Genomic DNA, 71,290 nt, shown 5'->3' on the forward strand with positions numbered 1-71,290 from the left:
AGGTTGTGAGTCCAACCATGTCCTAGCTCTGTCTCTTACAGCAAAGGAGAAAAGCATAAGTTTGTAGACCTCAGGATTGACCCCATTGGTCTTAACAGTGTCACAGATTTGCAAGAATTCAGCTAAGAACTGATGAGGATCTTCCAATGAAAGTCCATGAAACTTGCAATTCTGCTGCATTAGAGAAACTAATTGAGGCTTAAGCTCAAAGTTGTTTGCTCCAATCGCAGGAATTGAGATGCTTCTTCCACAGAAGTCAGAAGAGGGTGCAATAAAGTTACCAAGCATCTTCCTTGCATCTCCACTATTGTTATTGGTTTTGGCCATCTCTTCTTCTTTTTCGAAAAATTCTGTCAGGTCCTCTCCAGAGTGTTGTACTTTAGCTTCTCTTAGCTTCCTCTTTAGAGTCCTTTCAGGTTCCGGATCAGCTTCAACAAGAATGTTCTTATCCTTGCTCCTGCTCATATGAAAAAAAAGAGAACAGAAAAGAATAGGAATCCTCTATGTCACAGTATAGAGATTCCTTTATGTGAGTAGAGAAATAGAAGAGTAGAATGAAGATGGAAGAAGAAGAAGAATTCGAACACAGAGAGAGGGAGATGGTTCAAATTTTTAAGAAGAAGAGAGGTGTTAGAAAATAAATAAATATATAGAAAAAGATGAGAGAGAGAAGAAATTCAAATTTAAAAAAAGGGAGAAGAAAAATATTTTTATTTTTATTTAATTAATTAATTAGAATTCGAAAATTAAGAGAAGAAATAAAATAAAATTTGAAAACTAAATAAATTAATTAATTAAAAAGATTTTTGAAAAAGTGGTTAGTGATTTTCGAAAATTGGAGAGAGAAAAGTAGTTAGGTGATTTTGAAAAAGAGATGATTGAAATAGGAAACTTTTAAAATCAAACAAAAAGTCAAGTAGTTAATTGAAAAAGATTTGAAAATCAATTTTGAAAAGATAAGAAGTTAGAAAAGGAAGTTGAAATTCAATTTTGAAAAAGATATGATTGAAATTTATTTTGAAAAAGATTTGAATTGGAAATTAAAAAGATTTGATTTTTGAAATTAAAGTTGATTACTTGACTAACAAGAAACTAAAAGATATGATTCTAGGATTTAAAGATTGAACCTTTCTTAATAGGCAAGTAACAACTTGAAATTTTTGAATCAAAATATTAATTGTTAGTGATATATTCGAAAATATGAAATAAAATAAGAAAAAGATTTTGAAAATCAATTTTAAAATTTTCGAAATACATGAAAAAAATGAGAAAAGATTTGATTTTGAAAAAGATAGAATTTTTAATTTGAAATATTGACTTGACTAACAAGAAACAACTAAATTTTTAAAAATTTTGACCAAATCAAACCAAAATTTTGAAATTTATTAGTAAAACAAGGGAAAGATATTATTTTTTATTTTTGAATTTTTAATAAGGAGAGAGAAAACAACAAAAAGACTCAAAACATGAAAATTTAAGATCAAAACAAAAAATGCATGCAAGAACACTTTGAATGTCAAGATGAACACCAAGAACACTTTGAAGATCAAGATGAACATCAAGAACTTATTTTTGAAAATTTTTAAGAAAAGAAAGACATGCAAGACACCAAACTTAAAAAAATTTTATTCTGTAGACACTAATAATTCAAGAATGCATATGAAAAATAAGAAAAGACACAAATAAGAAAAATTAAAGATCAAACAAGGAGTATCATTAAGAACAACTTGAAGATCATGAAGAACACAATGCATGAATTTCAAAAATTTAAAGAACAACTAGAAAGATGCAATTGACACCAAATTTAAAATTTGACATAAGACTCAAACAAGAAACACAACATTTTTGTTTTTTTTTTGTTTTATTAATATTTTTTATTTTTCAAAAATTATTTTGGAAAAGAAAATAAATAGATTCAAAATTTTTAATAAGAATTTCAGGAATCATGCAATGTTAGTCTAAAGTTTCGGTCCAAAAATTTAGACATGGCTTAATAGCCAGCCAAGCTTTATGTGAAAGCTTCGGTCCAAAAGATTAGACATGGCCAAATGGCCATCCAAGCTTCAGCAGAGCATTACATACAATAGCCAAATTGATGGGAATCAAAAGGCTCCTGCAATGATAAGTGAAAACCTCGGTCCAAAAGATTAGACATGGCTTGACAGCCAGCCAAGTTTCAACAGATCATGATGAAACTCTAGAAATCATTCTTAAAAATTCTGAAGAACAAAATAATATATATATATATATATATATATATATATATATATACATATATATATTTTGAATTTTTCAAAAATAAAATAAAATTACCTAATCTGAGCAACAAGATGAACCGTCAGTTGTCCAAACTCGAACAATCCCCGAAAACAGCGCCAAAAACTTGGTACAGGGAATCGTGTTCTCACACTTTTCTCACAACTCCGTGTAACTGACCAGCAAGTGCACTGGGTCGTCCAAGTAATAAACCTTACGTGAGTAAGGGTCGATCCCACGGAGATTGTCGGCTTGAAGCAAGCTATGATCATCCTTGTAAATCTTAGTCAGGCGGATTCAAATGGTTATGATGTTTTGCTAATTAAAAGATAAAAAAAACATAAAATAAAATAAAGTTACTTATGTAATTCATTGGTGGGAGTTTCAGATAAGCGTCTGGAGATGCTTTGTTGCTTCTGAACTTCTGCTTTCCTATTGCCTTCTTCCAACCATGCGTTACTTCCTTCCATGGCAAGCTGTAAGATCCTCTCAGTGAAAATGGTCCTCTACGGTTTCTGCATGGCTAATCAACTGTCGGATTGCTCGTCTCGGATGAAAAATACCAGGTACAGCTACCGCATGGCTAATCATCTGTCGGTTCCCGCTAGCGTCGGAATAGGATCCATTGATCCTTTTGCACACTATCACTTGCGCCCAACATTCGCAGGTTTGAAGCTCTTTACAGTCATCCCTTCCCGGATCCTACTCGGAATACCACAGACAAGGTTTAGACTTTCCGGATCCCAGGAATGCTGCCAATGATTCTAGCCTATACCATGAAGATACTAACCTCACGGACTCGGTCCGTGTATTTGATATCCAAGAGAATATACTCTGGCTGTCGTCCAATGACTACGTTGAACATCATGTAGACCGCTTTGTGGTTGTCAGGCACGCAGATCTTGGCTAAGCGAGTAATGAAGATTGGGTGATTATCATGGGTCATCCTTCATTCTGACTTAACTGAATTAAGTACGAGAGTATATCTTGGAGAAGAAGTAGGCGTGAATTGAATAGAAAAATAGTAGTAGTTGCATTAATTCATGAAGAACAGCAAAGCTCCACACCTTAATCTATGGTGTGTAGAAACTCCACCATTGAAAATACATAAGTGAAAAAGGTCTAGGCATGGCCATGAGGCCAGCCTCCAAACGTGTACAATGGCATAAGCTAGATGATCAAAAACTCATAAAATAAATCACTAAAAGTAGTTTTTATACTAAACTAGTAACCTAGGGTTACAGAAAATGAGTAACTAAGTGCAGATAGTGCAAAAATCCACTTCCGGGGCCCACTTGGTGTGTGTTTGGGCTGAGCATTGAAGATTTTTCGTGCTTAGGCTATTCCTGGAGTTAAACGCCAGCTTTGGTGCCAGTTTGGGCGTTTAACTCCAATTCTGGTGCCAGTTTGAGCGTTTTACGCCAAGATATTTTAGGCTGACTTTGAACGCCAGTTTGGGCCATCAAATCTCGGGAAAAGTATGAACTATTATATATTTCTGGAAAGCCAAGGATGTCTACTTTCCATCGCAATTGAGAGCGTGCTAATTGGGCTTTTGTAGATCCAGAAAATCCACTTCGAGTGCAGGGAGGTCAGAATCCAACAGCATCTGCAGTCCTTTTTCAGCCTCTGAATAAGATTTTTGCTCATGTCCCTCAATTTCAGCCAGAAAATACCTGAAATCACAGAAAAATACACAAACTCATAGTAAAGTCCAGAAATGTGATTTTTGAATAAAAACTAATAAAAATATAATAAAAAGTAACTAAAATATACTAAAAACTATGTAAAAACAATGCCAAAAAGGGTATAAATTATCCGCTCATCAACCCTTCAGAATCATTGGGGTGTTTGAGGGCTTCAAATACATTAAGAATGACCTGTTCTTCATTGACCCCCAGGGTTAATTCACCCTTTTACACATCAATCAGAGCTCTCCCTGTAGCTAAAAAGGGTCTACCAAGAATAATAGAGGACTTTTTATCCTCTTCCATGTCTAATATAACAAAATTAGAAAAAAAAAATAAATGGCCCTACTTTCACAAGTAAATCCTCAACAACCCCCACATGAAATTTAATAGAAAGATCAGCAAGTTGAAGAGAAATACGAGTAGGTTTTACTTCCTCAGTTTGGAGCTTTTTCATAACTGAAAGTAGCATGAGATTGATGCTGGCTCCAAGATCACACAAAGCCCTCTAAATAGTGACAGCTCCAATGGTGCAAGGAATTACAAAGCTCCCTAGATCCTGCATTTTCTCAGGAAAGTTATGTTGAATAATAGCACTACATTCCTTAGTCAATACCACTGTCTCTTGTTCCTTCCAATTCCTCTTGTTAGTCAATAGTTCTTTCATGAATTTAGCATAGAGAGGCATTTGCTCAAGAGTCTCTGCAAAAGGAATGTTGATCTACAGCTTCTTGAAAACTTCTAAAAATCTAGAGAATTGCTTGTCCTTGGAAGTCTTATGAAGTCTCTGAGGATATGGCATTTTAGGCCTTTACTCAGGAGCCTTTGGAAATGTAGGATGAGTGTCAAGAGAGACTGGGAATGGGTTGTCTGCACGCCTAGGAGGAACGTGCTCAGCCTTTTCTGTCTTCTCCTCTGGAGCTTCTTTTTCAACTAGCTCCTCATTGACCTTAGTCTCAGAACCAGTCACTATACCACTTCTCAATTGAATAGTCTTACAATCTTCTCTTGGGTTCACCACTGTATCACCAGAAAATGTACTTGGAGGCCTCTCAGGTATTTGCTTGCTCAACTGGCCTACTTGCACCTCCAAGTTTTTTATGGAAGCTCTAGTTTCCTACATAAAATTATTCAGTAGTGATTCCCAATCAGTGTTCTTCTGGGGCTGAGAATTTGCCTGCTGAGGTGGTTATTGTTGGTGAGACTGAAACTGGCAGTTGTTGTTATTATTCTGTTGAAACCGCCTTGAGAATTACTGTTAAAATTTTGTAATCTCTGAGGTTGCTCTCTCCACCCGAAATTTGGATAATTTCTCTACCCCTGATTATAGGTCTTAGAGTATGGATCATTATTAGGGTTCCTAGGAGCATTCCCCATGTAATTAACCTGTTCAGTAGAAAATTAAGCATAATCATAATTCTCACCTTGCATAGAGCTACCTGTTATGTCATAAGGGGCCTCTTGAGGTGCATTCTAAGTGTTGATAGCTAAAATCTGCATCCCACTCAATTGTTGAGTAATTAAATTCATTTGCTGAGACAAAATTTTTTTCTAAGCAAGAAGAGCATCAAAAGCTTCTACTTCCATGACACTTTTCTTCTTAGAGGTCCTAGAGTTCACAAGATTCCTATTAGATGAGTATAAATATTGGTTGCTAGCAACCAACTCAATAAGCTCAGTAGTCTCCTCTGGTGTCTTCTTCATGTGCAATGAACCACCTGCAGAATTATCTAAACATATTTTGGACATTTCACATAAGCCCTTATAAAAGATATCCAGCTGAGTCCATTTAGAAAACATGTCCGGAGGGCATTGCCTGGTCAGTAGCTTAAATCTCTCCCAGACTTCATAAAGGGTTTCACCATCTTTCTGCCTGAAGGTTTGAACCTCCACCCTCAACTTAGTCAGCTTTTGTGGTGGAAAAAATTTAGTCAGAAATCCAGTGACCACCTTATCCCAAGTATCCGGACTCTCCTTGGGTTGAGAATTTAACCACAGCTTTGCTCTGTCCCTCACAGTAGATGGGAAGAGCATGAGTTTGTATACTTCAGGATTCACTCTGTTAGTCTTCACAGTATCACAAATCTGCAAAAAATTAGAAATAAACGGATTTGGGTCTTTATGAGGAAGTCCATGATACTGGCAATTTTGTTGCAGAAGAGTGACCAGCTGTGGCTTCAATTCAAAGTTGTTTGCAGCTATGGGAGGCACCACAATACTTTTTCCATAAAGGTCTGCATTGGGGGCAGTATATGAGCCAAGCACTCTTCTAGGTGGCTTATTCTCAATTGGATTTGCCACATTGGCATTAGCAGCATGATTATGATCCATAGTAGACTCTGTAGCTTTGTAAAGTCTAGCTTGTTGCAAGTGCCGCCTCAAATTCCTTTCAGGTTCAGGATCAAAATCTATAAGAGGTTCCTTGTCCCTGTTCCTGCTCATAAACAAACAGAAGACAAGAAAAATAGGATTCTCTGCATCAGAGTGTAGAGAATTCCTTGTGAGGTAACCTGTGTAAAGAAAAAAATAAAATTACTTACTAATTAAGGCTAAAATTTTCGAAAATAATGACCAAAATCAAGCTAAGAATTTCGAAATTCAGTAAGAAAATTAAACGAAAAAAATCAAAATAAAATTAACTAGGTAACACTAAATTTAATTTCAGAAATTAAGGAGAAACAATAGTGCTAATTTTCGAAAATTATAAGATAGAACTAAATAAAATTAAAACTAAAATGCCTAATCTAAGCAATCAAACAACAAACAGTTGTCAATCATAGTCAATTCCCGGCAACGGCGCCAAAAACTTGGTGTGGAATTTATAACCCACAAACTAACCAGCAAGTACACTGGGTCGAACCAAGTAATACCTCAGGTGAGTGAGGGTTGATCCCATGAGGATTGATGGACTAAACAATGATGATTGAATGATTTACTTAGTTAGACAAATAGAAAAGAGTGTTGAGAGTTCAATAGCATCAAACAGTAAATCAGAGAATAAAAAAACAAGTAGTAAATTGATGTGAATAATATATGGAGAAAACAGTTAAGGCTTCAGAGATGTCTATCTTCCGGATTAACTTTTCTTACTAACTATTTTAATCATGCAAGATTTAATTCATGGCAAACTATATGTGACTAAACCCTAATTCCTTAGACCTTTTTAGTCTCCTCTAACCTTCATCAACCGCCAATTCCTTGGTCACTTTATTCTAATTAGAGGGTGAAGTTCAATTCTAGTTTATATGCCACAGAAATCCTAATTACTCAAATATAAGAGGATTATATGTCACGTATCCTGTTAAGTCCAGATAATTAGAAATTTAGGAGAAATTATTTTCAAGCTGTTGTTCAAGTAAAGAGCTTTTCCAAGTTATACAAGAACTCAATTAGAACAAGGGTCGTGCTTCCGTTCCACCCAGATTCATAAGATAAAGAACAAAAACAATTCTTGAAATAGAAATCAGTACATGAATTAAAATAGAAAAATAATAGTATCAATCCATACAATAGACAGAGCTCCTAACCTTAATAGTGGAGGTTTAGTTGCTCATGGTTTAGAGAGAAAAACTAGGATTCCGAAAAACTGTAAAGTGCGGAATGAGGTAGAAGAGAAGAGAAGCACCCGAAGGGCTGATTCTTTTTCCTTTTATATCTAATCCTAATTAATGTAAAAATATATTTTCTAAAACTAAATAATATCTTTTTCTATTTTTAAATAAAATAAAGTTTAATAAAAAATTAATAAATAATAATAATAATAATAATCAATCCGTGCTCTTCTTTTCAGCGTGGGGACTACTATGCTTTTTATCATGGTTGGCGCCAAACTTAGAGATGTTGAGGTAGCAAGCAATTCTTCATTGTTCTCCTTAGCTGGCGCCAAACTTGAGGTATCTCAAGTTTGGCTTCAAATGAACGCCCTATACTTCCTGGAGTCTGTGAGTGTGGCGCCAAACTTGGGGCCCAAGTTTGGCGCCGTTGAGGCCGAACACAATGAGGACTTGCAACACTCCTGGCGCCAAACTTGGATCCTCCAAGTTTGGCGCCACCTCCTGGTTCTTCTGAAACTTTGTTTCTTCACGCAAATTCTGCCAAATTTGTTCAAAATGCTATCTGAAATAAACAGAATTGCACACACTCAAAGTAGCGTTGATAGTGGCTAAAAGATAATTAATTCTTGATTAAACTTAAAAATTTAAATGCAAATTCACTAGGAAAAGATATGAAAGATGCTCATGCATCACTAACATATTCAGCAGCGTTGTCAGATTGTAACATTTTTAATTTTGTGTTTAATTTCAATTTAACCATTTGTTGGAAGTGATTAAAAACTGATTTTAGTTGAGCTCTAGATTTATTAAGGTAAAGCCAAGTGAATTTTGAAAAAGCATCAATAAAATGCACATAATACCAGTTTCCACTGTTATCAGCCTAGGGTGCAGGTCCCCAAATGTCTGAGTAGATAAGATCTAAAGGTGAATTGTATACAGTTTGTGAAAGAGAAAAGGGTAATTGATGTGATTTTTCAACACGGCATGCTTCACAAGTTTCTTTATTAGGTGAAATAGAAAGATTTCAAGTTTTGAGTACTTTTGACACTACATTATAATTTGGATGCCCTAATCTTGCATGCCAAATCAGAAAAGAATTAGACTGTGATAATGAGGATGTGTAAGCAAAAGGTGTATGTGCAGCAGTGATGTCCCCAAATCTATACAGGCCTTTGTCAACACTTCCTTGGAGTAATAGTTCTCTAATTTTTTGTTATTTGATGCAGCATTTGTTAAAATAGAATTCAAACAAAACTCTATTATCACAACAGAATTGATGCACACTCATCAGATTCTTTGTGATTTTAAGCACATGAAGCAACTTATTTAAGGTAAGTAATCTTGAGCTCAAATCAGTTTTAAAACACATTTTACCAACATGATGAATATGCAAACTTGAACCATCTCCTATGGCAACTTGTTCATCTCCAGTGTATGCCTCTTTCTCCATGAGATTTTGTGCATCATGAGTAATATGGTGTGTGGCTCTAGAGTCAGAATACCAGTTTGGATCTTGAACAGTGGAGGGAGTTGCTAAGACATTACTGTAGTTTGTCTTTGGCTGAGTGATTTGATTGCTACTTCCATTCATGTCTTCATATTGTTCCTTATCATATCTATACCAACAGAATTTTACTATATGTCCAACCCTATCACAAACTTGGAATTGTGGCCTTCCACCTTGCATCACTTTTCTTCGACCATACTGTCCTCTACCATAATCACCATCTAGTGTAATCTTCCTGTATCTATGAATCTTCCTATATCTTGAGTCATTCGCTCTATATCATGTGCACCTCTGCTGCTTCCCTTAAATGTTCTTCCAGGTCTGCTACAAAAGTTGTCTCTATAGTTTCCTCTTGTTGCTGACTTTGAGAATAAAATTGATTTTGTTGAATCTGTGAATATTGTGAATGTTGAGCTATATTTTCTTGTACAAAAGATTCAAATTTTCTGAATCTTGCTAGCATACTTTCATGAGCGAGTAATAGTGCTTCTAATTCTCCCACTGTTATGCTGGTTGATCTTGCCAGGACTGAGCTCATCACATTTCCATATTATTCAGTTAGACCATGTAGTATTGCATTGACATGATCGCTTTCTTTCATTGATTCACCTACTGAGACTAGTGCATCCATAGTGCTCTTTATTGACAAGACATATTCAATGACCGAATTGCCTATCTGAATTGTGCTTAGTTTGTTCTTCAACTGCATTACCTTGGCCTTGATTTAGGATGAGAAGTGATCCTCCAGCCTTTTTTAGATTTGATGAATAAGCTTACATCCAACCATTCTTGTGGTGAAGGGATTCTATATTGAAGCTAGCAACCAGGATTTCAGAAGATCATCTTGCCTTTTCCACTTTTGAAACTCTGGATTTACTGCTCCATTTGGAAGAAAAATCGAAAGAATTTCCTCTCCAGTGAGATGACTCAACATATCATTTTCTTCAATTGTTGACTCTGCTTTATCCTTCCACTACAGGTAATTGTTTTCATCTAATTTTATGGAAATAGGAGTTGCAACGAAATTCTGAGCCATAGTTTTTTATCGATCTTCAGCCAAAGATCCAGATCTGATTGTTTGCAGAAGCTATGGTACCAAAAAATTTGATACCATGAAGGTATAAGTGCCTTAGGCACACAGAAGATAAGAACAGAATTGAGCTTAGTAGAGAAGCATGATGAAAATGGAGAGAAGGGATGAGAATGAGATTTGAGAAAAGAATGGAGAGTTCTGTTATTGAGCAGAGTGAAAGTGAATAAGAAAAGTGTGAATTACAAGTAGACTTTAGCTATTTATAGCTGAGAGATAATACAGCTGAATTGATAACTAACTGAAACTTCTGGAAGCTAGTAACTAACTAACTGAAACTTGCAGCTGAAACTTGTAACTGATTCTAACTGAATTGACTTTACAGCAATGCACATGCTTCTCAACTGACTTGATCACAATGCTTAATACAGTCATCAGTATTGAAATTGGTATTTTGTGCAACCTTGTCGTCGTTCAAAAAGCTTGATGATTTTAGATACCTCTTTATTGCCAATGTTTTCTTTTTTCATGAGAGGCTAATTTTGGGTGAGGGGTGGTACTACATGTGTAGTAGAGAGGGAGGAATGAATGAGTTTGGGGCGAAAAGTGTAAGAGAAGATTTGAGTTTTGGATTTTACCCATGTCCAAAAAAATAATAATAAAAAAACAAAGATTTTGGTGTGAGAATAATAACAATCATAAAAAATTAAAAAAAAAATTACTTGTGATCATTAGGTGTGTCTTGTGAAATGTAAAGAGTTTTAGGGCATCCATCTATAGAAATAGGTGTGATTGAAAACTTTTGAGAAGAAGCAAAATATAAAATTTATAATATTAAAAAATTTATATTAAAATATTAATTTTAATTACAAAATATTATTATGCACTCCTCTATCATTTAATGAAAATATACAATAATAATGATGATTTTTAAATACCAATCAAATTCTTATTAACCAAAAATTTAACTAATTAATTTTTTTCAGAATATTTATTTTAATAAAAACATCATAAATGATAGATAGATATTAAAGAATAATCTATAACAATATATATAAATAGAATACAAAGAGAATGGTGTCTAATTTTTGTATTCCCATTTTAATCTTATTAATAAACAGTGATTGACGTAACTGCATTTTAAAAACTGGAATAAAATGTAATTATCATTAACTTTCCTTCGTTCATATTGCAATTACCTTTTTTTATTTTCCGCACAACTTTCACTAATGGTATTCTCTTCTTCGTTTCACTAAATACAGATAGTACTTTCTTTTATCTTTCAGGTAGTTCTATTAGCCTCATATTTACAAAGTATAATTATCAAAGTCAGATCTCTTACTGTAATTAATACATAGGTATTAATTGTGTCAACATTTACATAATTTTTATCTGTCTTCTTCTATCTCTTAGATTATGTAAATTTTATTTTATTTTTGTTGTTTTTAACCATGGATATGAAACCTTCTCAATATTGGAAGAGAAAGTCTATGCCTGTTATGTTATTCAAGGTGGTCATAAAATTTTAAAGTATATTCAGTTTGAATGATATCAACAATTTGAGAAAATTGATTTAAACTTAAATAACTATTCTTAATGAAGAGCATTGGGTATGTATTTATTGAATTTTAAAAAAAAAACATGTACTCATATATCATATTTTATATTTGTGGTGGTGGAGAGCAGTAATACTTATATCATCATTTCAAAGTTAATTTTATATTTATGTCAATTCATAAACTATTTTACAAAAATTATGTTTAAGTAAATTTTTTATTTTATATATATTTTGGAATTTAAGATTTTATATTTTTATTTTTATTCAAGAATTACTTTTTGTATTTTATTTTAATTCTGTTAGTCTAAAAGTATTAATATTAATTTTAATTTTTTTAAATTTTAGAATAAATAAAAAGATGTAATTTTTTTTATAAATTAGATGATTCAAAAACTACTCATTATAAAAAAAGTTAAGTTTAATTCTTGACATGTTAAATAAAAGATAGTTTAATTACATAAAAAAATTATAAAAAAATTAAGACAAAAATATAAGAACACATAACAGATAAAATTTTTTTTCTTCTTTCTACATCAAATTGATAAAATAAAAAAGAAGTTTTTTTTTTTTACATCAAATTGATAAAAAAAAGACAACTATTTTTTAGTTGAAAAGTTAGGAATGAATTAAAAAAATAGAAGAATGATTGAAAATATAAATTAAATAAGTAAACTAAAGAGAAGGAAATATAAGTGGAAGTTATGTATGACATCGAATGAAATTTGCAACTGCAGTAGATGAAGACAATGAAAGACATGGAGGCGATGCAATTGAGCATGTTGAAAAAAAACGAGGAGTATGATAGTAAGGGAAACACATAAAAGTGTGCATGAAGAACAAAATTGGTAGATTATTCAAAAAAAATTTTTAATAGAATAATTAGAGTGAAATCAAACTACTAGTGAAAGTACCAGGGCGATTTAAACAAAAGGATATAAACTAAAACTAACATAGAATTAAACAAAACATAAAGATGGTGAAGAATATAAAGACATTAATAAAATAAAGGATATAAACTAAAATTAACATAGAGTTAAACAAAACATGAAAATGGTAAAAAATGTGAAGACATTGATGTTTACTTAGTCTATTTTCTGATTTATTGATAATTTGTAGATACTCTGTATTTTTTTGGTTGGGAGATGTGTTATCATGGTTATAGGAGTAATAAAACTTTTTTTTATTTTAGTGTGAAGTTATTAGATTTTTCAAAATAAATTTTATGACTATTTTGTCCTTATAATTTGCTTTATGAAATGGTTTGTTAGAGAGTAAATATAGTCCAAAAAAATTGAAAACTAAAGTCGTGGTCAACTCTTTGTATTGGCTTTATAGATTTTCACCTTTTGTTATATAGTACAAAAATTATATATAATATAATAAATGGTACATGTTCTCTTATATAAGAACATGAAACTTAATATTACCCTTTTATGGAATTTTTTCTGCCTTACTAAAAGAACTAATATCATTTAGACTTAATGTTTATTTTTGTACTTAGTAAAAAAACTAATATCATTTAACTTTAATTTTTAACTTTCAATATACATGAAAAGTTGTAACTTTTTATACATTAGATAATTTTAAAGATACTTATTATATATAGGAAGTTAAAAATATTCTAAACTTAGTAAACTATTTAATAACAAAATTAAATTTGTTCAAAATCGTAAGAGAGTTAGAAAGAGAGAGAGAGAAAGTTGAAATTTTTTAACTAATTACAAAGAATTACCATCATCAAAGCTATTAAATTTGAGTATATCAAGTGAGGTTTAAGAAGCAAACCAGAATGATAAATCTAAAAGTTTTCTGTCTCTCTTTATATAGCGTTTCACTTTAACTAACTATTTTTTATAAATAGTATTCAAATGACGAACAAAATAATAAGAAGATTCGTATTAGATTATGAAAATTAATCTCATCCTTGTGATGGAATTATTTCAAAACATGTAAAATGAAATAATAAAGTATAGTTTAATTGATGTGCACAATAAAATAAATATGAAACTTATAAAATAACAGTCAAATGTGGATAGCAATGGTTGTCTTCTGTTCTAATGTACTCTATTAAACTGCAACTTGAATTCATAATTATTAGTTAAAAAATTTACAATTATGTACTATTTTTTATTATTTTGGTTGAAAGTAATATATTTTGATATTATTTTTTAGGATTACTGACATCAAATTTTGATAATTTCGAAAAATTTTAAATGTTTTATGTCTTAATTCTTTTAGCAAATCTACAACAACTCATAAAAGTTAACACAATAGATAGTTATAAATCAATGTGATAGACAAGAGTAAAAGTTACGATGATGATACTTGGTAATAATTAATAACAATTGGATGAAGAGAATGTGGAGGGAAAAGACAAAAATGAGAAAGGAGAAAGGTAATATAATAGTGGTGATGAGACAACGACATATATATGTATAGAGAACAATATATAGTAAGAGAAAGAATAGTGTTTAATATAGTGAGACGATATAATACAAATATAAATTAATAATTTTGAAAAAAATAATGCAATTAAAGATAGTTTACAAAATTAAATATAAAATTAAAAAAAATATTTTTAATCAATTAAAATTATGCATGAAGACAAAGAGTGTTTTGAATATAAATTTTTACTTCTGTTTTAAATTAAATACTATTAAAAATAAATAAATAAACTTAATAACGTTTTTAAATAGTTAATTGTAAATAATATTTCTAAATTTTTATTTTTATTTTGTTACACATAATAAGAATATAATAAATTTGTTTAATATTTTATTTAATTTAAATTTATAAATTTTATACATTTTAAAAGTTAAATAACTTATAAAATTTTTATTTTTGTGTTTAAATTTTTTTATTCTTAATGTTTAGATTATTTTATTAAATTTATAATTTTAAAAATAAAATTATAAAAATTAATCTCTTCACAATAATAGAAAAACGGCTGAACAAGCATGGCGCTGAGCCGTTGGTAACAATAATGGACCAACACAAGTTGAAAAAATAAAATAATATAAATAATTAATAATATACAAATGGTAGAATTACAAAACTTTAAAATTAGTTTTTATCATTTAATTTATATTTTTTGTTTTTATTTAATTTATTTATTTCAAATTTTTTAATTCAAAACCATCATAGTAAGCATGCTCTTCTATTTTATCATCATTGTTATTATTTTCATGATTTCAGTTGGTCCAAGAACGTGGATTTCAATCTCTTCTTTTTTTTTTTTTTTGTTATAATGAATTCCAATCTTAAATTTGTGACACAAAAAAAAAAAAACTGATCAATCCACCAAAAAGATTCAACAAATTAACTAAAATAATAACAATGTCATTAACTTAAAAAAATTAATGTCATTAACTTTATCTAATTCCACAGAAGAGAGATATGACATAATACAAGGTCCTGCACCTGCAGTACTTCAGAAACTGTCTCTTCTTCTCAGGAAATAAAGGACACGCGTGAGGCGTGACTTAATTGTGCCACGTAATTTCATCAGCTGATGAAGAATATGTTCTTCATCACCATAGAGTGAGAGATTAAAGATCATGGATCTTTTTTTGGTTTAAAAAAAGCCTAATAAATAACTCATAGCTACCTTGCATTGTAGCTCAATTTCAGTATGCGCTGCACTGTTTGTTTGCAGTGAAAAGATGCTTTAGCTGATTTTCGGCGAGGAAAGAAGCTTCTCCCTCTCTTCGTGGCTTAAAAGCCATTTTCTTTCATTTATTTATTTCTCCCTCTGCTTCGTTTTTCTTTCTTTCACACGATGAAAGAAGCTTCTCTCTCCCTTCGTGGTAAAGAGAAAGAACCTTCTGCCCTTCTCCCTTTCGTCAAATCAGCTTTTCAACAGTGCTTATATATCCTAGAGATGATAGGGTTTTTAAATTGTTATAGTTAAGAGCAAATGGGGAATCTTCTGTGTTGTGTGGTAGTTGAAGAATCAACGGTAGCTATAAAAGAAAGATTTGGAAAGTTTGAAGAAGTTCTCGAGCCAGGGTTGCATTGCATACCATGGGTGACCGGAGACCGGCTTGCCGGCCATCTCTCTCTCCGCCTGCAGCAGTTGGATGTTCGCTGTGAGACTAAGACAAAGGTTTTGCTCTTGTTTCATACTTTGGTTGTAACTAAATTATATTACAAAATTAATAAGGTCATACTTTTAACATCTTTACAATATTTTTTATTTTTATTTTAAATCCTTAATGAGCACTCTATATTAGATAGTCAAACTCTCTCCCAGGATAATTTTGTAGTTAATAAAAGTGTTTTTGTTAAATTATGCATAATAACATGTTGTTCTGTATAATTTTCTATTGAATTACACTTGATTGGTTTTGGCCTTTTTGTTTTGTTTTTGGCTTACAGGATAACGTCTTTGTCAATGTTGTTGCTTCTATTCAATATCGAGCCCTGGCAGACAAAGCCAGTGATGCTTTTTACAAACTTAGCAATACCAAGAGCCAAATTCAAGCCTATGTTTTTGATGGTATAAATAATAACACTATTATACACTAAGAAGCACATTGTGGTTAAGAAGATAAACTATAATCTATTGTGATATTGTGACATTGCTATTTTGATTGCAGTGATTAGGGCGAGTGTTCCAAAACTCAACTTAGATGATACTTTTGAGCAGAAAAATGATATTGCCAGAGCTGTGGAACAAGAACTTGAGAAGGTTTTGTAATTTTATTTAATTAGTATTTTACTGATATTGTAAAGTATGGACTGATGCAAATATGAATCTGATGATTTCATGGCTATAACAGGCTATGTCAGCTTATGGTTATGAAATTGTTCAAACATTGATTGTTGATATAGAGCCAGATGAGCATGTGAAGAGAGCTATGAACGAAATCAATGCTGGTATACCTTTCTGTTTTTCAATTCTTATTTTATTTTATTTAAGATAATGAGTTTTCTTACAGCATGCTTTTTTGTCATATAAAGTTTCTCTCTATGCCTAATACTATATGCTTGTTTATTCTGTCTTTGATCAGCTGCAAGATTGAGGGTGGCCGCGACTGAGAAAGCTGAGGCAGAGAAGATCTTGCAAATTAAGCGAGCCGAGGGCGAGGCAGAGTCTAAATACCTCTCCGGGCTGGGTATTGCGCGCCAACGCCAAGCCATTGTGGATGGTTTGAGAGACAGTGTTCTTGGATTCTCAGTTAATGTACCGGGGACAACTGCGAAAGATGTCATGGATATGGTCCTTGTCACCCAATATTTTGATACGATGAGAGAAATTGGTGCTGCCTCCAAGTCCTCTGCTGTGTTCATTCCACACGGACCTGGTGCGGTTCGTGATGTAGCTACACAGATTCGCGATGGACTTCTTCAGGCTTCTCATCATCAGACACATGAGTAGTTTGCATGGGAATATGGTGATGCAATATATATACCTATGATTTTCTTTTATGTGCAGTGTGCAATGTGATATAGTTTCATACTCAGTAACAACTAACAAGGTTCTGATTGGTGTTCAACCAGAATGTAACTAAATATATATAAAATGATGATATAAGGAATGATGCACTATCTAGTATCCATAAAATTAGGCTAATTGTTGAATTTAGTAGTATGCTACTTCACAATCAATTTTCTTTTGCACAAATGAAAAATGCTTCTGGTGGCCAATGCCTCTATTTAAATTACAGCTTTATCTAGCAAGTTATGTTACAATATTTTTTATTGCAACATGCATCTCAGTGTTCAATCTTTCATGAAGAAATATGAACCTGCCTCCCCCCTTTACAAGTAGTAGAATTATCAATTATCCAAAACCAAATAATAGAGAACAAACATGGAAGCTACTACAATTCTACCAATTCATCTAATTTTGACATATGAGAAAAGAAAGTGAACTCGTCTTCCTTAACAAGGAACAACCTCTCAATTGAATCCGAACTCATGTCCCTGGAAAATTATTAAGGTGTTAGAGCCAGAGAGACTCCAATTTTAGGAGCCTTATCATTTATGGATGTAAAATCCATTTCCCCAGCCATAGTTACAAAAAATCTCTGCAAGAAACCTTGTTGAATGAGCGCGCCAACCTTGCCAGTACTATCCAGCCGAGCTTTCACCAATGTGTCCGGTAAGAAAGCATGTTGAGCACCAATGGTAACACCAGTCTCGCTTTCCGAAAAGCTATGCCTCAGCTCTGCTGCAATAGCTGTCTTGGTCAGAGGATTCACTTCATGATAACATGAGGCTTTCACCTTGTCAAATTTGTCATTTCTGCATAACACAAATCTTCAGTTTGGCACAATAATTTGACACAATCTTCATTAGGCTTGTGAAGAAAGAAATAGAAGAATACTGAGGAGTAACGCTAGATAACCAACTTTTTAAAAATTATTTTGTTTATCTTAAATTCTAGACCCTGAATCATAAGTTGGTTTACTATGCTTTCTCTTTAGTAAAATCGCAACTGCAACCGCAATTTAAAACCATAGTTGGAATTGTAGGATAGCTTACAAGGTTAGGGAAGCAATAAGGAAGGCAGTGTTGAAGTTTAAGCCTGCATTAAATTTGTTGATTGTTCTTGATGCTATGTCGAAAGCGACATTGGCTCCAAGGGAGACAGTGCTTGTTCCTACAAGGCCTGAGATGTTTACAGCAGGGTCATATCCTCCATTTGAGTTTCCTACTAATCCAATACATCCAGTAACTCCACTGAAGTTGTTCAAGTATTGTAGTTCCACCTAAGAATCCATATAGTAAGATGCAATAAAATCAAAGAAAATAAAGATGATACTGATTAGTACATGGACAAATCAAAGGTAGTTTTTTCTTTTTACCTTTCCAGAATCAGGTATGGTACAGTTGAAAAGGCTCCTGAATCCAGGTACAATTTCTTCTACTGCATCAGATAAAATTATATGAATTGGTTTCCTCAGTGCAACTTAGTTAGATCCTAATAAATGAACAAATATTGATTAATTATTTACATTACCTTGACAAGAGAGGTCTACATTCCAGTCCATAAACTGGTAGTGAAAGTGAATTGGTGATTGATGAGCATAGTCCTTTTGAAGAACACCTACCACAAAAGTAAACAAAATATGAGTCACATTACTGCACCATATCAGGATTCATAAGATATTTCTTTTACAAAAAAAATATATATATACGATTTGACAAAACCTCTGGCCTTCTTCCCAATATCAAAATATATCCCCGGACACTTGCTCATTTTGCTAAAATTCTTTTGTTTTTATTTTTTTCTTTTTTCTCTTTTTCTTTTCTTCGGTGTGCGTGAGTGAGAGAGTGTTTCTTCACCTCTATGATTTATTGACCCAAGTATTTATTAGGATCAAATATTGTGGCAAAGGGAAGTTTCCTCTTGTACAAAAAAAAATAGACCCACCTGTGTTTAAATTCCTGTATAAAACGAAATTTCCATGAACCAATAGTGACTAATATTTCGTACAAAAAAAGACAATAACAAAATAGAGAGAGTAAGACTTAACCTTAGGTTATAGACAAACACTGATACTTCTGAACTCTGCCTCTTGTACATTTTCTATTGTCCTTAAATAGGGTTGTTATTTATGTTTCATACAACAAAAGAAATGGAAAATTTAACGGCTAACCATTATATTATTCAATGATTATTACTTTAAGGTTAAGCTGACTATATGGTTATTACTTTTTTTAGATATAATATTATATTATTTGGAAACAATTTGTCGTTGTTTAACTACTACTATGCTAAAATATTACTAAAATAATTAATTAGTTCTAATGAGCTTTATGATTGTTATGAATGGGACAAATCCTTAGGCATTACTCTGATTTTCTCTACCGTTGCGCTTGTTCTTAATCAGGGTACACAATAGCTCTCGTGTTAATGATTGAGTAACCTCGAAGTCATGGTTACTATGGTGTGAAGTTTGAACAATGCACTGCCACTGAAACGATATCACAAGAGAATGTCGCAATAACTTTCTCAAACAAAAATAAGTTCAATGCTTTGTCAATTCTTTTATGTGTGAGACACTGAGACCTAGATTACTGACACATTTAGTTTAGGATTTATGATAACTCTACCACTTTCTGATTTGGCATAGGTAATATATCCTGTTAATCTGTTATAATTAAAATCAATAATGAAGATATCATAATCAAGCTTGTAGTAATAAGTTCAAAAATTCTATTTAAATTTTCAAACAGTATTTAAATATTTTGTTTGTATTTTTTTTTTTTTTTTTGATATACAAAGGAGCCAAAGGCCCAAATATTTTGTTACTTTGACCCAAAGTAAATTATGGTCACTCAGATGAAAATAATCAAAGACAATGAATGACTAGCCAATTATCAATACTGGGCAATAAAGGTTACTGTTTGGTGAAGCCCAAATTTGCCGAAGGGTTTTGCAATAAAGTTCCAATATAAGACCTAAAATGGTCCAATCCATGAAAAGAAAGAAAAAAACAAGCCTAAAAAGACGTCGTAAATTTCCTGGAAGTACCATACTACTGCAGCTTAATTTATTTTTTTACCAGTGCATGTGATGCATAAGTAGTTTAAGTAGACACATAAAATATACACTTAACATTTACTCAAATGTTGAGTAAATGTTAAGGACATATCACCAGGATCTTAGGGCTAGGGGTGTCCAACTTGTAATTGTCTTGTATGGGAGACAAAGATTTGCAACCTACTAAAATACTACTGCTAGCAATAAACAAATCTTGGAGCATGGCATCACTCTTGGTTCCTTGGACATCCACAACAGTCAATGCCCCTTTTCAAGCAAAAAAAAATAAAATACTAGTTTCCGCTGTCCACGCCTAGCCATAACCCAAGTTCGTGGTTCATAATCCTTATTTATTAACCTTTTTTAAATTATCAAATCAACGTCTTTTATTATCAATTTCATGGTTGATAATCCTAATATTGCCACACTTCCCCATATGTTTTATGTCATACAATATTACGGTATGAATTGGATTGCATTGCTCATTGCAATCCACACAAAAAATCATTGAGAAAATCTTGACAGCAAATACTCATGACTGGTTTCCACACTAGAGAGTAGAGAGAGTGGCACATACACAGTGTGCAGAGGCAGGGTACGTCTTTTTAGAAATTTGTGGCCCAAATTAAAAGCACGGCCACTATTGACTATACTCTCTCTAGGAACTTAATTAATTAATTTTTGTTTGAGGTTTATTATTAGAGTCATTGTAGTATCTCTATATTATAGTAGTTACAATAATTATAAAAATATTATTAAAATTAAAATAATATTTTTTATTATTTAATAATACTTCTAATATTATTAAAATATAAAAAAATATTTTTAATTTTAATAATACTTCGTAGTCACTCCATCCTCTGTAAACACGGACATACTTATGCCTCAAAAGCTGATGAATGCTGAGCCTTGGTTTGAATTTTAGGTTTACAATTTGCAGGTGTCATGTGGCTGTCTAAGCCTACGCTACGCTATGCAGTCATTCCCTTTACTTTTCCATTTGGATGTATTCGGATCAAGCCATACTATGCACTCCAAAGATTTCTACCTTTTTATTTCAACCCTAACAATTTAAAGTCAGAATTTGACAACATAGAAGCAAAGCCATGAAAAATCAATAACAATGATGTGTAAATTAAAATCACTAAGTAGCTAATTGAAATTACACATGTAACAATTTACTTTTAATTGAAGTTACATAACATGTGCCCTCATTAGAGTCTCCCCACCACTAATTAAGGCATGCAGCCAAAAAATTTCCGCACACTCTGCTCCCTCTTTTGTGCCTTTCTCTTATTTCGAGCATTGAATAGTACTACCATAGTTACTCCTACTCCTAGTACAAGTATTAAATCAATTTCATTACAGCAAAAAATAAATGATGACAGCCAGTAACTTTCCACTTCTTTTATCACTCCTCTTTGTTGAGCTTCACAACTTTTTCAACTCTAAAATAATAAAAAACAAATTTGTCACCCATCAATTCATCCCTATTCCAATATATATTAAATAAATGTTCGTCTCTAACAAAAAATGGTCACTTAATATAGAGAAATTAAAAAAATAATGAAAAACTATAATAAAACAGAAAAAGAAAAATTCTAGTCTGTTGAATTTGGATCATCTACATCAAGCGATCAGACAAGCTGGGAAGTCGCCGGAAAAAGTTCAAACTCGCCGGCGGCATGGGATCCCTGAACATTGGGTGTCTCAAAAAGTAAAAACCCAACGCCACCGCAACCATCTTGGGCGGCACCGTATACAGTATTATAGTAATAACAAGGCACACCCCAATGAACAGCTTTGTAGCCCGTGGGTCCCTCCAACTCACAAGGGCCTGAACCCTCTCCCCTTGGGTAGCAAAATCGCCCAAAACCGTTTGGACCCGGGCCGCAAGCATCCTCAACCGATCATAGCGAACCCGAATCACCTCTGCGGGCTTCGAACTCGGCATAGTATCAAATTCCTCGTCAAGCTCATCAGGGTCAACCGCTTCCGACTGGCTCAACCGGGTATCCATCCCGGCTGGTATCTTTGGTCTGAAGCGGTAATACCAAATTCCAATAAGAACCACGTATAAGAACCCGGTTGGGACAACCAAATCAGGGTACCAAACAAGAACCAAATACAAAACGTGAAGCAGAACCGTTGTTATTGGGTTCCTCCACCTTCTTATGTCATCTAACCATTTTGCAAGCCCAACGGCCCAAGCCAAAACCGCAACGATTCTGAACCAATTGGCCTTACTCTTCCTCATGCTCCATGCGTGCGAGTCTGCGTCAAGCATGTAACGTACTACCTCGTGCCCCAGCGGCGGCTCCGACCGCGCCAGCCACTGCGCTACCATCTTCGTTGCCGCACCTCGGAGGGCCTCCTGCTGCGCCACGCCAAGGGGGCGGAGGTAGTGCATTCTGGGGAGAAGAGGCTGCCCATAGACGGCACACGTGTCGGGCAACAATGATGGGCAGGCGAACCGGACGGCTAACTCGATTTCACCCATTTTCTTGAGCCCGCTTCGTGTGAGGACTAATAGTGGGTATGAGTTTGTGTAGATCCTGTTGCTCTCCAGCGTAGATACTCGTATGCGTACCTTCCCTATGCGGCAGTCTGGTTTGTCCTCCGCCACGTCAGCGAACATGCGCCAGTTGTCAAAGACTCCAATGGTTAGAACGGTACAGGGGTCGTAGACCTGCCACGTGTACTGTTCATTCCAACGTGGATCCAACGAGTCCGTTACGGTGCGGGTTCGGACCCACTTCTTGCCGTACTTGGCTACACAGTAAGCATCGGTCGAGCCCTTCCCTGGGCCCTTTGTTTTCATCGGAAGGAGGCCGCGGGCGCCGAGGATTCCCAGCTCCAAGATTCCGATCGGTGGTTTCCAGAGCTGCTTCGCAGTGGGGCGGAAATCGCTGCACACGTGAGCGGCCTCGTCGAGCACGTGATAACCACCTTCTAGGCAGAGACGGAGGTGAACTCGCCCGCAGTAGGATCCACCACCTCCACCTCCTTCTAAGGGGAACCATTTGGCAGGCACGTGGCGCTCGTCGATTCGCTGCTCGATTGATGTCAATGGAATCACGACGTGGCCTAAGAGTGCAGGTTCCTTGCTCGTCCGGTCTTCAACAAGGAGAATCATGGAATCTTCTAGAGGCTCACCGGCGACGAAGAGAAGATCCTCGTTCCAGTGGAACGACAGGCTATGGTGGTTCATGCTCCCTCGCCTTGTTCTACCTGACTGAAACCCTAACTGCACCTTCACTCTAACTTCTGGAGCCGTTAATGGTGGCAGATTTGGAGCAATGCTTAGGTCTTGAGCTTCGATTACAGTCACGCGCAGGTACCAAAGCTTTGGCGATTGGTATACCTTTGAGCGCGTGTGAGCCACGTATGGCGCATCTGAGATCCAAGCTTCAGCGAACGCATCGTCGGATTGAGTTCCAATCCAAACAGAAAGCTGAATGTCGCCGGAAACTCTTCCCGGAATCTGATCGGCGGCAACACCGTCTAGACGGTACCACTGCGGAGCAAGTGGGCTATCGGGAGGGTCACGAACTGGCACATCGGAGAGATCAAAGCAAACGCCGCCGAGGAAATTCTCCGACGGTGAGTCCCAAACTGAGATCTCCAATGTGGCGGTGTTAGCATCAGTTTTGTTGCAGCTCAAGGCAAAGACCTGATTCCACTCGGGCGAGTCGTTGGGTTCGTTGGGACGGTAACTCGCTGGTTTCGACTTCACATAGTGACTTGACGTTCGAACCTTAACGTACGGACCCTCGCTTGGTGCTAACCCTCGAGCTTTCACGATTCTGACGTACAAGTACTGCATTGGTTCCACCAGATCGTAAGGGTGAACACGTTCAGACTCAACACCGCCGTGTTGCTTCGTCGGAATAACCTTCGGAGAGTAATCGCCGGCGCCGTTTGGTTTCTTTAGAATTCTCATTCTCTCCCCTTTCACCGCCTGCATCCTCCTTACCTCCGCCGCTGCCGGGCCTACGGGAGGAGGATACTGCATCATCTCCGGCGGACCACCAGCACCAGCACCACCACCGCCAATCTCCGTCCCCGGTGGCAGATCGTGATGAACGTGAACAACTGGCGGCGGAGACTCCACCACCACCACACGCGGCGAGTGAGGCTGTGGTTCAGGAAAAGGCATACAATGTGGATGCATCTGCGGCGGTTCCATTGTTCCTGGACCTTCAAAAACCCTCCCTTCCTCCACAATCGTAACCCCATGGGGTCGCCCCCTCTCTTGCTCCTGCTCCGGCGGCGGTCCACCCTCTTCCGGCGGCGGAACCTGGGGCGGCCTATCATCCTCAGGCAACAACTCGTCATAGTAATAAATCTTGAGTCCGATTTCACCTCTTACCCAACTGAACACACTCTTCTTCTCCAAAGTGAAGTAAACAAGGCCTTCCTCCCCTCTCCTCGCGAACTGTGTTCCGTACAGCTTCACCCTTCCAAGGAAATGGTTCTTCTTCCCACTAGCGTTACCAAACTTTCTGTCGTTGTAGACCTCAACTTCGAGCTCTTCGAACTCCATGTTCTCCGGGTCGGAGACTATGAACTCCATGGGCTCGTTCCAAACCGGGTTCAGCTCCTTGAACCGGGTGGTGGTTCTTTTCCTCTGGCCGTCGAAGTCCGCAACCACGTAAGGGCTCGAACTACCTTGTCCATCTTTCGGAAGAAGGTTGCGAGCGTCAACAACCTCCACCACTACCCTCCTCACGGTTCTCGCCGCCTGCTGTAGCTGCTGATGCTGCTGCTGCTGAAGGTTTAATGGCGTCGTCATGGTCTCATCTTGTTGGCCTTGGAATGATGTATTTCTCTCTCTCACACAGAGAAAGACACTGTGGCCGTTGATGGCGGTAAGTGGTACTATTGTTTTGATGATGGGGTGTTTGGGTTTGGGGAAATGAAAATTGAAAACAAACAAAGGTTTGTTTTTGGTGTTATGGTGTGCCTTTTTTAATTTTTTTTTATTATTTTCTTTTTTTATTCTTGTTTTTAATATTTGGAATTTGGAATTTCGATTTTGGAGATGGTTGTGATGACAGTGGGCAGATTAAGATTCCATGCTCTCTCGCGAAGGTTTTTCTTTCCAACTTTTTTTCGTTCCTTCTTCTTTCTCTCTTCCTCCACTACATGTTCGTTATCCACCTCAGCTTTACTTCTTCTTAATGATTTTTTTTGAGAATATATGTTCTAGATTTGTTTATTGATATTTGTTTATCTTATTTTATTCCCTGACTTGTGAGAATGACCCAAGCACCTCCTTTTTTTCTATTCTTAATTCTTTGATCTCTCTTTTGCTGTTGCAACAAAATACCAATTGTGAAAAGTCTTTATTCTAAATTTCTATATCTAGGTTTAAGAGACATAAAACTGCTAAATCCACATGTGTACTTGTGATAATGATAATAACATTTCGTTTTACTTACATAAGTTGAATGATTAAACTTTCATACTATAGAATTGAATGTTGGATTTTTTTTTTCACTAAATATCTTCTATTGTTGCTGTATGCCAATATAATTTTTTCACACATAATTTTTTGTCTTAGCTTTCCCTTCAATGAGAAGTAGGTGATGCCTACTAGAGAAAAACTTTACTTTTGCTCTCTTTATCACCCTTTGAATCTCCTATTTGCAAAAATGCTATTAGCTTAGAAAATACAAAATAATGTTTTTAAGAGGAATCATAGATGTACAACAAGCCATATCCCCATGATTATTCAAAACATTTAAACTTTGTTTGAACATATTCATGTATATGAACATGGGCATGTAACCCTCCTTAGAAATAGGGCTACGTAGACAATAACCAAATCAATGGAAGCTAAAAGGGAAGGCACTTGATTCCGCGTCCCAACCGTGGGGCCTTCCCTTTTGTCAAAAAGCACCTACATTTTGAATAAAGTGCTAGGACAAAGCATCGTCTTTATCTCCCCTTTGGTTCCGTTATTCCTTCCCATGCATCGTTTGTCAACATCTAATAAGGTCTTAAGCACTGTCGTCTATCGCTTAAGCTAGTGTTCCTCCACCTCCCACAAGTTACCACTGCAACTTCCATATATCCCACTTGTGTTCAACAAGCTCTTGTGTTTTCAGCATTTCAAAATTGACCTATGATGTATTATAATAATATATAATGCTTGTCTTTCTTCTACTAATGTATAAGAGATTTGGAATGTTCGGGGAGTGATGCTATAACATTAATATATCTTAAGAAAGGCGGGAATATAAAGAAAATAGTTTATGGTATTAAGAGAGACCTAAACAGTTTAGGTTCTTCAAGCAAAGTGCCTCTCTTTTAACCTCGGGAAGGGATTTTTTTTTTTTTTTTTTAATTTTCTCATATTCTATGAACACTCACAAGTTAGAAGATAGGACTGATGGCCATGACTCACAACTTTATAGCACAGATTCCAAAGAAGCTTCCCAATCCCGCATCACTATACTGAGGTCTTTTGATCTTTTCAAATTGGTGGAGTAGTTGCAGAATCTGATCCTGCTATAAGATAAAAGTAAATTTTGATATATGGTGGTTTCCGATGTGGCATAATTTGGATCAGGGTACTGGATCAGGTCAATGAAGATTGATGAGCACTATATTTTAGAGAATCATATGCAAAGGAGGTGTTGGAGAAGGAACTAATGAGAAGAAAGTTTCCTAGGAAATAACCTTATTTTGATTGTATACTGCTTAAGATTGTCTTGATTAGATGCACTTATTTATGCTATCTTTTGATTCTCCTTGTTAAAATGAGTTTGGATTTTTTCGGGTGACTAAATTAGTTTGGATTTGGTGTAAAATAGTGTTTAGATTTGAGCCGCAAAGTTGAAATACTTGGCATTGATATATTGCTATAAATTGGTGTTTAGATTTGAGCAGCAGCAATTTTGTGTTTCTTTCATCCATAAGTTAATGCCGGATAACTTGATACTGAATCAATGAATGAAAAATTGTGATGGAGATACAGAGCATACAGAGATGTGGCTTTGAACCTGTCCCAATTAACGCCACCAAAGTTTCCCCCATACTCATTCTATCCTTCTGACTGATAATGGATCATGACATAACTCCTGTTTGTAGATATTAACGTTGGAAATAAAGAAGAATAAAGGGGACATTATATTATTATTGTTTAAGTACATGATAGTGATACTTCATTTTATATTTTGATATAATATACAAATTAAGATCCATGACCTGAAGTAGTGGGTATATACATTAAGATGGTGCAGAGGATTGAAACTTGCGAGATATTAAAATCCCCAAGGAAAATGCTATAACAGCAGTTATAACAATTCCTTTGTTTTTCCTGAAAACCTCAACTACACTTCTTACCATAGGCTCATGCTCCCACTTCCTTAACATTCCTTCAGAAAACTCCCCAATTTGTGCATTCTCGTTTCTTTTTACTTCCTTCTCCCTGTTACTGTCTTCTTGGGTGCGATCTCTCCCCACATTATCATCAACAATGGGTTCTTGGCGTTCATGTTGTTCTTCTCTTTCAGCATTGCCATTTGCAGCTTGCTCTTGCCTTTTGTTTTCTTCTGCTCTTTCAACGGTTCCGTTTGCTGCTTTCACAGCCTCACTTTCTTTGCTCACTTTGGGGACAGTCACGTAAAGGATTCCAGCATCGAATCTTCCGGCTACTTTATCAGTATCGGAATCCACCGGCACCGGAAAGGTCAAATGAAATCGGACTCGTTTCCGCTCATTTGGGTGCCTTTCTCCTTTAACAATTATACGACCATAGCTATCAATCTGAAGTTTCACCTCTTCCTTCTTGAATTCTGAAGGGACAAGATAAAAAGTTAAAAGCCAAAAATGGAAAATTGAGCACCAGTTCTTTCTACAAGAAGTCTCATGAATGTAACTAAATGATTCTTACGTGAACAAATGAAGCAAGAAAACAAAAAAAAGGATATAACCAAGCACTTAAATAAAATAGATTCACTTTCTCTTATATGGAGTTTGTTTATTCTTCTACATTCATATTCATATATGCATATTCTATTTCTTCAATGTTCAAATGCATTTGGGGGTGTTTGGTGCAGTACCTGGAAGATCCACCAAGAGATAATGTCCTGCAGAATCCTCTGTCCAACCAGAACTGGGCACGATCTCTTCAACAACAGGACCTCGTGATGAGCTTGTTCTTGCTCCTGCTCCAACTCTTGCGCTGCTCCTTGTGCTTGCCATTCGCAATTATCAAACTATAATATGATTATGACTCTTCTTTAAATTTCAAGAATTTGATGTTCAGGAGCAACAAGTTTAGTAATGGTAATTTGAGACAATTTGTTTGGAACTTGCAGAAGCTATATATTTGACAATTTATGTTATATGAGATAAATTGCTTGCTGTGGCTACCATTTGCGTAGTTTCTTTCCCTGTTGATCAAGTTCATTGGGCGCCTTAATTAGCTTGCTTTGCTTGCTTAACATTAATGTTATTCCAAACTTAAGCTTCAGGAACCTGTGAATTTAGATAGGCACACTATTTGTAGCGTTGTAGCATATCATGTGCAAAGGCACACTATTCCTTGCTTTGCTTATTTCCAGGCTATACCCTCTTTCGGCGGAGTTTAGTTCATACTTCATAACACGCTAACTCATTTTTAAACCTTATATATTATGGTTCATATAATCCTTCTGAATCTTGTAATACCCAAATATGTAGTATAGTTTTAGAGGTAAATACCAAATCGGTACTCAAAAGATTCCGACGCTGACAAAATGGTACCTGATCTTTGTTATTGACAAAATGATCTCCGAAAAATTTTAAAATTTGACAAAAGTGACCAACCTTCAATTAAGTTACCTAGAGTTAAGGTTTAAAGATGACGTGTCAGTTAACAATTTTCATAATTTAAAAATTTACTATTTTTAATTTTTATAATTTTAAAAATACCCCAATTTTAATTTTTTAAAAAACCCTAATCTCTTTTTTCTAAAACTCTCATCTCTTCTTCTCAATCATCATCATTTTAAAAAAAAATCCTAATATCTTTTCTTTTTTTTTTACTGAAGAGACCTTAAAGTAAGACAGCTAAAAAAGATACATCAAATATTTTAGGCAAGATGCTTATGAAAATTGGGAGTGGGGACAAGTTGACAGCGAAAATCTAATTTCTTTTGGGGTGGATCAAGAGATTGAAGGTGAGTTGAACCACACTATCAAAGCATCATTTTTCTTGGATGATAATGGTAATGAAAATGCAAACATTCTGAGTGAAGAATTTATGAGATTTTGTTAGTTTTGCTGCTACTATTTTTGCTAAAAATCTCTTACTATACATATGTGAAACTGTTTTGATTGACGAAGAAGAAGGTGAAGAAGCGTTAAAGTGTTGGGGCTGAGTTTGAGAGAGATGTCACTTTTTGGACGGCGTTCTCTTCAGCCTTGGAAGTGGCGAAGCCGCTGCTGCTGCTGCTGTCATTTCTATAACCAACATAGTAGCATCACAATCACTAGGTCAAGAAAAAAAAGAGAAATAAAAAAGGGGATTGAGTCTTGAGAAGAAGAGGTTAGGTCTCGGATAAGCATCTTTGGTTAAAAGAGAGAAAAGAAGGAGGAAGGAGGAGGACGGCTCTGTTGTAGTAAGTCAGAGTCGGAGGTTGGTCGGAGGAAGAAAGAGGAGAAAGGTAGAGGCGGTGATGAACGAAAATGAAGAGGAATTTATTGGGGAAGAAGAAGAAAATTGGAGGAGGATGCTGAGGAAGAGGAAGAGACGAGGGTTTCAGAAGAAAGGGAATTATGATTTTAAAAAATTGAAATTTGAGTGTTTTTTAAATTTTAAAAATTAAAAGTGATAAATTTTGTAATTATGAAAATTGTTAACTGACACGTCATCCTTAAACCTTAACTCCAGGTAACTAATTGAAGGTTGGTCACTTTTGTCAAATTTTAAAATCTTTCGGAGATTATTTTGTCAATAACAAAAATCAGGTACTATTTTATCGGCGTCAAAATTTTTCGGGTACCGATTTAGTATTTACCTCTATAGTTTTACCATATATCTGGTTAATATTTTTTTATATTTTTATGATTAAACTATTATTTTTACCCACTAATATTTTTAAAACAAAGACATTTATTTATGAGAAAATAAACTCATTTTATGCCCAGAAAAAATAGACTTTGATGTATCCAAATTCTAAAAAGTTATATAAAATTCTTAAACTAACTCTCTTAATATAACTTATCTTACATCTAATTGAATGTATTTTCTTTTGTAACAAATGGGAAATTTGAAACATACGAACAACATCCCATCAGACAATCAAATGAGCATTTTTGTAAGTTTTTAGTTTTTTTTAACACGGTTACGGGTAATAATATTGTTGCTTTCGTGCTAAATATCGTCTCAATTGGCAAAAAAAATTACGTAATAATTTTAGGATAAAGGACAGATAGGTCCCTGAGCTTTTAATTCGTGGACATTTAATTTCCTCAGGAATGGAAAATACGAAACGATCCCTAACCTCTCAAAACGCCGTACAGATTAGTCCTTCCGTTCAATCTACTTTGCAACACGTTATAGATTCATATTACCTGGCGCTTATGTTGTGTAGCAATGAGTACGTGTCTCCAGGATGGTGTGAAAGGGACTGATGTGGTCGATTGGAGAAAGTAATGGGACGTTGTAATCATTTGGTACTAAGATGACGTCGTTTCGGACGTTTTGCAATGGTTCGTATGAGATATGCCAATGCTACCCATATCAGTCACAAAAAATTACAGGAAGCCCTAGCACTAACTTTTTCCTCCAAAAAATACAACGCTTCGTCTCCGTGTTGTCGTCGTTGCTATTCCGTGAAGCAGTTCCGTTGAAGCTTTGTGGTTATACTGCGTTTGCCGTGGAGAGCGGTAAGTACATTATTCAAATTTGTTGTGCTTATGCCCGAATTTGTTATCAATGTCGTGGGATGGGACTGATAGGGACTGTAAGTGATTGCCGTAGGTGATTAGTTGTGGGGTTAGTCATTTGTCAGGTATTGTTTAGAGAGGTTCTGGAGATTTTGATAATAAGGGTTGGTTTTGTGTTGTGTTGTGGATTGAAAATTTTTCAGATGGTTGATGTATTTGGTGTTCCTGTGTTTCATCATGGGGGTAACTTTTCAAGAGCACCTACCGGTGAGTTAGTATATCTGCATAGTCAAGTTGAGAAGTTTCCTCCGATGGACTTGGATTTTGTCAATTTCGGAGATTTGGTCACGATGTTCAAAGGACTGGGATATCAATCGTATAAGGAGGCTTACTGGTATGATCCAAAAAGTAAAGATATGGAGTCAGGGTTGCATGTACTGAAGGGGGATGCAGGGATCAACCAAATGCGACAGGTGGTGTACGAAATTGTGATCTCCAGGCTCGAACAAATCCTGGTAATGGCTCCAAAGCTTGGTGCTCTGATCTTAATTCATAATTGTCACAACTTCGATACAACTAACCAGCAAGTGCACTGGGTCGTCCAAGTAATACCTTACGTGAGTAAGGGTCGAATCCCACGGAGATTGTTGGTATGAAGCAAGCTATGGTCACCTTGCAAATCTCAGTCAGGCGGATTTAAACATGATATTTTATTAGATTCAAATAAACAATAAAAGGGATAGAGATACTTATGTAAATCATTGGTAGGAATTTCAGATAAGCGAATGGAGATACTTTTCGTTCCTCTGAACCTCTGCTTTCCTGCTATCTTCATCCAATCAGTCTCATTCCTTTCCATGGCTGGCTTTATGTGATACATCACCACTGTCAATGGCTACTTTCGGTCATCTCACGGGAAAATGATCCAATGCCCTGTCACGGCACGGCTAATCGTCTGGAGGCATCACCCTTGTCAATGGCTTCATCTTATCCTCTCAGTGAATAATATGCTCACGCACCCTGTCACGGCACGGCTATTCATCTGTCGGTTCTCGATCATGCTGGAATAGGATTCACCCTCCTTTTGCGTCTGTCACTAACGCCCAGCACTCGCGAGTTTGAAGCTCGTCACAGTCATTCAATCATTGAATCCTACTCGGAATACCACAGACAAGGTTTAGACTTTCCGGATTCTCTTGAATGCCGCCATCGTTCTAGCTTACGCCACGAAGATTCTGGTTAGGAGATCTAAGAGATACTCATTCTAGCTTAATTCATGTAGAACAGAAGTGTTTGTCAGGCACGCGTTCATAAGGGAGAAGGATGATGAGCGTCACACATAATCATCACCTTCATCATGTTCTTGGGTGCGAATGGATATCTTAGAAGAGAAATAAGAAGAATTGAATAGAAAACAGTAGTACTTTGCATTAATCTTTAAGGAACAGCAGAGCTCCACACCTTAATCTATGGAGTGTAGAAACTCTACCGTTGAAAATACATAAGTGAAGGTCCAGGCATGGCCGAGATGGCCAGCCCCCTAAACGAGATCACAGGATCAAAATACGATCCAGGATGTCTAATACAATAGTAAAAGGTCCTATTTATAATAAACTAGCTACTAGGGTTTACATGAGTAAGTAATTGATGCATAAATCCACTTCCGGGGCCCACTTGGTGTGTGCTTGGGCTTGGGCTTGAGTGTTACACGTGCAGAGGCCATTTGTGGAGTTGAACGCCAGTTTCTGTGCCAGTTTGGGCGTTCAACTCTGGTTTTGGATCCTTTTCTGGCGCTGGACGCCAGATTTGGGCAGAAGGCTGGCGTTGAACGCCAGTTTACGTCGTCTATTCTTGGCCAAAGTATGGACTATTATATATTGCTGGAAAGCCCTGGATGTCTACTTTCCAACGCAATTGGAAGCGCGCCATTTCGAGTTCTGTAGCTCCATAAAATCCACTTTAAGTGTAGGGAGGTCAGAATCCAACAGCATCAGCAGTCCTTTTTCAACCTCTGAATCTGATTTCTGCTCAAGTCCCTCAATTTCAGCCAGAAAATACCTGAAATCACAGAAAAACACATAAACTCATAGTAAAGTCTAGAAATATGAATTTAACATAAAAACTAATGAAAACATCCCTAAAAGTAACTAGATTCTACTAAAAACATACTAAAAACAATGTCAAAAAGCGTATAAATTATCCGCTCATCACAACACCAAACTTAAATTGTTGCTTGTCCCCAAGCAACTGAAAATCAAATAGGATAAAAAGAAGAGAATATACTATAAATTCCAAACTATCAATGAAACATAGCTCCAATCATATGAGCGGGACTTATAGCTTTTTGCCTCTTGAATAGTTTTGGCATCTCACTTTATCCATTGAGGTTCAGAATGATTGGCATCTATAGGAACTCCAGATTTCGAATAGTGCTATTGACTCTCCTAGTTCAGTATGATGATTCTTGAACACAGCTTCTTTATGAGTCTTGGCCGTGGCCCTAAGCACTTTGTTTTCCAGTATTACCACCGGATACATAAATGCCACAGACACATAATTGGGTGAACCTTTTCAGATTGTGACTCAGCTTTGCTAAAGTCCCCAATTAGAGGTGTCCAGGGTTCTTAAGCACACTCTTTTTTTGCTTTGGACCTTGACTTTAACCGCTCAGTCTCAAGTTTTCACTTGACACCTACACGCCACAAGCACATGGTTAGGGACAGCTTGGTTTAGCCGCTTAGACCAGGATTTTATTCCTTTAGGCCCTCCTATCCACTGATGCTCAAAGCCTTGGGATCCTTTTTATTTGCCCTTGCCTTTTGGTTTTAAGGGTTATTGGCTTTTTCTGCTTGCTTTTTCTTTTTCTTTCTAAAAAAAATTTTTTTTTTCGCCCAAATTTTTTTTTTCTGCAAGCTTTGTTCTTTGCTGCTTTTTCTTGCTTCAAGAATCATTTTTATGATTTTTCAGATTATCAAATAACATGTCTCCTAGTCATTATTCTTTCAAGAGCCAACATATTTAACATTCTTAAACAACAACTTCAAAAGACATATGCACTGTTCAATCATACATTCAGAAAACAAGAAGCATTGTCACCACATCAATATAATTAGGCTAAGTTCAAGGATAAATTCGAAACTCATGTACTTCTTGTTCTTTTGAATTAAAACATGTTTCTTTTAAGAGAGGTGATGGATTCACAGGACATTCATATCTTTAAGACAAAGTTACTAACTACTAATGATCATGTAATGAAGACACAAACATAGATAAGCACATAGAAAACGAAAAACAGAAGAAGTAAGAGCAAGGAATGAATCCACCTTAGTGATGGTGGCGTTTCCTTCTTGAGGAACCAATGATGTCCTTGAGCTCTTCTATGTCTCTTCCTTGTCTTTGTTGCTCCTCCCTCATTGCTTTTTGATCTTCTCTTATTTCATGAAGCATGATGGAGTGCTCTTGATGTTCCACCCTTAGTTGTCCCATATTGGAACTCAATTCTTCTAGGGAGGTGTTGATGTGCTCCCAATAGTTTTGTGGAGGAAAGTGCATTTGAGGCATTTCCGGAATCTCATGGTGATGAGCTTCTTGCGCCTCTTGAGCTCCATGACTGGGCTCTCTTGCTTGCTCCATCTTTTTCTTAGTGATGGGCTTTTCCTCTTTAATGAGGATATCTCCCTCTATGTCAATCCCAGCTGAATTGCATAGGTGGCAAATGAGGTGAGGAAAGGCTAACCTTGCCATAGTGGAGGACTTATCAGCCACCTTGTAGAGTTCTTGAGGTATAATCTCATGAACTTCCACCTCTTCTCTAATCATGATGCTATGGATCATGATGGCCCGGTCTATAGTAACTTCAGACCGGTTGCTAGTGGGAATGATTGAGCATTGAATAAACTCCAACCATCCTCTAGCTATAAGCTTGAGGTCCAATCTTCTTAGTTGAACCGGCTTGCCTTTGGAGTCAATCTTCCATTGAGCTCCTTCTACACATATGTCCATAAGGACTTGGTCCAACCTTTGATCAAAGTTGACTCTCCTTGTGTAGGGGCGTGCGTTCTCTTCCATGTATGGCAAGTTGAACGCCAACCTCACATTTTCCGGACTAAAATCTAAGTATTTCCCCCGAACCATTGTAACATAGTTCTTTGGATCCGGGTTCTTACTTTGATCATGGTTCTTGGTGATCCATGCATTGGCATAGAACTCTTGAACCATTAGGATGCCGACTTGTTGGATGGGATTTGTTAGAACTTCCCAACCTCTTCTTTGAATTTCATGTCGGATCTCCGGATACTCATTTCTTTTGAGTTTAAAAGGGACCTCAGGGATCACCTTTTTCTTGGCCACAACATTATAGAAGTGGTCTTGATGGGCTTTGGAGATGAACCTTTCCATCTCCCATGACTCGGATGTGGAAGCTTTTATCTTCCCTTTCCCTCTTCTAGAGGATTCTCCGGTCTTAGATGCCATCAATGGTAATGGAAAAACAAAAAAGCTATGCTTTTACCACACCAAACTTAGAATATTGCTCGCCCTCGAGCAATAAACAAAAGAATAGATGATGGAGAAGAAGAAATGGAGGAGAGGGAGAGGGTGATGTGGTTCGGCCAAGGATAGTGTAGAGGGGTGTGTTGTGTGAATTTGATGAAGAATGGAGGGCTTTATATAGGGAAGGGAGGGGGGTTATGGCTCGGCCATATGGGTGGGTTTGGGTGGGAAATTGGTTTTGAATTTTGAAGGTAGGTGGAGTTTATGAGGTAGGTTTATTGGGAAGAGTGGGTGGATGTGAGTGGTGAAGAGTTGATGGGGAAGAGAGTTTGAGGTGATTGGTGAGGGGTTTTTAGGGAAGAGTGTTTTTGGGGTTGTGTGAAAGAGAGTGGTGAAAAGAAGTGAGTGGAGGTAGGTGGGGATCCTGTGGGGTCCACAGATCCTGAGTGGATCCTGTGGGGTCCACAGATCCTGAGGTGTTCAAGGATTTTACATCCCTGCACCATTAGGCATGTAAAAATGCCTTTGTACCCAACTCTGGGCGTTCAGCGCCAGGTTGGTGGCCATTTTGGGCGTTCAACGCCCATCTGTGTGCCATTTCTGGCGTTGAACGCCAGAACCATGCCTGTTCTGGCGTTCAGCGCCCAGAAGTTTCCCATTTTGGGCGTTCAGCGCCAGAACCATGCTCTGTTCTGGCGCTGAACGCCAGACAGATGCTCCTCCAGGGTGTGATTTTTCTTCTGCTGTTTTTGATTCTGTTTTCAATTTTTATATTTATTTTGTGACTCCACATGATCATGAACCTAAGAAAACACGAAAAAACAATAAAAATAATAATTAGATAAACATTGGGTTGCCTCCCAACAAGCGCTTCTTTAATGTCAATAGCTTGACAGTGGGCTCTCATGGAGCCTCACAGATGTGCAGAGCTTTGTTGAAACTCTCCAACACCAAACTTAGAGTTTGGATATGGGAGTTCAACACCAAACTTAGAGTTTGGTTGTGGCCTCCCAACACCAAACTTAGAGTTTGACTGTGGGGGCTTTGGTTGACTCTGCTTTGAGAGAAGCTTTTCAAGCTTCCTCTCCATGGTTGCAGAGGGAGATCCTTGAGTTTTGAATACAAGGGAGTTCTCATTCCATTGAAGGACTATTTCACCTCTGTCAACATCAATCACAGCTCTTGCTGTGGCCAGAAAAGGTCTTCCTAGGATGATGGATTCATCCTCTTCCTTTCCAGTATCCAGGACTATGAAATCAGTAGGTATGTAAAGGCCCTCAACCTTTACTAATACATCTTCTACTTGTCCATAGGCCTGTCTTCTTGAGCTGTCTGCCATCTCTAGTGAGATTTTAGCAGCTTGCACCCCATAGATTCCCAGTTTCTCTATTACAGAGAGGGGCATGAGGTTTATTCCTGAACCAAGGTCACATAGAGCCTTAAAGATCATGGTGCCTATGGTACAGGGTATTATGAACTTTCCAGGATCCTGTCTCTTCTGAGGCAATGTCAGTTGATCCAGATCACTTAGTTCATTGATGAACAAGGGAGGTTCAACTTCCCAAGCATCAATGCCAAACAATTTGGCATTCAGCTTCATGATTGCACCAAGAAACTTGGCAGTTTGCTCTTCAGTGACATCCTCATTCTCTTCAGAAGAGGAATACTCATCAGAGCTCATGAAGGGCATAAGGAGGTTCAATGGAAGCTCTATGGTCTCTAGATGAGCCTCAGAGTCCTTTGGTTCCCCAGAGGGAAGCTCCTTATTGATCACTGGACGTCCCAGGAGGTCTTCCTCCTTGGGATTCACGTCCTCTCCTCTCCTCAGAGGTTCAGCCATGGCACTTATGTCAATGGCCTTGCACTCTCCTTCTGGGTTCTCTTCTGTATTGCTTGGGAGAGTACTAGGAGGGATTTCAGTGATCCTTTTACTCAGCTGGCCCACTTGTGCTTCCAGATTTCTAATGGAAGATCTTGTTTCATTCATGAAACTTACAGTGGCCTTAGATAGATCAGAGACTAGATTTGCTAAATTAGAAGCATTTTGTTCAGAGTTCTCTGTCTGTTGCTGAGTTGATGATGGAAAAGGCTTGCTATTGCTAAACCTGTTTCTTCCACCATTATTAAAGCCTTGTTGAAGCTTTTGATCCTTCCATGAGAAATTTGGATGATTTCTCCATGTTGAGTTATAGGTGTTTCCATAAGGTTCACCTAAGTAATTCACCTCTGCTATTGCAGGGTTCTCAGGATCATAGGCTTCTTCTTCAGAAGATGCCTCTTGAGTACTGTTGGATGCAGCTTGCATTCCATGCAGACTCTGAGAGATCATATTGACTTGCTGAGTCAATATTTTATTCTGAGCCAATATGGCATTCAGAGTATCAACTTCAAGAACTCCCTTCTTCATAGGCGTCCCATTGTTCACAGGATTCCTTTCAGAAGTGTACATGAACTGGTTATTAGCAACCATGTCAATGAGTTCTTGAGCTTCTGCAGGCGTTTTCTTTAGGTGAATGGATCCACCTGCAGATGTGTCCAGTGACATCTTTGATAGCTCAGATAAACCATCATAGAATATATCCAAGATGGTCCATTCTGAAAGCATGTCAGAAGGACACTTTTTGGTCAACTGTTTGTATCTTTCCCAAGCTTCATAGAGGGATTCACCTTCTTTCTGTCTGAAGGTTTGAACATCAGCTCTAAGCTTGCTCAGCTTTTGAGGAGGAAAGTACTTGGCTAAGAAAGCCGTGACCAGCTTATCCCAAGAGTTCAGGCTGTCTTTGGGTTGAGAATCCAACCATAATCTAGCTCTGTCTCTTACAGCAAAGGGGAAAAGCATGAGCCTGTAGACTGCAGGATCTACTCCATTAGTCTTAACAGTATCACATATCTGCAAGAATTCAGTTAAGAACTGAAAAGGATCTTCAGATGGAAGTCCATGAAACTTGCAGTTCTGCTGCATCAGAGAAACTAATTGAGGTTTCAGCTCAAAGTTGTTTGCTCCAATGGCAGGAATGGAGATGCTTCTTCCATGTAAATTGGAATTAGGTGCAGTAAAGTCACCAAGCATCCTCCTTGCATTATTATTATTTTCGGCTGCCATCTCCTCTGCCTGTTCGAAAATTTCTGAAAGGTTATCTCTGGATTGTTGTATTTTAGCTTATCTTAATTTTCTCTTCAGAGTCCTTTCAGGTTCTGGATCTGCTTCCACAAGAATGTTCTTATCCTTGCTCCTGCTCATATGACAAGGAAGAATGGCCAGAAAAATGATAATAATAATAGAGATCCTTTATACCACAGTATAGGGATCCCTTTGTGAGTGGAAGAGAAGGGGGAGACAAAGAATGTGATGTAAAGGAAGAAATGCAACTGTACGAATGGAAGAGATGTGAGATGAGATGTTAGGATATGAATGAATAAATATTATAGGATGGGGGAGGTATAATTTTCGAAAATTATTTTGAAAAGGAGTTAGTGATTTTTGAAAATTGGTTTTTGAAAAATGTTTAGTAATTTTTTTTTTTCGAAAATTTTTTTTTTGAAATCAAAAATAAAAATTAAAAATAATTAGTTAATTAAAAAGAAATTTTGAAAAAGGGGGAAGATATTTTCGAAAATAGAGAGAGAGAGAGTTAGTTAGGTAGTTTTGAAAAAGTTAAGAAACAAACAAAAAGTTAGTTAGTTAGTTGAAACAAATTTTGAAAAAGATAAGAAGTTAGGAAGTTAGAAAAGATATTTTGAAAAGATATTTTTGAAAAAGATAAGATAAGAAGATATTTTTGAAAAGATATGATTGAAGTTAGTTTTGAAAAAGATTTGATTTTTAAAATCTCAATTAATGACTTGATTCATAAGAAATCACAAGATATGATTCTAGAACTTAAAGTTTGAATCTTTCTTAACAAGCAAGTAACAAACTTCAAATTTTTGAATCAAAACATTAATTGATTATGTTATTTTCGAAAATTTGTGATAAAAATAAGAAAAAGATTTTTGAAAAATATTTTTGGAATTTTCGAAAATAACTAAGAATTTTGAAAAAGATTTGATTTTTGAAAAAGATTTTGAAAAAGATAAGATTTTCAAATTGAAAATTTGATTTGACTCATTGGCAACAACTTGATTTTAAAAATTTTTGAAAAAGTCAATCCAAATTTTCGAATTTGAGGAGAGAAAAAGGGAAAGATATATTTTTTTTTATTTTTGAATTTTTATGAAAAACATGAAAATTATGCAATGCATGAAATTTTTAGATCAAAACAATGAATGCATGCAAGAATGCTATGAATGTCAAGATGAACACCAAGAACACTTTGAATGTCATGATGAACATCAAGACACAATTTTGAAAAATCTTTAATGCAAAGAAAACATGCAAGACACCAAACTTAGAATTCTTTAATGCTTAGACACTAAGAATTCAAGAATGCATATGAAAAGCATGAAAAGACACAAAACAAAAAATCATCAAGATCAAACAAGAAGACTTACCAAGAACAACTTGAAGATCATGAAGAACACTATGAATGCATGAAATTTTCGAAAAATGCAAGATGCATATGCAAGTGACACCAAACTTATGATATGACTCAAGACTCAAACAAGAAACAGAAAATATTTTTGATTTTTATGATTTTCTAATTTTTTTGGATTTTTATTTTATATTTTTCGAAAATAGTTTTGAAAAAAGAAAAATAAGGATTCCAAAATTTTTAATATGAATTCCAGGAATCTTGCCATGTTAGTCTAAAGCTTCAGTCCAGGAATTAGACATGGCTCACTAGCCAGCCAAGCTTTCAATGAAAGCTTCAGTCCAAAACACTAGACATGGCCAATGGCCAGCCAAGCTTTAGCATGTAGATCAGGAACAGTAGCAGGTGGATTAGCAACAACTAGCTTGCTCTTGATAACAAATTGCTGCCTCAGTCCAAATAATTTTAGACATGGCTTTACAGCCAGCCAGGCTTCACATGCTTCATGAAACACTAGAATTCATTCTTAAAAATTTTGAATAAATTTTTGAAAACATTTTAATTTTTTTCGAAAACAAGAGAAATTTTTTTGAAAATTTTTTGAAAGATTTTTGAAAAAGTTTTGAAAAATAAAATAAAAAGAAAATTACCTAATCTGAGCAACAAGATGAACCGTCAGTTGTCCAAACTCAAACAATCCCCGGCAACGGTGCCAAAAACTTGGTGCACGAAATTGTGATCTCCAGGCTCGAACAAATCCTGGTAATGGCTCCAAAGCTTGGTGCTCTGATCTTAATTCATAATTGTCACAACTTCGATACAACTAACCAGCAAGTGCACTGGGTCGTCCAAGTAATACCTTACGTGAGTAAGGGTCCAATCCCACGGAGATTGTTGGTATGAAGCAAGCTATGGTCACCTTGCAAATCTCAGTCAGGCGGATTTAAACATGATATTTTATTAGATTCAAATAAACAATAAAAGGGATAGAGATACTTATGTAAATCATTGGTAGGAATTTCAGATAAGCGAATGGAGATACTTTTCGTTCCTCTGAACCTCTGCTTTCCTGCTATCTTCATCCAATCAGTCTCATTCCTTTCCATGGCTGGCTTTATGTGATACATCACCACTGTCAATGGCTACTTTCGGTCATCTCACGGGAAAATGATCCAATGCCCTATCACGGCACGGCTAATCGTCTGGAGGCATCACCCTTGTCAATGGCTTCATCTTATCCTCTCAGTGAATAATATGCTCACGCACCCTGTCACGGCACGGCTATTCATCTGTCGGTTCTCGATCATGCTGGAATAGGATTCACCCTCCTTTTGCGTCTGTCACTAACGCCCAGCACTCGCGAGTTTGAAGCTCGTCACAGTCATTCAATCATTGAATCCTACTCGGAATACCACAGACAAGGTTTAGACTTTCCGGATTCTCTTGAATGCCGCCATCGTTCTAGCTTACGCCACGAAGATTCTGGTTAGGAGATCTAAGAGATACTCATTCTAGCTTAATTCATGTAGAACATAAGTGTTTGTCAGGCACGCGTTCATAAGGGAGAAGGATGATGAGCGTCACACATAATCATCACCTTCATCACGTTCTTGGGTGCGAATGGATATCTTAGAAGAGAAATAAGAAGAATTGAATAGAAAACAGTAGTACTTTGCATTAATCTTTGAGGAACAGCAGAGCTCCACACCTTAATCTATGGAGTGTAGAAACTCTACCGTTGAAAATACATAAGTGAAGGTCCAGGCATGGCCGAGATGGCCAGCCCCCTAAACGAGATCACAGGATCAAAATACGATCCAGGATGTCTAATACAATAGTAAAAGGTCCTATTTATAATAAACTAGCTACTAGGGTTTACATGAGTAAGTAATTGATGCATAAATCCACTTCCGGGGCCCACTTGGTGTGTGCTTGGGCTTGGGCTTGAGTGTTACACGTGCAGAGGCCATTTGTGGAGTTGAACGCCAGTTTCTGTGCCAGTTTGGGCGTTCAACTCTGGTTTTGGATCCTTTTCTGGCGCTGGACGCCAGATTTGGGCAGAAGGCTGGCGTTGAACGCCAGTTTACGTCGTCTATTCTTGGCCAAAGTATGGACTATTATATATTGCTGGAAAGCCCTGGATGTCTACTTTCCAACGCAATTGGAAGCGCGCCATTTCGAGTTCTGTAGCTCCATAAAATCCACTTTAAGTGTAGGGAGGTCAGAATCCAACAGCATCAGCAGTCCTTTTTCAACCTCTGAATCTGATTTCTGCTCAAGTCCCTCAATTTCAGCCAGAAAATACCTGAAATCACAGAAAAACACATAAACTCATAGTAAAGTCTAGAAATATGAATTTAACATAAAAACTAATGAAAACATCCCTAAAAGTAACTAGATTCTACTAAAAACATACTAAAAACAATGTCAAAAAGCGTATAAATTATCCGCTCATCAACAGGCTAAGTTAAGAAACAAAGATACTAAAGAGTTCTACATTTTTTTTACCATCCTGTTGACCAACCTGAGATCGCAGATGATGATTATGAGAAAAATGATGAGGTTGAGGAAGAAGTCGATCCAAATGACTTGGAGAAGTTGGATGACTCATCTACTGATGATGATAGCGATGGCAGTGAGGAAGATGAGCTGTATAAACCACCACCAGCTGGTTATAAAAGTGGGAGTGAGAGTGGTGAAGATGATGAGGGCAGAAGGATTAGAGCTGGCAAAGAAAAGAGGAAACAAGTGTCTCCATCGTCGATGAAAGGGGTTGAACCCAAGGAAAAGCCAAAAAAAAAGCAACACATGAGTCTAAAAGGCAGAGATTTAAAGCAAGAAGGGTGGGCTCATTTGGAGAAGGTTCCTTAAGGTCTACTTGGCCTGCTAAGCAGGCCAGCACAAGTAGGCCAAGAAGACAGCCCAATAGATCTAGGCTTGCTCAGGAGCCCAACATGAGGCCAGCCATTGCAGAGTATGTCAGTGATATAGACACAGAAGATGAGGACATTGTGTTTGAGTATGAGTCTGAGGAGCTGCATACCCCTGTCTCATCGGAGGATGAAGGGAACAAACCACACTGGCCTGAGTTTGATGAACAGTATGGCTTTGGAGAAGGCAGATTTGAGCTAGGCATAATATTATAGAGAGGTTCAAGTAGGTTGTGAAGGATTCATTTATTGCTGAGGGAAGAGAGTTGGTATGGATTAAAAATGACAAAGAAAGGGTTAGAGTTGGCTGCAAGGGTGAGGATTGTCCATGGATTGCCCATCTCTCTTACAATAAACAGCTGCAATTTTTCCAAGTAAAAACATATAGGAGTGAACATACGTGTGCAAGAGATCTAGGAAGCAATGCAGCTGACCAACACTAGATCAGCAAAAAAGTAGAGAAAAGGATGACCACCCATCCCCACATGAACACACATGAGGCTATTGATTTTTTAAGAGAAGAGTTCGATCTAGTTCTACACCCTAAAATGGTTTACAGAGCTGTGAGGGAAGCCAAAGACAGGATCATGGGCAACGAGATAGAACAGTATGGAAAGTTGAGAGACTATCTAATGGAGATACATAGAAATAATCCAAGGTTTACTGCCTTGCTAGATGTTATTCCCCAGCCACAAGCACCCCAACATTTGATAAAATGTATATATATTTTGATGCCTGCAAGATGGGATTTAAGAGTGGATGCAGGCCTTTGATTCATTTGGATGGAGCATTCCTCAAGACCTATCATGGAGGCCAATTACTGTCTGCTGTGGCACAGCACGCTAATAACCAGTTTTATGTGATTGCTTATGCTGTAGCCAGGTTTGAATCAAAGGAGTCATGGAAGTGGTTTTTGAGCCTACTACAAGAGGACATTGGAGATGTGCAATAACATGGTTGGAATTTTATGTCCGACCAGCAAAAGGTTAGTAAGTGACTTTCTCTACTTAATTTAAATACCTATCTTGAAATTTAATGAAAACCCTTCTCGAATCAATCTCTGTTAGGGTCTAATACCTGCATTTAAAGAGATAATGGCAAATGCACATATGCAGAATTGTGTCATGCACATGTGGAAGAACTTCATCAACCGTTTGAAGGACTTATACATCAGGAAAATTGTGTGGGATTGTGCAAAATGTACGACTGTGCCTGAGTTCAAGGCAACAATGGAGAGGCTAAAGGAAGTTAATAAGGATGCCTGGTCATACCTGATAAAATTTGATTCTGCAACATGGGTAAGGGCCTACTTCAGTCATGATCCAAAAGTTGACAACCTGACTAACAATATGTGTGAGTCTTTCAATTCCAAGATTGTCAAGTATAGGTGCAATCCTATATTCACAATATGCGAGGAAGTGCGCTGCTACCTCATGAGGTGTATGGTTCAACACAAGAGACTAATAGACTGCCATCACGGAAAGCTTGCACCAGTTCAAGAGAAAAGGTTGAAGCGGCTTGTCAAGCCGAGTAACAAATGGATTGCAGAGTGGATTGGTGATAACGAGCACAAGCGATTTGAGGTCACATACATGGGATCTAAGTTGGATGTGGACCTGATCAAGCATACATGCACATGTAACAGATGGCAACTAACCGGTCAGTGTGCACTTATGTTTCTTTACTTGTTTTTTATTGTCTTTGCCTGCCTGCTAGTATTGTTATTATGTGAAATTGTATTTGCCTAATTGTTATCCTTTCATGCATGCCTGTTACCAATTTATTAGATTTTCTGGAAAAGGAATGCCGTGTACTCATGCGGTTGCAGCAATAAGAAAAAGGCATGACAACATGGAACATTATGTCCATCTATGGTTATGCATGGAATCTCTGAAGAAGACTTACGAGCACTTTATCCAGCCTGTTACTAGTGAAGAGTTCTGGACATGGACTGATCAGACAAGGCCTGCTGCAGCTATCATCAAGAGACCAATCGGTCGTCCAAAGGTCCATAATAGGCAGAAAGACCCAGCAGAAACTGTTATTGAAGGTGAAAAATTGAAGAGGAATTTCTATGTGACCTGCAGCAAGTGTGGTCAAACAGGACACAACTATAATACTTGCAAGGGTGCGCCATCCAACCCAAATGGGAAACCTAAGACCAGGAAACCATAGAAGAAGACCCATGACAACCTTTCTCTTGTGGTTCTGCCACTGTCACAATCAGCACCTGAGGCAGAAGTACTTGACTCAACTAAGGATCTTTTTTTCCCCCCGATAAAATGTTGAAGGATTTATTTGTCTATTTTAAAAGTGTTAAATGACCTATTTGTAGCTTTTAAATTTATTTGATGACTTTACCGTCTTTCTTCATTTCAGGGTGAAGAGCATAATTCATCTATTCTAACCAACCAAGACCATTCTGTAGCTACCACAACTCCAGATATGGTCCAATAACAAGCTGCTCCAGAAGCTGCATATGTGCCTGTTTCTGCAGTCCCAGCTGTGAGGCAAGACCAGGTTCTATTCAAACCTCTAGCCAGAGTTCCAACAAGGCCATCCGACAGAATCTTGCGACCAAAAAAACCAATTAGAAGGAAGGATGATCGCAAACAACATGTTCAAGGATCATAGTAGGCAAGTGCAGAAGCAATTGAAGGACCATCTGATGAGACTCTGGCTGCAGCAAGCACTGGAACTAAAATAATGTTTCAGTTCATCCCCACCCCAAGAGTCAACAGTTCCAAGAAATGATGTCGCTGTCCTAGGAAGTCAGTCATAGCTGATGTAAAAAATTGGACAAACTTATTTTCTTTTGTTATGCATTGTAGTATCTTTTTGGCAAAATTATGATGCTCAGGTTGTGACCTGTTATGATACTGCTTATCATATTTTGTTAGGATTGTAATCCTTCAAACTTATCTTTTGGTTCAATGTTTAATGATCCAACTAGTTTAATGAATTTTACATACCCGGACCATCAACATGATATTATATATAGACATTTAAAGACATGATGTTACAGCAACAAGATATTATCATTCATCAAAAGATAAACATAACTACATTATGTCAATTGTTCCTCACAAGAGCAATGCTCAACATCTAATAACACCTAATAATAATAACAGCAGCACAAATTACCATCAAACATACAACAATAACCCACATATTAGATTTTTTTTCTCTCTAAACAAGCAAGCTTCTTCTCTAACTTAACCAGCCTCTGTTCTACTTTATTCTTGCACAAGTATTGCTCCACATCGTCAACTTTGTTGTTAATAAATGACTTCTCCGTAGCCCCAATTTTTGCAACATGATCATCAAGCCAGACAAAGAACTTGTAGTGGGATAGATTTTTCAACTGTAACATCAACAACAAAATAAAAATTCAGCTAAACACATGAACCAGCCTCAAGCTTCACAAAACCATGTTACCTTGAAGAAGGGACACCCAAGAAATAACCGGTTAGGGTTAGTTGGCATCCTGGACTGGTACAGTACAACATACATGCCACACCTGCACATCGGAGCAATGCCGTCCTTCTTGTCTCCAGCCTCTATGCAATGAATGTGAAACAGCAATAAGACTCATTGGGTGCTCGAAGAACCTCTGTTACTGGTCATAGATGCCCTAGACGCAATAAACCCCTAACTATACAAGTGTGATGGTGTTTGGAACCAATTTGGAGAATTAGGGAACCTCCTAAAACGTCATCGTTTTGGAGGCAGAGCAGAAGGACCTAGTTGTCCTCCATTTGAATGTCAACATTTCAACCTACCCCTTAACGGATACATCACTCCGTTATCGCCACATGGATGCCACATCAGACCTTTCCATTTGACATTAGAGAGCAGATTGAATGGAAGGACCAATTTGTATGGCGTTTTGAGAGGTTAGGGATCGTTTCGTATTTTCTATTCTCGAGGGAGTTAAATGTCCACAAATTAAAAGTTCAGGGACCTATTTGTCCTTTACCCATAATTTTAAGATTTAGAATTTAAAACATAACCTCAATAAAATTGCAAAATATAACTAAAAACTTCAAACATTCAAAAATTAAAATTTTGGTAAAATATGTTTTTTATCTCTAACATTTTCGAAATTTTTTAAAATAATTCTTAACGTTTAACTTGAATCAATTTTATCCTCAACTTTTAGGTACGAAGGAAGGAGAAAATATATATATATAAAATCGCAAAGAACTGTGAAAGAAGAACCCATACTTAGATCAGGTTAAGTGCATAAAGAATAAAGATAGAGAGATTTTGACTCAAGATAAGTAGATCAATGAAAGGTGAAAGAGCTACTTCTACGAGTTATTTAATGAAAGAAGACTCTTCCAAACCTTGGTCGATTATGCACGAGGGAAGAAGATCAAAACTTTAACTACTATTGAAGGATTTGAGACTTCAAGATAAAAGAGACTCTAAAGCGGATGAAAAATGGCAGGGCAGTAAGACCCGATAATATTTCGATTGAAGTTTAGAAGGGACTTGGAAAAAAAGGCATCAGTTGGATAACCAAATTTTTTAATGAGATTTTAAGGTCAAAGAAGATGCTAGATGAGTGGAGAAAGAGCACATTGGTACCTGTTCCGAGGGTTACCTGAAACTGTAGGTCAATCTCAGACGAGATCTTCTGTGTTGGTCGGAGATGACGTGTCCGGCTGGAGGATGGTGACTGGAGATGTTGCGTCCGACTTGTTGGACTGACAATATTGCTGATCCTTTGTCACCGGAGGGTGGTGGTACCTGCAAGGGACTCCGATGCTTAAGTTAGCAAGGGTATTAAGCAGGTTTTTAGTAGAATCAGAGTATGAGTTATACCTGGGTGCTCCAGTGTATTTATAATGATGAGGAGTGGCCTTTCTGGAGATAAGATAATTATCTTAACTTATCTTATCTTATCTTTGGGTGAGGTCATCTTATCTTCAAGGGAACCGCCCTTATCTCTATAGGCTTGGGTTGCCTTTGGATTTGGGTCGTGTTCCTCTTCTTTGGGCCCTTATTGGGCTTTTCTGGTGATTTGGCCGAGCTCTTTGAGAAGAGGTCGGATAGTCTGACTTGAAGAGGTCGGTTGTCTTGTCGCTAAACATCCCGGGTCGGACAGCTCGGCTCAGGGTATGAACAGTACCCCTGCTCGAGTGTGGTCTTCCCTTTGAGGTTGAGTCCTTAGTTTTAGGGCTTCGATCCTTCTCTGGTGAAGCCGAACTCGAGCATTTTGTCGATTTCTTCTTTGTAGAGTTTCCCTTTGAATGCGGAACGTTTTTCTTTAAATTTTCATTCTTTTGAAAACGCGCGTCTCCTTGCTTTGGGAATGCGCGAGGGTTTAATAACCTCATTAATTCTTTTAATGTTCCGTTTCTTTGCCTCCCACATTCATTTTGAACTTTTCACAAAAAAACAGTTTTTCTCTTCTCTGTTTCTTCCCTGTAACTTCCCCTTTTCTTTTTTTTTTCTATTTTACCTGAGACTTGCATTTTTGCGTTTCTCTCTGCGACGCCGTTTGGTGATTGTTGGTGCTTTCTTTGCTTTGAAAGGCGATTCCGGATTCTGTCTTTACGTCTTTAATTTCTTCGAAGCTTTCTCCTTTTTTCAGGTTGGTCCTTCTTTTCGCTTTTTTACTTCCTTCGTCGTTCTTCTTTTACATTTATTTCTTGGTAAAGTTTTGATTTTGCTTGAATGTATGTTGGAAAGCTTGAACCTTTTTGCGTCGTCATGCCTGATTGTTGCTGTGATGCATGTTTTTCTGGCTTTCTTTTGACCTTATGTACGCTCTTGGCGTTTTTCCTGATAGCTGACACTTTTTATAGTTTAGCATGTTCTCTTACTGCTTCTGATTGTGTCTTCGTATTTGGAGTTTTAGGCTGATAAACTGTTTCATTCTTTTGATGAATTTGCCCTATTGGTAGCTTTCTTTACTGATAAACTTGTAGTAGATAACGTTTTTCTGATGGTTTGCTTTTGACTTTCTTCTCATGTTGTTGCTTGTCTGGAAGGGGATTTATTTTTCTTCGTCGAGAGTTTTTGGGGTGTAGCCTTATAGACTTTTCTGGGTCCTTATTCTATTCCTTCCTCCAAAGGATGCCCCTAGACTTTGGTGTGCGTCTTGGGGTTTTCCTTTTACTGTTTGCATTGCTCTGAGTTGAGTTGTTTTGATTTCACCCGAGCTGTTTTGGTTAGTAATCCCTCTTCTTTTTCTTGTTGTAGGACTAGTTGGCCATGTCTTCTCACAAAAATGTTGTTAAGACGTCTTCTAAGGTTCCTGAGGGGATGTCTAACTGGTTGGATTCCCTTGTGTTGCTGTGTGTTTCTCTAGCTAACTCTGAATTCTGTACGGAGCTTAGAAAATATCATCGGATCTGTAGTAGTAGAGATCAAGAGAACAACTATGAATTGGTAGCACCTGATTCTGATGAAAAGGTTTGCTTCCTTGTTCCGACCCAGGGGGAGAATCCTTTTTTTATGCATACGACTTCTTTTTTAGTCAGATGAACATCACTCTTCCTTTTACTCCTTTTGAGACCGACCTGTTGTGGTCGTGTAACGTCGCTCCATCTCAGCTTCATCCGAACTCATGGGAATTTATCAAAATTTTTCAATTGGTCTATCAAGAACTTGATATTAAACCTTTTCAAACTCTCTTTCTGTACCTCTTTGCGTTGATGAAGCCTGGGACTACCAAAAAGAAAGCTTCTTGGATTTCTTTGAGGTCTGCTCAGGGACACATAGTTTTTTCCATGTATGATGAGTCTTTCAGGGATTTTAAGAATTACTTTTTTAATATCTGAGCTGTTGAAGGAGCTCGTCCTTTCTTTCTGGATGAGAATGGCGAGCCCAGCTTCCCCTTAGAATGGCAGAGGAATGTAGTGGTGTCTAGGTACACCTGGGAGATGTTGGACGAAGTTGAGCAAACTTTTATAACCATGTTGGAAGAAAACTGGGGGCAGCCTCCCCATCTTGATACTAAGAAATTTGTAGGAAATCCCTTACTTTTCCGGGCCGAGTTGGGTAGCGATCGATTCCTTGATATTTGTCGTATTTTGTTTATTTTGTCGAGTTCATTCTTCTTATTTTCTGGTTGATAACTTGGTTTTGGTGTTTTTTCAGAGATGGTTAAAAATAATGACTCTATGAGGGCCTTTAAAAAGGCGAGGAAGGCTACTGCGGCCCAAAACATCTCGGCCAAGGTGGTTGGAGAAGGGGCTTCCTGGGTTCTTCCTAAACAGCCTGCACTGAGCTCTCCTGGACCGAGGAGGATGATTCCTACCCCTCGGGTCCATGTGCTCGATCCTCCCCAGGGTACTGCTGCTGTCTCTTCTCTTACGGCCGTTCCTCCTTCAAAAAGACTTCGGACTGTTGAGCCCTTCAATCTAGATCCTCCTGACTTTGATGCTGTTGGGTTTGTCGACCAGCAAAATTGTCCCTATGGTGTCGTTCCTACTGATGATGTTTCCCTTCTTCGTCATTTGGATTTCATTACCCGGAGTAGCATTAAGATGGCACATATGGGGGCAGCTCTGTATCGAACCGCCCAAGATCTTCCTATTCATGCAACGAAGGCCTTTATGGAGGAGGCCAAATCAGAGTTTGACCGGGTTAAGGGTTTGAAGGAGGAGCTCGAGGTGAAAGTGGCCAGGTTGGAGAAAGAGTTGGATGGTGAAAAGACTAGAGCTGTTGCTTTGGCGGCCTCTGCGAAGTTGGCTGAGGACACGGCGTTGAAGCATAAGGAGAGCTATGTCACCATATATAGGGAGATGATGGATCTCAGGGAGAGTTTGGAGTCTGTCCGAGCTGATTATGCCGAACTTCAAGGTCATCTTGTAGGTAGTGTTAATGCTGCTTATGAGAATCTGAAGGAGCAAGTTCGAGTTCTTGCGCCCGAGCTTGACCTTACGCTCTTCAGTTTGGACAACATTGTGAAGGACGGTAAAATTGTTCCTGATGATGACGATGTCGAGCCCCCTCCTGTGCCTGCTGCCAAAGTCTCTGTTGTGCCGACTTCTTCAACTCATGCAGATGGTCATCCCGAGTCAGATCCTGATTGTCAGATCCTGAACCGGGATGATGGGACGGTAGATGCGGTGCCTCTTCAGACTCGTCCTCCTTCACCTCGGGATGCAGCTGCTGGGAAGTCTGTGGATTCTCTTTAATTGTTTCTGATGTATTTGTGTATTGCCCGGCCTGTGGGCCTTGAACTCTTTTTATTTTGTAGTTTATGCTCTTGGATACTTTTAATTGCTTTTTTAGCAACTTTATTTTGAAAAAACAAAGGTAGTTTTTCAAGCCTTTTGGGGTTGAATTTAGGTGGCCTTTTTATAACAACCTTGTTTCTCTTTGAGATATGCTTTTCTGCATTTTTCTGAAAACTTAGGGAATCTTAAGAGTGTTGGAGCCTTGTTGTCCAATCTCTTTTGATTGCCTTTGTGGTTTGTTTTCCATTTAGCTTTGTGCAACTAGTCTTCTTTGCACTATCTGATATGGTGCCGGTAATTTGATTTTCGTGAAGTCATGGCTTTCTGGGTCCGACTTGGGTCCCTTATAGCGTCTGCCTTCTATTGTCCGACTTCTTAGACTTGGTCGTGTTTTCGCTTCTGCTTGGATCTTGGTTGATCTCTTACTATGGATTATAGTTTTTGGTAGCCTTGCCGAGTCGACTTTTGTTGTGTCGACCTCTTCTGATTTATTTCTAGCAATCCATTTTTGGATCTTTTGTCAGATCTCTTTTTATGGATTACTTTTATAACTTTGTGGTTTTGGGCCGACTTCATCATGTCGGTCCCTTCTAAGTTATTTCTAGCAATCCTCTTTTTTGGACCTCTGTCAAGTCTCTTTTAGGGATTACTTTTTATAACTTTTTGGTTTTGGGCCGACTTCATCATGTCGGTCCCTTTTAAGTTATTTCTAGCTATCCTCTTTTTTAGGGATAGCCAGGCCTCTTTCCAGGGATTTGCTTTTTATAACTTTGGTTATTGTGGTTGACTAGTCCGACTTCTTCTACGTCGGCCGGTCTTTAAGTTATTTTTAGCAACCCATTTTTATTAAGACCTCATCAGGTCCTTTCTATGGATCACTTTCGATAACTTCTTGCATTATTCTGTTTTTGTCGCTTTTTCATCTTTGCCGATTTCGTAGAAATTGGGTTTGATCCCCGTTGGTCGAGCTTCTGATGAGCTTGGTTTTCATCTTTGTTGGTCTTTACCGTGATCGTGCAGTGAATTTAATTTTCACTTTCCGCCGGTCTGTAGCTTTATAATCGGGCGATGAATTTTTTGCGTTTCAGATTAATGCGTCTTGATAAAGGATTTATAGGAAATCTTTGTAGGTTGCAAGCGTGCCATGACCTGGGAAGCTCTCGCCCTTCGAGTTCGGACAGTCTGTAGTAGCCCTTTCCAAGTACTTCTATGACTCAGTAGGGTCCTTTCCAGTTTGCTACCAGTTTTCCTTCTCCAGGTTGAGTTGTTCCGATATCATTTCGGATTAGGATGAGGTCGTTCTCGACAAAACTTCGCGGCACTACCTTTTGATTGTATCTTGAAGCCATTCGACGTTTTAATGCCTCTTCCCTGATCCGAGCTCTTTCTCGAATTTCTGGAAGTAGGTCGAGTTCTTCCCTTTGAAGTTGGGAGTTAGCCTCTTCATTGTAGTGGATCACTCTGGGCGACCCTTCGTCGACCTCCACTGGGATCATTGCCTCCATTCTGTAAGCCAACCGAAAAGGTGATTCCTTTGTGATAGAGTGTGGAGTTGTCCGATATGCCCATAGGACTTGTGAGAGCTCTTCATCCCAGGCTCCCTTTGCATCCTGTAATCTCCGTTTTAGTCCGGCTAATATGACTTTGTTAGCATCTTCTGCTTGTCCATTGGCCTGGGAGTGTTCTACGGATGTGAATTGGTGTTTTATGTTTAGATCGGCCACCAATTTTCTGAAGCCTGCATCTGTAAATTGAGTGCCATTGTCTGTGGTGATGGAGTATGGAACCCCAAATCTTGTGACAATGTTTCTATATAGGAATTTTTGACTTCTTTGAGCAGTGGCGTTAGCTAGGGGTTCTGCCTCGATCCATTTTGTGAAATAGCCTACCCCCACTATGAGGAATTTGACTTGTCCTGATCCTTGAGGGAAGGGTCCGAGAAGATCGAGTCCCCATTTTGCGAATGGCCAGGGTGAGGTTACGCTGATGAGCTCCTCTGGCGGAGCGATGTGAAAGTTGGCATGTTTCTGACATGGTGGACATGTCTTCACGAATTCTGTTGCTTCTTTTTGTAAAGTCGGCCAATAAAATCTGGCTCGGAGTACTTTTTTGGTGAGTACATGTGCTTCGAGGTGGTTGCCATAGATGTCACTGTGTATTTCTTCCAAAACTTCTTTTGTATTGTGAGTCGGCATGCATTTTAATAGTGGTGTCGAAATTCCTTTTTTGTATAAAGTATTATTTACGATGGTGTAGTATTGTGCCTCCTATTTTAACCTCTTTGCCTCCTTCTTATTTGTTGGGAGTGTTTCTGTTTTCAGGTAATTAACTATGGAAGTCATCCATCCTTGATCCTGACTTGTTATGGCTAGGATCTTTTCTTCTTCCGAGATTGACGGGTGATAAACCACTATTTTATGGTTTATCTTGGGCTTAATTGAGTGGTTTTTATCATCTCTTTACCCACTTATTCATACTATTTGCATGGTTTTACATTTGCCTTCCTAATTATGTGCTTTGATTGAAAACATGCTTCTTTGACCTTAAGTTCCCTATGTTTAATCCTCTCTTATTATCATTAGAAGCCTTGATATGTGTGTTAAGTATTTTCAGAGATTACAGGGCAGGAATGACTCAGAGGATGGAAAGGAAGCATGCAAAAGTGGAAGGAATACAAGAAGTTGGAGAAATTGCTAAGCTGTCCAGCTTGACCTCTTCGCACTCAAACGGCTATAACTTTAGCTACAAAAATCCAAATGATGTGGTTCCAGTTGTGTTGGAAAGCTAACGTCTGGAGCTTCAATTTGATATATAATATGCCATAGTTGCCCTGACGCTAGGCGATGCGGTTGCGTGATCTACGCGGACGCGTCGCAGTGACGAAAAACCAGCGTGGCAGATTTCGCAACCAGTGATTTCTGGGCTGTTTCTGACCCAGTTTTCGACCCAGAAAGCACAGATTAGAAGCTATAAAGTGGGGGAATACATCATTCATAAACACAAGCTTTCACATTCACAATATTAGGATTTAGATGTAGTTTTTAGAGAGAGAGAGGTTCTCTCCTCTCTCTTAGGATTAGGATTTAGGATTTCTCTTAGTTTTAGGAGTGCCTCTCAATCCCAGGTTCAATGTTCTTTTACTTTATATTTATCTCTTACTTTCAGATACTTTAATGCTTATATTAGTTATGTTGCCTATTTGGCTTATGCTACATTCATGTTATAATTTTCTTAATTAATATTAATTGAGGTATTTCAGATTTATGATTGTTCTTTCTTCTATTTATTATATAAATAATTTGGATTTTTCCCTTTTGGTTTTGGTTGAGTCATTGGAGACACTTGAGTTATCAAACTCATTGTTGATTGAAAATTGAAATTCTTCAAGAATTAATTCGGGTTCCAATAACTCTAACTTTTTCCAAGGAAAGACTAGGACTTGAGGAATCAGAATTAATTCATCCACTTAACTTACCTTCATAGTTAGAGGTTAACAAAGTGGGAGAAAAATCCAATTCTCATCACAATTGATAAGGATAACCAGGATAGGACTTCCAGTTCTTCACACCTTGCCAAGAGATTTTATTATTGTTAATTTATTTTACTTGTTATTTAAATATACCTGTGCCCATTGCCCAAACTCCAAAACCCCAATTTACAAACTCATAACCAATAATAAGAACATACCTCCCTGCAATTCCTTGAGAAGACGACCCGAGGTTTAAATACTCGGTTATCAATTTTAAAGGGGTTTGTTACTTGTGACAACCAAAATGTTTGTACGAAGGGATTTCTGTTGGTTTAGAGACTATATCTACAACGCGACTATTTTTATAAAATTCTTTACTGGCAAAAATTTCAACGTCAAAAATGGCGCCGTTGCCGGGGAATTACAAACGTGTGCCTTATTATTGGTTATTGTAAATATTTGCTTTTTGCTTGTTTATTTGTTTTTATTTTTGCTTTTTTTTATAAATTAAGAGGTTATTGGTTTTTATTTAATTATTAAAAATTTTTCAAAAAAAAAATTTTCTTGGTGTTCATCTTGATCTTCAAGTTGTTCTTCGTGTTCATCTTGACCTTCAAGTAGTTCTTAGTTGTTTTCTTCGTTTTGATCTAAAAATTTTAAGTTTAGTGTCATTTTATTGTTTTTCTCTTTCCTCATTAAATTCAAAAATTCAAAATTTAAAAACTCCAATTTCAAATTTCAATTTTCAATTTTCAAAATTCAAATTTAAAAAAAATTTAAAATTCAAATTTCAAATTTCAAAATTTAAAATTTCAAAATTTAAATTTCAAAATTCAAATCTTTTTCAAAAATCATATCTTTTTCAAAAATCTTATCTTATCTTATTTCAAAAAAATCAAATTTCAAAATTCAATTTTCAAAAATTCAAAATTCAAAATTTCAAATTTCAAATTTCAAAAAAAAATTAATTTTCAAATTTCAAAATTTAAATAACCTTTTAATTTAAAATTTGTTTTTATTTTTCATTTTTAATTTTTATTTGCTACTATGAACTCTCACCCATTTGGCTATGAGTCTGGTTACAATTATGTTGCAGGAAGAAGAAATTACAATGAGAACAGGCATCAAGGTTGGAACAATCAAAGATGGGAGGAGCCACAAGGATTTGATCAACCCTCTTGGCGACAACCACCTCCAATGGACTATCAACAACCACCACCATATGCCTATGAACCCTTTCCTCAACATGACTTTGGACCACCATACTCACAAGCCCCTTTCCGCCAATTACCTCCATATGACCCTAACCCGTATCCACCATACCAACCACCTTATGAGCTAAATGAACCATACACAAAACCACCACCTTTCCAACACAACTACTCTCATGAACCACCACCTCAATATTCACCATCTCCATATCATTATCAAGATGAACCACCTTTCTATTATGAACCCTCTCTCCTAACCAATGAATCCTCATATCCACCCCAACCTCCAATGGATGACAGACTTCGTGTTATTCTTCAAAGGCAAGAAAGGATGAATAAGAGTGTGCTAAATTTCGCGGCCGCCTTAGGCGAGTTAGTAAATATAATAGCTTCCCAATATCTGAGGACTCAAAAAACTCCCATGGCTATATGTGGAAAATCAAAAGAAGAGCAAAGCATGAAGGAGACACTAGAAACTTCGGTGGACAATGAGGAACATGGCTTTGTATTGGAACAAGTGGAGGAAGCCATAATAGTTGCAGAGGAAGAAGTGGTTGAAGACTTAGGAGATGCTGAACCTCCATGGGAAAGTCAGGTTATAAAACCTCCTTCCAAGGCGATTGAAATTGATGCTGAGGAGGGTGTACAACCTCCAATGCATATCATGACTAAGGACTTGGAAGAGGTCGATCAAGAGATGGAGATTAAAGAAGAAGAAGCACAGCCTCCCATGCCCTCGGTAAGCAATAAAGAAGAGATTAAATTGGAGAAAAGCTACCAAGAGGAAGAGGTTGAATTTGAAGAAGCTTGCAAAGAGGTGGAAGTTGTCAAAGAGCACAAGGGAGTGGATCTTGGAATCACCTTACCAAAGTTATTGGAGACCCCTCCCCCTAAGTTTCCATCATCCTTCACAACATTCAAGTGGGTAAAATTCATATCCCTTAGCTTTCTAATTCCACTTGAATATGGGCTACTGGAGACGGATGGTCAACTTAGAGCTCTTTGTGGCATTAAGAGTAAGAGGAAGATGGTCAGTGGTAAGAATTGTCCTGCAAGGTTCATTATGGTGGGAAGCTTTAAGTTTAAACGCAAAGGTTGGTGTAAAGCTCAATTGAATGGGTCTAGGAAGCTGTTTGGTAGCTGCAGTGAGAATTCAAATTACTTATCACCCGGCTGGAAAAATACAGATCCCGACAAAAATGGGTGTAAAAGCAAGATTTGGGATCCTGGAATTTGCTCTGACATTTGTCACCCCGGGAGCCTAAGAATCTGTTTGAAGCTTCTTAAGGGCTTTACATGCCTAGTTTGGGACCCCGGAGGTTACTGGAGATACAAACATTGGTGGAGATTTCTGGATGAGTTCAAGCACAAGCCACCATAACAGGGAGCTCACCAAATGTCCAACTTAAGGACTCTAACTAAAAGTGCTAGGTGGGAGACAACCCACCATGGTATGATCGTTCCTTTTTCATTTTTATTTAGTTTTATTTGTTTTCGAGTTTTATTTTATTTTATTATATTGAACCTGGAGTTTTGCATCACATTCATATTAACACTGCATTCTGCATTTTTTTCAGATATAAAAAAAAAAGCATGCACGCGACGCGGCAGCGTCGCTGACGCGTCCGCGTCACCAGTGCAATGGGAAGAAAAGAAAACGAACAGAAAGTCACGCGAGAGCGTGGCTGGAGGCGCGCTTTTAGCATAATTTGACCCCACGCGACCGCGTCACTGATGCGTCCGTGTCATGTGGGAACTTTGGCCTCCCACGCGACCGTGTCACCCACGCGGCCGCATGACCTGGAAATCGACGTAAGAAAGGATGCACGACCGAAAGTTGTGCGAGAATGGTGCTGGACTGGTGCTGATCACACACGCCTTACCACGCGGACGCATGGCTCACGCGTCCGTGTCATATCCCCATGATGGCCACTCACGCGATTGCGTCGACCACGCGACTGCGTCACCCTGGATTTTGGCAATACCAAGTTTCGAACAGAGAGTTGTGCGACCGCGAGGCTGCACTCGGGCCAATCGCACAAATCAGGTCACGCGATCGCGTGACCCACGCGTTCGCGTCACCTGACCTTATCACGCACCACGCGACCGCGTCACCCACGCGTCCGCGTCACATGCGGCGCACAGAATATTCAGATCAGCCAAAATATCTTATCTTTTCTTCCCCAAATCCTTATTTTTCTTATCTTTTCCAATCCTAATTTTTCTTTTTTTCTTCTTTCTTTCTTACTTTATTCACTTCTCATCCTTTTTTTACTCTCATTTTATTTTATTTAATTTGTTTGCATATTTCATTCATTGTATTTTAATTTTGTGCATATTTTTCTTTTCTTTTCTAAATTTTTTATTTTTTCCATTGGTGTCACTTGTTCCTATTTAACTGTTGTGTCTTTTTTTGTATTATTTTAGTGCTTAGTGACTTATTTTATTCTGGTTAGATAATATTATTTATATCAATGCCAATCTTTTTTTACCTGTATTACTTTTACATTGACATAAATTTATATTATCTCTCCTTACCCACACTCTCTTCCCTATTTTTGCAAATTTTTGCACTCTTGATTTGCCATGTACTTCTATTGTTTTCTCATTTGCATGTTGTAGCCACCATGTAATTGAGACCCTCATTATCTGGCATTAACCCAACCATATTTCATTTTATCTTTATTTCTGGGTTACTGTTCTTCTTTTCCTCTTCTTTCAGGCTGGCCACCAAAGACGGAAAAAAGGAGAAACTTCTAAAAGGGAGACAAACAAGTCCATCTGCATAATCCTTGAAGAAAAGCATCAGTTGGAACAACCCGTCCACTTGCACATCTTAGCATGCACCGAGGACGGTGCAATCTTTAAGTGTAGGGAGGTTGATACCGACTTCCGTGGGTTAGAATTTCCTTCTCAAACACCAATGTTTTATTTTCCTTGTTAGTTGTTGCATTTACATATTTGATTGCATATTTGTTTGATTTTTTGCATATTGTACTACTTGGTTGAAGTAATATTTTCTTTTTCAAGAAATTTTTATAGTATTTCACTAATTTAAATCAAAATTTTTGTGTTAAATTTGTTTGAAGTTGTATTTGGAACATGATTTTTGAGCTAAAGAACACACAACCTGTGAGATTTGAGCTTATTTATATGGTTACATTATTTAACCATAAATATTTTATTCCTGTATGTTTCCTTCTCTATGATTGTAATCTATATTTTGTTCCAATCTATATGTCCATTATTTAGTGTATTTACATGCTTGCATATGATTGAGGCCATTATTTGATTTTAGCTCACTTATCCCAAATAAGCCTACCCTTTAAATCACCCTTGTCAGCCACTTTGAGCCTTTTAATCCCCATTTGTTCTGTATTTTACCACATCACTAGTCTTAAGCAGAAAAATAATTAAATATCCCAATTGAATCTTTGGTTAGCTTAAGATAGGGATTGTGCAACAATTAAGTGTGAGGAAACTGTGGGAACTTGTGTTAATAAGGGAATGTATCATGTTTCTAATTTTGAATATTGGAAAATTTGGGCACCTACTCATGTAAAACAGAAAATTAAAAATTTCATATGCATTGATATGTTATTCTAGTTTTTATGTCTCTCTAAAAAAAAGAGAAAAAAGAAAAAAAAAAAATATATATATATATATATATATAAATAAGGGGACAAAATTACCCCAATGTTAAGTTAATAAAAGATCAATGCATATGTAATAAAATTAAACAAAAATTGATACATGAGTATGTAATGCAAAAGTGAAGACTATGGGTAGCTAGGCATGATTCTAGAGTTATATAGAGTATATGTATGTTAGGTGAAAGCTTAGGTTAATTAAAGATTCAATTTATAAAGCTCACTTAGCCATATACATATACCCTTACCCTTACCTTAGCCCCATTACAACCTTGAAAAGACCTCATGATGTTTGCATTGGTATATTAAATATTGTTGATTGGTTAGGTGAAGAACAAATTTTAGAAAGCATGACTAGAGAAGAGTAGAGAGATTGACCCTAGACACTTGAGAGTTAGAGTGATATACACTACTAGTAAGGGTTCATTGCTCAATTCTATGTTCCATGCTTTCATGAGCTATCTTCTTACAAGTTTATTTGCTTTTTATTGTATGATTTGAATTAGTGAAATCTGGTTTATGTTTGTCTTGGAGAATTTATTTACTTTTAACCAAGTAGGTAGAAACATCTTAGCATGTAGTTGCATTCATATAAATAGGTTGCATTTCATACATTCTATCTTTCCTCTTCACTTTTATAGTTTCTCTTAAGCTTAGCATGAGGACATGCTAATGTTTAAGTGTGGGGAGGTTGATAAACCACTATTTTATGGTTTATCTTGTGCTTAATTGAGTGGTTTTTATCATCTCTTTACCCACTTATTCATACTATTTGTATGGTTTTACATTTGCCTTCCTAATTATGTGCTTTGATTGAAAACATGCTTCTTTGACCTTAAGTTCCCTATGTTTAATCCTCTCTTATTACCATTAGATGCCTTGATATGTGTGTTAAGTGTTTTTAGAGATTACAGGGCAGGAATGGCTCAGAGGATGGAAAGGAAGCATGCAAAAGTGGAAGGAATACAAGAAGTTGGAGAAATTGCTAAGCTGTCTAGCTTGACCTCTTCGCACTCAAACGGCTATAACTTTAGCTACAGAAATCCAAATGATGTGGTTTCAGTTGCGTTGGAAAGCTAACGTCTGGGGCTCCGATTTGATATATAATATGCCATAGTTTCTTGATGAGTGGATAATTTATACGCTTTTTGACATTGTTTTTAGTATGTTTTTAGTTGGATCTAGTTACTTTTAGGGATGTTTTCATTAGTTTTTATGTTAAATTCACATTTCTGGAATTTACTATGAGTTTGTGTGTTTTTCTGTGATTTCAGGTATTTTCTGGCTGAAATTGAGGGACTTGAGCAAAAATCAGATTCAGAGGTTGAAGAAGGACTGCTGATGCTGTTGGATTCTGACCTCCTTGCACTCAAAGTGGATTTTCTGGAGCTACAGAACTCGAAATGGCGCGCTTCCAATTGCGTTGGAAAGTAGACATCCAGGGCTTTCCAGAAATATATAATAGTTCATATTTTAGCTAAGAATAGATGACGTAAACTGGCATTTAACGCCAGCTTTCTACCCAAATCTAGCGTCCAGCGCCAGAAAAGAAGCCAGAACCAGAGTTGAACGCCCAAACTGGCACAAAAGCTGGCGTTCAACTCCAAGAAGGACCTCTACACGTGCAACACTAAAGCCCAGCCCAAGCACATACCAAGTGGGCCCCGGAAGTGGATTTATGCATCAATTACTTACTCATGTAAACCCTAGTAGCTAGTTTATTATAAATAGGACCTTTTACTATTGTATTTAAAATCTTTGGTCTCAGTTTTAATCCATTGTTCATCTTAGGAGACTATTGATCACGTTTTAGGGGGCTGGCCATCTCGGCCATGCATGGACCGTCACTTATGTATTTTCAACGGTAGAGTTTCTACACTCCATAGATTAAGGTGTGGAGCTCTGCTGTTCCTCAAAGATTAATGCAAAGTACTACTGTTTTCTATCCAATTCATCTTATTTCGCTTCTAAGATATCCATTCACACCCAAGAACGTGATGAAGGTGATGATTATGTGTGACGCTCATCACCATTCTCCCCTATGAACACGTGCCTGACAAACACTTCCGTTCTACATGAAATAAGCTAGAATGAATATCTCTTAGATCTCCTAACCAGAATCTTCGTGGCGTAAGCTAGAATGATGGCAGCATTCAAGAGAATCCGGAAAGTCTAAACCTTGTCTGTGGTATTCCGAGTAGGATTCAATGATTGAATGACTGTGACGAGCTTCAAACTCGCGAGTGCTGGGCGTTAGTGACAGACGCAAAAGGAGGGTGAATCCTATTCCAGCATGATCGAGAACCGACAGATGATTAGCCGTGCTGTGACAGAGCATGTGAGCATATTTTTCACTGAGAGGAGGGGATGTAGCCACTGACAACGGTGATGCCCTTGCATAAAGCCAGCCATGGAAAGGAGTAAGACTGATTGGATGAAGATAGCAGGAAAGCAGAGGTTCAGAGGAACGAAAGCATCTCCATTCGCTTATCTGAAATTCTCACCAATGAATTACATAAGTATTTCTATCCCTATTTTATTATATTAAATTCGAAAACACCATTATCAATTTATATCTGCCTAACTGAGATTTGCAAGGTGACCATAGCTTGCTTCATACCAACAATCTCCGTGGGATTCGACCCTTACTCACGTAAGGTATTACTTGGACGACCCAGTGCACTTGCTGGTTAGTTGTATCGAAGTTGTGAACCATGGTATTGGCACCATGTTCTTGGCGCCATTGCCAGGGAAAGAAAGAGCCATGAATTTTACATCATTAAAGTGTAATCACGATTACGCGTACCAAGTTGCTCACATTGCCAGGGATTGTTCGAGCCTGGACATCACAATTTCGTGCACCAAGTTTTTGGCGCCGTTGCCGGGGATTGTTTGAGTTTGGACAACTGACGGTTCATCTTGTTGCTCAGATTAGGTACTTTTCTTTTTTGTTTTATTTTCAAAAATTATTCAAAAAAAAAATCTTTCAAAAATTTCTCCCTTGTTTTCGAAAAAAATCTAAAAAAAAAAATATTTTCAAAAATATATTTTTCTTCAGAATTTTTAAGAATGAATTCTAGTGTTTCATGAAGCGTGGCTGGCTGTAAAGCCATGACTGTAGGGCATGTTAGACGTGTCATGTCTGAGTTACATACTAAAGCTGGGCTGGCTATTAAGCCATGCCTGACCCTTTGATTGGAGCTTTAGACTAAAGAGCAAAAGATTCCTGGAATTCATCTTAAAAATTTTGGAATCCTTATTTTTCTTTTTCATATAATTTTCGAAAAAAAATCCAAAAAAATTAGAAAATCATAAAAATCAAAAATATTTTTCTGTTTCTTGTTTGAGTCTTGAGTCATGTTATAAGTTTGGTGTCATTTGCATGTGCATCTTGCATTTTTCGAAAATTTCATGCATTCATAGTGTTCTTCATGATCTTCAAGTTGTTCTTGGTAAGTCTTCTTGTTTGATCTTGATGATTTTTTGTTTTGTGTTGTATGGTGTTTTTCATATGCATTCTTAAATTCTTAGTGCGTAAGCATTAAAGAATTCTAAGTTTGGTGTCTTACATGTTTTCTTTGCATTAAAAATTTTTCAAAAATAAGTTCTTGGTGTTCCTCTTGACATTCAAAGTGTTCTTGGTGTTCATCTTGACATTCATAGCATTCTTGCATGCATTCATTGTTTTGATCTAAAAATTTCATGCATTGCATAATTTTCATGTTTTTCATAAAAATTTCAAAAATCAAAAAAATATCTTTCCCTTTTTCTCTCATCAAATTCGAAAATTTGAGTTGACTTTTTCAAAAAATTTTAAAATCAAGTTGTTTCTTATGAGTCAAATCAAATTTTCAATTTGAAAATCTTATCTTTTTCAAAATCTTTTTCAAAAATCAAATCCTTCTCAAAATTCTTAGTTATTTTCGAAAATTCCAAAAACATTTTTCAAAAATCTTTTTCTTATTTTTATACCAAATTTTCGAAAATAACAATAGCAATTAATGTTTTGATTCAAAAATTTCAAGTTTGTTACTTGCTTGTTAAGAAAGATTCAAACTTTAAGTTCTAGAATCATATCTTGTGATTTCTTGTGAATCAAGTCATTAATTGTGATTTTAAAAATCAAATCTTTTTCAAAAACAATTTCAATCATATCTTTTCAAAAATATCTTCTTATCTTTTTCAAAAATTTGATTTCAAAATATCTTTTCTAACTTCCTAACTTCTTATCTTTTCAAAATTGGTTTTCAAAATTTGTTTCAACTAACTAACTAACTTTTTGTTTGTTTCTTAACTTTTTCAAAACTACCTAACTAACTCTCTCTCTCTAATTTTCGAAATTATCTTCCCTCTTTTTCAAAAATTTCTTTTTATTAACTAATTATTCTTATTTTTATTTTTGATTTTAAAAAAAATTTCGAAAAATACTAACACTTTTCAAAAACCATTTTCGAAAATCACTAACTCTTTTTCAAAAATATTTTTCGAAAATTCTCCCTCTCCCATCTTATTCTATTTATTTATTCATTTACTAACATCTCATCTCACATCTCAACCATCCTCACAGTTGTGTTTCTTCCATTATATTACATTCTTTGTCTACCCCTCTTCTTCTACTCACATAGGGATCCCTATACTGTGGTATAAAGGATCCATATTATTATTATTATTATTCCTGTGCCCTCTTCTTTGTCATATGAGCAGGAGCAAGGACAAGAATATTCTTGTTGAAGCAGATCCAGAACCTGAAAGGACTCTGAAGAGAAAATTAAGAGAAGCTAAATTACAACAATCAAGAAATAACCTTTCAGAAATTTTCGAACAGGAAGAGGAGATGGCAGCCGAAAATAATAATAATGTAAGGAAGATGCTTGGTGACTTTACTGCACCTAATTCCAATTTACATGGAAGAAGCATCTCCATTCCTGCCATTGGAGCAAATAACTTTGAGCTGAAACCTCAATTAGTCTCTCTGATGCAGCAGAACTGCAAGTTTCATGGACTTCCATCTGAAGATCCTTTTCAGTTCTTAACTGAATTCTTGCAGATATGTGATACTTTTAAGACTAATGGAGTAGATCCTGAAGTCTACAGGCTCATGCTTTTCCCTTTTGCTGTAAGAGACAGAGCTAGATTATGGTTGGATTCTCAACCCAAAGACAGCCTGAACTCTTGGGATAAGCTGGTCACGGCTTTCTTAGCCAAGTACTTTCCTCCTCAAAAGCTGAGCAAGCTTAGAGCTGATGTTCAAACCTTCAGACAGAAAGAAGGTGAATCCCTCTATGAAGCTTGGGAAAGATACAAACAGTTGACCAAAAAGTGTCCTTCTGACATGCTTTCAGAATGGACCATCCTAGATATATTCTATGATGGTTTATCTGAGCTATCAAAGATGTCACTGGACACTTCTGCAGGTGGATCCATTCACCTAAAGAAAACGCCTGCAGAAGCTCAAGAACTCATTGACATGGTTGCTAATAACCAGTTCATGTACACTTCTGAAAGGAATCCTGTGAGTAATGGGACGCCTATGAAGAAGGGAGTTCTTGAAGTTGATACTCTGAATGCCATATTGGCTCAGAATAAAATATTGACTCAGCAAGTCAATATGATCTCTCAGAGTCTGTATAGAATGCAAGCTGCATCCAACAGTACTCAAGGGGCATCTTCTGAAGAAGAAGCTTATGATCCTGAAAACCTTGCAATAGCTGAGGTAAATTACTTAGGTGAACCTTATGGAAACACCTATAACTCATCATGGAGAAATCATCCAAATTTCTCATGGAAGGATCAAAAGCCTCAACAAGGCTTTAATAATGGTGGAAGAAACAGGTTTAACAGTAATAAATCTTTTTCATCATCCACTCAGCAACAGACAGAGAACTCTGAACAAAATGCTTCTAATTTAGCAAATCTAGTCTCTGATCTGTCCAAGGCCACTGTGAGTTTCATGAATGAAACAAGGTCTTCCATTAGAAATTTGGAAGCACAAGTGGGCCAGCTGAGTAAAAGGATCACTGAAATCCCTCCTAGTACTCTCCCAAGCAATACAGAAGAGAATCCAAAAGGAGAGTGCAAGGCCATTGACATAAGCAAAATGGCCGAACCCAATGAGGGAGAGGAGGACGTGAATCCCAAGGAGGAAGACCTCCTGGGACGTCTAGTGACCAATAAGGAGCTTCCCTCTGAGGAACCAAAGGAATCTGAGACTCATCTAGAGACCATAGAGATTCCATTGAACCTCCTTATGCCCTTCATGAGCTCTGATGAGTATTCCTCTTCTGAAGAGAATGAGGATGTTACTGAAGAGCAAACTGCCAAGTTCCTTGGTGCAATCATGAAGCTAAATGCCAAATTATTTGGCATTGATACTTGGGAAGTTGAACCTCCCTTGTTCATCAATGAACTAAGTGATCTGGATCAACTGACATTGTCTCAGAAGAGACAGGATCCTGGAAAGTTCATAATACATTGTACCATAGGCACCATGATCTTTAAGGCTCTGTGTGACCTTGGTTCAGGAATAAACCTCATGCCCCTCTCTGTAATAGAGAAACTGGGAATCTATGGGGTGCAAGCTGCTAAAATCTCATTAGAGATGGCAGACAGTTCAAGAAAACATGCTTATGGACAAGTAGAGGACGTGTTAGTAAAGGTTGAAGGCCTTTACATCCCTGCTGATTTCATAGTCCTGGATACTGGAAAGGAAGAGGATGAATCCATCATCCTAGGAAGACCTTTCCTGGCCACAGCAAGAGCTGTGATTGATGTTGACAGAGGTGAAATAGTCCTTCAATGGAATGAGGACTCCCTTGTGTTTAAAACTCAAGGATCTCCCTCTGCAACCATGGAGAGGAAGCAGAAAAAGCTTCTCTCAAAGCAGAGTCAACCCAAGCCCCCACAGTCAAACTCTAAGTTTGGTGTTGGGAGGCCACAACCAAACTCTAAGTTTGGTGTTAAACGCCCATATCCAAACTCTAAGTTTGGTGTTGGAGAGTCTCAACAAAGCTCTGCACATCTGTGAGGCTCCATGAGAGCCCACTGTCAAGCTATTGACATTAAAGAAGCGCTTGTTGGGAGGCAACCCAATTTTTATTTATCTAACTATATTTTTCTTAGTTATATGTCTTTGTAGGTTCATGATCATGTGGAGTCACAAAATAAATATAAAAATTGAAAACGGAATCAAAAACAGCAGAAGAAAAATCACACCCTGGAGGAGCATCTGTCTGGCGTTCAGCGCCAGAACAGAGCATGGTTCTGGCGCTGAACGCCCAAAATGGGCAGCTTCTGGGCGCTGAACGCCAAAACAGGCATGGTTCTGGCGTTCAACGCCAGAAATGGCACACAAATGGGCGTTGAATGCCCAAAATGGCCACCAACCTGGCGCTAAACGCCCAGAGTTGTGTTTAAAGGCATTTTTACATGCCTAATTGGTGCAGGGATGTAAATGCCTTGACACCTCAAGATCTGTGGACCCCACAGGATCATCTCAGGATCTGTGGACCCACAGGATCATCTCAGGATCTGTGAATCTCACAGGATCCCCCCCCACCTCACCCTCTATCTCTCCATTCATGACCATCCCTTCTGTTTTCCATCCACCACTCACATCTATACACACATCCCTCCATCTCCTCCATATCTTCTTCTTCTTCTATTCCTTCTTCTTTTGCTCAAGGGCGAGCAACATTCTAAGTTTGGTGTGGTAAAAGCATAAGCTTTTTGTTTTTCCATTACCATTGATGGTACCTAAACCTCTAAAAGAGGGGAAGGGAAGACAAAGGCTTCCACCTCCGAGTCATGGGAGATGGAAAGATTCATCTCAAGGGTCTATAGCTCAGTGGTAGAACATGTGGCTGCAAATCAAGAGATCCCTGAGATACCTCAGGGGAGGCACTTCCCTCCACATAAATATTAGGAGCAAATCAACACCCCCCTAGGAGAATTAAGTTCCAACATGGGACAATTAAGGGTGGAACATCAAAAGCACTCCATCATCCTTCATGAAATAAGAGAAGATCAAAAAGCAATGAGGGAGGAGCAACAAAGACAAGGAAGAGACATAGAAGAGCTCAAGGACATCTTTGGTTCCTCAAGAAGGAAACGCCACCATCACTAAGGTGGATTCATTCCTTGTTCTTATTTCTTCTGTTTTTCGTTTTCTATGTTATGTGCTTATCTATGTTTGTGTCTTCATTACATGATCATTAGTAGTTAGTAACTATGCCTTAAAGTTATGAATGTCCTATGAATCCATCACCTCTCTTAAATAAAAAATGTTTTAATTCAAAAGAACAAGAAGTACATGAGTTTCAAATTTATCCTTGAACTTAGTTTGATTATATTAATGTGGTGACAATGCTTCCTGTTTTCTGAATTTATGCTTGAACAGTGCATATATCTTTTGAAGTTGTTGTTTAAGAATGTTAAATATGTTGGCTCTTGAAAGAATGATGACTAGGAGACATGTTATTTGATAATCTGAAAAATCATGAAAATGATTCTTGAAGCAAGAAAAAGCAGCAAAGAACAAAGCTTGCAGAAAAAAAAAATAGGCGAAAAAAAAATTAATAGAAAGAAAAGCAAGCAGAAAAAGCCAAAAGCTCTTAAAACCAAGAGGCAAGAGCAAAAAGCCAATAACCCTTAAAACCAAAAGGCAAGGTCAATAAAAAGGATCCCAAGGCTTTGAGCATCAGTGGATAGGAGGGCCTAAAGGAATAAAATCCTGGTCTAAGCGGCTAAACCAAGCTGTCCCTAACCATGTGCTTGTGGCGTGAAGGTGTCAAGTGAAAACTTGGGACTGAGCGGTTAAAGTCAAGGTCCAAAGCAAAAAAAGAGTGTGCTTAAGAACCCTGGACACCTCTAATTGGGGACTTTAGCAAAGCTGAGTCACAATCTGAAAAGGTTCACCCAATTATGTGTCTGTGGCATTTATGTATCCGGTGGTAATACTGGAAAATAAAGTGCTTAGGGCCACGGCCAAGACTCATAAAGAAGTTGTGTTCAAGAATCATCATACTGAACTAGGAGAATCAATAACACTATCTGAACTCTGAGTTCCTATAGATGCCAATCATTCTGAACCTCAATGGATAAAGTGAGATGCCAAAACTATTCAAGAGGCAAAAAGCTATAAGTCCCGCTCATATGATTGAAGCTCTGTTTCATTGATAGTTTGGAATTTATAGTATATTCTCTTCTTTTTATCCTATTTGATTTTCAGTTGCTTGGGGACAAGCAACAATTTAAGTTTGGTGTTGTGATGAGCGGATAATTTATACGCTTTTTGACATTGTTTTTAGTATGTTTTTAGTAGGATCTAGTTACTTTTAGGGATGTTTTCATTAGTTTTTATGTTAAATTCACATTTCTGGACTTTACTATGAGTTTTTGTGTTTTTCTGTGATTTCAGGTATTTTCTGGCTGAAATTGAGGGACTTGAGCAAAAATCAGATTCAGAGGTTGAAGAAGGACTGCTGATGTTGTTGGATTCTGACCTCCCTGCACTCAAAGTGGATTTTCTGGAGCTACAGAACTCAAAATGGCGCGCTTCCAATTGCGTTGGAAAGTAGACATACAGGGCTTTCCAGCAATGTATAATAGTCCATATTTTGGCCAAGAATAGATGACGTAAACTGGCGTTCAACACCAGCTTTCTACCCAAATCTAGCGTCCAGCGCCAGAAAAGAAGCCAGAACCAGAGTTGAACGCCCAAACTGGCACAAAAGCTGGCGTTCAACTCCAAGAAGGACCTCTACACGTGCAACACTAAAGCCCAGCCCAAGCACACACCAAGTGGGCCCCGGAAGTGGATTTATGCATCAATTACTTACTCATGTAAACCCTAGTAGCTAGTTTATTATAAATAGGACCTTTTACTATTGTATTTAAAATCTTTGGTCTCAGTTTTAATCCATTGTTCATCTTAGGAGACTATTGATCATGTTTTAGGGGGCTGGCCATCTCGGCCATGCCTGGACCGTCACTTATGTATTTTCAACGGTAGAGTTTCTACACTCCATAGATTAAGGTGTGGAGCTCTGCTGTTCCTCAAAGATTAATGCAAAGTACTACTGTTTTCTATTCAATTCATCTTATTTCGCTTCTAAGATATCCATTCGCACCCAAGAACGTGATGAAGGTGATGATTATGTGTGACGCTCATCACCATTCTCCCCTATGAACACGTGCCTGACAAACACTTCCGTTCTACATGAAATAAGCTAGAATGAATATCTCTTAGATCTCCTAACCAGAATCTTCGTGGCGTAAGCTAGAATGATGGCGGCATTCAAGAGAATCCGGAAAGTCTAAACCTTGTCTGTGGTATTCCGAGTAGGATTCAATGATTGAATGACTGTGACGAGCTTCAAACTCGCGAGTGCTGGGCGTTAGTGACAGACGCAAAAGGAGGGTGAATCCTATTCCAGCATGATCGAGAACCGACAGATGATTAGCCGTGCTGTGACAGAGCATGTGAGCATATTTTTCACTGAGAGGAGGGGATGTAGCCACTGACAACGGTGATGCCCTTGCATAAAGCCAGCCATGGAAAGGAGTAAGACTGATTGGATGAAGATAGCAGGAAAGCAGAGGTTCAGAGGAACGAAAGCATCTCCATTCGCTTATCTGAAATTCTCACCAATGAATTACATAAGTATTTCTATCCCTATTTTATTATATTAAATTCGAAAACACCATTATCAATTTATATCTGCCTAACTGAGATTTGCAAGGTGACCATAGCTTGCTTCATACCAACAATCTCCGTGGGATTCGACCCTTACTCACGTAAGGTATTACTTGGACGACCCAGTGCACTTGCTGGTTAGTTGTATCGAAGTTGTGAACCATGGTATTGACACCATGTTCTTGGCGCCATTGCCAGGGAAAGAAAGAGCCATGAATTTTACATCATTAAAGTGTAATCACGATTACGCGTACCAAGTTGCTCACATTGCCAGGGATTGTTCGAGCCTGGACATCACAATTTCGTGCACCATTGCCCTGACGCTAGGTGACGCGGTCGCGTGATCCACGCGGACGTGTCGCAGTGACGAAAAACCAGCGTGACAGATTTCGCAACCAGCGATTTCTGGGCTGTTTCTGACCCAGTTTTCGGCCCAGAAAGCACAGATTAGAGGCTATAAAGTGGGGAAATGCATCCATTCATAAACACAAGCTTTCACATTCACAATATTAGGATTTTGATATAGTTTTTAGAGAGAGAGGTTCTCTCCTCTCTCTTAGGATTAGGATTTAGGATTTCTTTTAGTTTTAGGAGTGCCTCTCAATCCCAGGTTCAATGTTCTTTAAATTTATATTTATCTCTTACTTTCAGATACTTTAATGCTTATATTAGTTATGTTGCCTATTTGGCTTATGCTACATTCATGTTATAATTTTCTAAATTAATATTAATTGAGGTATTTCAGATTTATGATTGTTCTTTCTTCTATTTATTATATAAATAATTTGCATTTTTCTCTTTTGGCTTTGGTTGAGTCATTGGAGACACTTGAGTTATCAAACTCATTGTTGATTGAAAATTGGAATTCTTCAAGAATTAATTCGGGTTCCAATAACTCTAACTTTTCCCAAGGAAAGACTAGGACTTTTTTTGAGGAATCAAAATTAATTCATCCACTTAACTTACCTTCATAGTTAAAGGTTAACAAAGTGGGAGAAAAATCCAATTCTCATCATAATTGATAAAGATAACCAGGATAGGACTTCCAGTTCTTCATACCTTGCCAAGAGATTTTATTATTGTTAATTTATTTTACTTGTTATTTAAATATACCTGTGCCCATTGCCTAAACTCCAAAACCCCAATTTACAAACTCATAACCAATAATAAGAACATACCTCCCTGCAATTCCTTGAGAAGACGAC

At 37.4% G+C, this 71,290-nt stretch overlaps 5 protein-coding genes and 3 non-coding genes across 8 annotated transcripts; 4 read left to right on the forward strand and 4 right to left on the reverse strand.

Moving 5' to 3' along the window:
- The first annotated feature begins 5,737 nt into the window (after window positions 1-5,737).
- Window positions 5,738-5,846, forward strand: LOC148578228 (small nucleolar RNA R71). The gene has a single exon (XR_015903940.1). It is a non-coding gene; the product is annotated as a small nucleolar RNA R71 (small nucleolar RNA).
- Window positions 5,847-15,031: 9,185 nt separating this feature from the next.
- LOC107633521 (hypersensitive-induced reaction 1 protein) lies at window positions 15,032-17,242 on the forward strand. The gene is made up of 5 exons (XM_016337139.3): window positions 15,032-15,698; window positions 15,971-16,091; window positions 16,192-16,283; window positions 16,375-16,471; window positions 16,606-17,242. Exons 1-5 carry the CDS (start codon window positions 15,510-15,512, stop codon window positions 16,971-16,973), a joined length of 867 nt encoding a protein of 288 aa, XP_016192625.1. The 5' UTR covers window positions 15,032-15,509; the 3' UTR covers window positions 16,974-17,242.
- On the reverse strand, window positions 17,235-18,913 carry LOC107633530 (mitochondrial outer membrane protein porin of 36 kDa). The gene is made up of 5 exons (XM_016337148.3): window positions 18,752-18,913; window positions 18,561-18,647; window positions 18,406-18,467; window positions 18,083-18,309; window positions 17,235-17,842 (listed from the first exon to the last, which is right to left on the reverse strand). Exons 1-5 carry the CDS (start codon window positions 18,798-18,800, stop codon window positions 17,533-17,535), a joined length of 735 nt encoding a protein of 244 aa, XP_016192634.1. The 5' UTR covers window positions 18,801-18,913; the 3' UTR covers window positions 17,235-17,532.
- Window positions 18,914-21,555: 2,642 nt separating this feature from the next.
- Window positions 21,556-25,856, reverse strand: QKY (C2 calcium/lipid-binding plant phosphoribosyltransferase family protein). The gene has a single exon (XM_016337125.3). It carries the CDS (start codon window positions 24,880-24,882, stop codon window positions 21,712-21,714), a length of 3,171 nt encoding a protein of 1,056 aa, XP_016192611.1. The 5' UTR covers window positions 24,883-25,856; the 3' UTR covers window positions 21,556-21,711.
- Window positions 25,857-27,205: 1,349 nt separating this feature from the next.
- On the reverse strand, window positions 27,206-28,561 carry LOC107633513 (uncharacterized). The gene is made up of 2 exons (XM_016337132.3): window positions 28,160-28,561; window positions 27,206-27,892 (listed from the first exon to the last, which is right to left on the reverse strand). Exons 1-2 carry the CDS (start codon window positions 28,299-28,301, stop codon window positions 27,324-27,326), a joined length of 711 nt encoding a protein of 236 aa, XP_016192618.1. The 5' UTR covers window positions 28,302-28,561; the 3' UTR covers window positions 27,206-27,323.
- Window positions 28,562-38,061: 9,500 nt separating this feature from the next.
- On the forward strand, window positions 38,062-38,169 carry LOC148578229 (small nucleolar RNA R71). The gene has a single exon (XR_015903319.1). It is a non-coding gene; the product is annotated as a small nucleolar RNA R71 (small nucleolar RNA).
- Window positions 38,170-43,958: 5,789 nt separating this feature from the next.
- On the forward strand, window positions 43,959-45,039 carry LOC107610767 (uncharacterized). Its single transcript, XM_088502987.1, has 2 exons — window positions 43,959-44,539; window positions 44,652-45,039. Exons 1-2 carry the CDS (start codon window positions 43,959-43,961, stop codon window positions 45,037-45,039), a joined length of 969 nt encoding a protein of 322 aa, XP_088359113.1.
- Window positions 45,040-64,622: 19,583 nt separating this feature from the next.
- Window positions 64,623-64,730, reverse strand: LOC148578230 (small nucleolar RNA R71). Its single transcript, XR_015903320.1, has one exon. It is a non-coding gene; the product is annotated as a small nucleolar RNA R71 (small nucleolar RNA).
- Window positions 64,731-71,290: the final 6,560 nt, after the last annotated feature.

This window comes from Arachis ipaensis, chromosome B1, assembly GCF_059453495.1.
Source record: "Arachis ipaensis isolate K30076 ecotype BB chromosome B1, ASM5945349v1, whole genome shotgun sequence".
Classification (NCBI taxonomy): domain Eukaryota; kingdom Viridiplantae; phylum Streptophyta; class Magnoliopsida; order Fabales; family Fabaceae; genus Arachis; species Arachis ipaensis.

Excerpts from the sequence above, each read along its gene's own strand:
- QKY (XM_016337125.3), bottom strand. The coding sequence starts at position 24,882 with ATGACGACGCCATTAAACCTTCAGCAGCAGCAGCATCAGCAGCTACAG.
- LOC107610767 (XM_088502987.1), top strand. The coding sequence starts at position 43,959 with ATGGCAAATGCACATATGCAGAATTGTGTCATGCACATGTGGAAGAAC. Across the intron at positions 44,540-44,651 it reads ACCGGTCAGTGTGCACTTAT|ATTTTCTGGAAAAGGAATGC; the intron begins GTTTCTTTACTT and ends CCAATTTATTAG.
- LOC107633521 (XM_016337139.3), top strand. The coding sequence starts at position 15,510 with ATGGGGAATCTTCTGTGTTGTGTGGTAGTTGAAGAATCAACGGTAGCT. Across the intron at positions 15,699-15,970 it reads GCTGTGAGACTAAGACAAAG|GATAACGTCTTTGTCAATGT; the intron begins GTTTTGCTCTTG and ends TTTGGCTTACAG. Across the intron at positions 16,092-16,191 it reads TCAAGCCTATGTTTTTGATG|TGATTAGGGCGAGTGTTCCA; the intron begins GTATAAATAATA and ends TTTTGATTGCAG.
- LOC107633530 (XM_016337148.3), bottom strand. The coding sequence starts at position 18,800 with ATGAGCAAGTGTCCGGGGATATATTTTGATATTGGGAAGAAGGCCAGA. Across the intron at positions 18,648-18,751 it reads TATTGGGAAGAAGGCCAGAG|GTGTTCTTCAAAAGGACTAT; the intron begins GTTTTGTCAAAT and ends CTTTTGTGGTAG. Across the intron at positions 17,843-18,082 it reads CTTATTGCTTCCCTAACCTT|AAATGACAAATTTGACAAGG; the intron begins GTAAGCTATCCT and ends TGTGTTATGCAG.
- LOC107633513 (XM_016337132.3), bottom strand. The coding sequence starts at position 28,301 with ATGGCAAGCACAAGGAGCAGCGCAAGAGTTGGAGCAGGAGCAAGAACA. Across the intron at positions 27,893-28,159 it reads TCTCTTGGTGGATCTTCCAG|AATTCAAGAAGGAAGAGGTG; the intron begins GTACTGCACCAA and ends TTGTCCCTTCAG.